The sequence below is a fragment of the Rhea pennata genome, chromosome 4 (genome assembly GCF_028389875.1).
Source record: "Rhea pennata isolate bPtePen1 chromosome 4, bPtePen1.pri, whole genome shotgun sequence".
Taxonomy (NCBI): domain Eukaryota; kingdom Metazoa; phylum Chordata; class Aves; order Rheiformes; family Rheidae; genus Rhea; species Rhea pennata.
Window position 1 is genome coordinate 229 of NC_084666.1, and position 66,847 is coordinate 67,075.

Sequence of the window (66,847 nt, forward strand, 5' to 3'; positions counted from 1 at the left end):
CCGCAAGAGCCGGGGCGCACGCACAGGCCCAGGCTGGAGAGGAGCCTTGTGTTCCGTCACGGCACTTGACTATTCCCCGTGCGCTAGCCCCTTTCAGATGCTTAACCCCAAATGCTCTCAGCCCTTAACAACTTCAGTACCCTGGGCACCTGGTTCGTCCACGCTCTCAAACCCTCCTTGCTCTTTCCTGTCCTGTTTGAAACTCTCCCAGACCGCCCCCACCCTCAGACCACTGTCCTGCAAACAAATCAAGCCGCCGAGGTCACTGGGAGATTCTCAGTTCAGTGCTCCTCCCTCCCCTCCCCTCCCCTCCCCTTCCTCCCCAAGCTTTCGCTATAGCTCCCTAAGCCGGGCAGAACGCAGATCCTCCCTTAAGCACCCCCGTAAGCGGTTTTTATTCCCAAGTCGCTCTTACGACATGAGGCAGCAAAGCAAGGCAAAGACACGTGGGGTCGCAGCTTACCCATGTAGCCGCAACAAAGTCTTGTTTTAGGCCTCGCTGCTTCTTCCAGGTGAGTGACCAAAACACTGCTCCACGCAGGCACCTAAGGCTTCACACAGACCTGGTGGCTCTGCTAGCAACAGCAGCGCCATAGCGACCGGGCCACCGGTTGTGGGGTTTGTTAGACGCTGAGCTAGGCGACCCGTCCTTCAACTGAGACTAGAAGCAGGTGTGCTGTGAGAAACAGAACAAGAACGCAGAATGTGAGCCAAGCAGATAACCGTGGTGTCTGCTTGTGAGAAAACTCTATCAAGGGACATAACCAATCGCTTTAGCAGCTGGAGCGCGTGCTTGTCGCTGTATACCCAATCACCGCGCTGTGTGTGTCGCGTGCACAACTCGTGCTTACTGTATCGATAGATATATTTTGCCTTCTGACATGGATAAACGTCTTCTGATCAGAACCTATCAGGAGTCCGTGCAATCAACCCCTTCAACCGGTCACTATCCCCCTATCCCCTCCCCCCCCCCCGCCGGCCCCTGCCCCCCGCCTCCTCTGCTGCTCCGTGAACTGCAGCTTACTACTCCACGGTTCGGGTACGGACGCTGCCAACCTTCCTACTGTCAAAGGCTCCTCGTCGGCAACAGGCAGAGAACTCGCCAAGACCGGCATTCGGATTCTCCCGAATCGGCTGCTCTCGGCGCGTCACCTGCCGAGGTCGGAGGGCGGCAGCCTGCAGTTCTTCACGACGGCCCGTCGTCGTTCCCTGCTGTTCAGAATGCCGAGGATTAACGCAATTTAGAAACACAAAAATACTACCGCCGTACGGCGTAAAGCCGAGCTAAAGTTTCCGCAACCTCTCTGCGTCCGACAGAAGGAGCCACGCGCGTCAGCGCCTACAGCTCGAGGCCGCCGACCCCTCCCGGGCGACGTTCTTCCGGCAGGCTCCCTCCCCGAGCGCCTCGGCCTCGCCTAAGGGTCTCCCTCGGGACATTACAACTTAGCCGGCCAGCACCTGTCGACGCAGGCACCGTAAAATCCATCACCCTACGAAAGTACGGAGCAAAGCAAAGCTCTGCGGAAAATCGTAAGAATCCAAAGGTGCTTCTAAGCACAAAAGCAGCTCTAACGCAAACACGCGCGCGCGCACGCGCGCAAGGTAAACGAGAACGCGCAACCCGCAGGTACCGCTTCCCCCAGCCCTGCTCTGGGGGCTACGACGACACTCGGGTTTGCTGCGAAAGGGAAGTTAGACTAAGTAGCCGCTAGAGATTAATCTGTCAGAAACCTTCTCTGTCCGCATTTTTGGGCGCAACGTGCTCTGCCCCTCGGTCAACGCAGACACGCGCAACATCCCCTTCCTGTAACACCCGCACAGTAACCCCCTGCTCGGTAAGGTTAGTGCTCATCGTGCCGCTCGGACAGATGATCCCCTGCTGTCTAGTCCTAGGCCTGGCGTTACCACTTTAGAGGGACCTGAGCGCGTCGGACCGCCTCTGTGCTGTCAAAGGGAGAAGTATCGCAGACAGTTACAGCCCAGGGCGCTGCTAAACGGTCTTTCTCACAGCCAGAGAATTTGCGTTCCGGCCCCAAAGGGGACGCGAGGACGGTGCCGTTGGCACCCGCTTTCCCTTACCGCTCTTTTCTGACGGTGCTGCTCCCACAGAGTCACCAGATGCGGAAAGCATTACTGGAAAAGGCTCGCCTCGTCCTAGGAATTTGCGGGCAGGAGATGCTAATTCATTCCACGAGGCTTTAAACGAGGCTCTAACGTCTCCTCCACCTACGGGCTTCCTCCTCCCCCAGATGCCATTGCCAGGTAACTAGCTGCGGGTTGCGCTAACCGAGCCCTCCGAAAACGACCTCTTCGTTTTACAGGGCGCACGCTTTCTCTCTCTCTCCCTCTCTCTCTGTTTTCCTCTCTCCCCCTCTTTCCTTTTCTCTCTTTCTCTCTCTCCCTCTCCCGTAACTCTGGCCGCTTCACCATCGTTCCCCGAAGATAACGATTTGCTGCCCTGCAGCTTTTAAAAGAGGACGTTTTGTAGACATACAAAGTCACGCACCCAGAAGTACACGTACGGAGCAGACTTGTTTGGGAGCTGCACAGGCCTCCCGTTACACGTTGGTGACCTATTATTCCGCTCGCTCTTAACGGCGATCCTGCCTAGTCGGGAGGAACGGGTTTTCCTTTGGGGGAGACGGGGACAGCTCTCAGCCGGTCCCGGTTGATTTTATTACTTCAGCTTGCTTACGTTTTCCTGGTCTCTTCTACTTCGGCCGCGCCAATTAACCTCAAAAGCGTCACGCCTTTCCCCTTCTATCCACGCGCGTGCGATAACAAAACAAAATAGAAACGACCAAAGCAAAACTAAGGCAGATGCCGCTAGCGATACCCACGGGGTAGGAACGGCTTGCTTGGGCCTCGGCGCTGCCTCCGGGAGGCCAAAATAACTAACAGTCACTGTCGAGAGTTACCTTGACTCGCCCGTGGCGGAACACCTGCCGCTACCCTGGCAGCTGCTGGGGATACCGAGGGTCCGCTGCGTTTCTGCCTCCTCGTTTCAACCCCGTCCCTTGGGTATTAATCCCCTACACGCCGTTCGTCCGGCTTCCCTCTCCGTCAGCATTTGCTGTCGTTGGTTCCAGCTCTGTAACAAAGAGAGAAACTGGCATTTTGCTGGCAACGAAAGGCTTAGATTTACGCGCGTTCTTTTTCTCTTTACTGTGTCCCTGTTTTTTTTTTCTCCCTCCCTCCCCCACCCCCCCCCGAAAGGAAAGGGCTTAATACAGCACTTTGTATCACACAGTACAGGGTAAACTGTTTGGAAACGCTGCATACAGCCAACAGGGCTAGGTTATTAGACAGGCAGGCGCATCACCTGACACTTACCTACGCCGCCTTCCGTGAAACCTTGTTTTTATTCCGCTTCGGTATTATCGTTACTGCTCCGCATCCTTTCTCAAAGCCTTGCACGCACGCTCTTAACCGAGAATTCTCTCGGCCCTTAACTACACGGAAGAGCGACAGCACTCGATGTGCCGGTCTCTCTTTCAGACCTATTACCTTCTCGATACAGCTCCCGGACTCCCGTTGCGCTCGGATGCTCGCCTCACAGGTGGCGACCAAAGCGAACGGCTGGGTCGCTGGGTCTAGCCGCTTCTCTTGGAGATGCCCCCTTCCGGGGACTACCCTGCCAGACAGACCGAGAAGGCTGATGAGGCCACGAGGGTACCGGGTTTTAGACACTACTTCCCCGAGGCCCCGAGGGTGACAGACGCAACCGCTTCTCTTCACGTTACTCACAGCCACGTTCATCTATTACTTAGGACAAAACCGGTTCTACTTTAAGAGGGGACTGTTGTTCGCTTAAACTTTGCAGAGAGTCCATAACCTGCTACGCATCCTCTCTAGTCCCTTCTGCTTTCGCAATGCCCGTGGTAAGGAAAGGCTGTTATTAATAGCACCCATTCTCCCGCAGGCCGGGGTAAGCCATTTCTCTGCTCTGAGGAGGTGCCTGAAAAAAGCCAGGCTCTTTTCTGTAGCATCCCTGGGGCTTCCCAGGGCCCATCAGTGCTCTCTTAGGCTTTTCCCGAGCCTTTTATTTTACTAGGCGACTCCTTAGCCTGCAGTTTCATGTTAACGCTCCCCTGAAGCATTGCGCACAGCGCAGTTATCCCAGACCAGCCGCATCTTGCGCCTACAGAGAGTTCCGAGAGGCGGCTCAGGCGAAGAGAGGGAAAAAATCGGTTTGGCAGCTGTGCCGTCACCCGTCAACGTTTCTCAGGCTGTGCCTGGCTGGGGGCGGGGGCCTCAGGAGGCTCTGGGAGCCTCTTTCTTCTACCCATCCGCCCGCTTGCCCGGCCACGCTTCTCAAGCGAATGACTTGGGGCTGCGCTCACCGCGCCCGACCCGAGTTCTCCCTCGGCCGCTTTGGCGCAGAGGGTTCAAGCCTCCCGGGACTCAGCAGCGCTCCGGGGCCCGCCTGCGGCCCCGCTCCTCCGGGCTGCGCCCCGAGCAGCTGGGCAGGAGCCGGGGCCCTAAAGGCGACACGTGGCGAGGGGGGGTCGGACCCGCGCTGCGGCACACGCGGCGCCGCGCAGACCCCGCCCGGCGCTCCCGGCGGGGCCGAGCCGGGCCCCAGCCCCCGCCGCCCCGAGCCCCGCACCGCCGCCTCCGCGCAGCCACGGCCTCAGCGAGCAGGCGGCAGCCCGACACCCGCGGCCACCCGAAGGGGCGCGCTCGCCTCACGGGCACCCCCCGCTCCTCCACCTCAGGCAGCCTCAGCCCGCCGCCGCCGCGCGAAAGCTCCGTCCCTGCTCGCCGCCATGCTGCTCCCCGGCGCCGCGCATGCGCCGCCCGCCAACCGGGCGCAGCCGCAGCAGCGGCCCGGCGGTCGAGCACCGCGCATGCGCCGGCTGCGGCCGCGGCCGCGGCGGGAGGGGCGGCGGGAGCGGGGAGGAGGCGAGAGCCGGGGCGGCGCTCTCGCGGCTCCCGCGTGCGAGCCGCAGGGCGCCGCGGCCCCGCGGGGCTCGCCCCGAGCGGCGAGCGCCCCGAGGCTGCTCTGCCCGTGCCCGAGAAACCGACGGGCATCAGCGAGCAGGCTCCGGGGCCGCTCCGGTGCGAGAGTAGCGCGGAGCAGCTCCGGGGCGGCACTGACCGTCCCCGCGACCCCAGGGAGCAGCGATAAGGAGAAGCGCCCTGCGCTACCGGTCCATGAGCACCGGGAAGGGGCGAGGAGCCGGGCCCGTGCGCTTACCTGCGGCCGAAAGAGCGGAGAGGCGCGGCAGTGCGCGCGTCTGCTGCCGGCGGTATTCTCCGCACGCAGGGGAGGCCGGGGGGGCGGCAGTACTGGCTTCTGGACCCGCGAGAACAGCAGTGAGCGGGGCGGGAGGGAGTGCGCATGCGCGGCCCCGTCTACGGGTGCAGTACCGCAATGCGGACATCTGAGGGCAGTAGTGAGCGGGCCGAAGGGAGTGCGCATGCGCGGCCCCGTCTACGGGTGCAGTACCGCAATGCGGACAGGCGAGGGCAGCAGAGAGCGGGGCGGGATGCGGTGCGCATGCGCGGCCCCGTCTCGGGTGCAGTACCGCAATGCGGACATTTGAGGGCAGTAGTGAGCGGGGCGGGAGGCAGTGCGCATGCGCGGCCCCGTTTCAGGTGCAGTACCGCAATGCGGACAGGCGAGGGCAGCAGTGAGCGGGGGATGCGGTGCGCATGCGCGGCCCCGTCTACGGGTGCAGTACCGCAATGCGGACATTTGAGGGCAGTAGTGAGCGGGGCGGGAGGCAGTGCGCATGCGCGGCCCCGTTTCGGGTGCAGTACCGCAATGCGGACATTTGAGGGCAGTAGTGAGCGGGCCGAAGGGAGTGCGCATGCGCGGCCCCGTTTCGGGTGCAGTACCGCAATGCGGACAGGCGAGGGCAGCAGAGAGCGGGGCGGGAGGCGGTGCGCATGCGCGGCACCGTTTCAGGTGCAGTACCGCAATGCGGACAGGCGAGGGCAGCAGAGAGCGGGGTAGGGAGTGCGCATGCGCGGCCCCGTCTACGGGTGCAGTACCGCAATGCGGACAGGCGAGGGCAGCAGTGAGCGGGCCGAAGGGACTGCGCATGCGCGGCCCCGTCTACGGGTGCAGTACCGCAATGCGGACATCTGAGGGCAGCAGTGAGCGGGGCGGGAGGCGGTGCGCATGCGCGGCCCGTCTACGGGTGCAGTACCGCAGCGCGGACAGGCGAGGGCAGCAGAGAGCGGGGCGGGAGGCGGTGCGCATGCGCGGCCCCGTCTCGGGTGCAGTCGAGCACTCTCGAAACGAGGTGACGGTAACGAGCACTGCAGCGGGCAGGGCGTAGGCGCTTTCCCGCCTCAGGTGCGCGCCTGTTTTTTTTTCGACCCTCGAGGGCAGCGGTGAGCGCGGCGGAACGCAGTGCGCGGGCGCCTGCCATATCTGTTGCAATACCGCTTTATCGACGGGCGAGGGCAGCAGTGAGTACGGCGGAACGCAGTGCGCATGCGCTGCCCCGCAGTAACGAGCGCCTGAGCAATATGGCCGCGCGGCAGCGCAGCGGCGAAAGAACTACCGCTGCCGGCATGCCGCGCGGCACGAAGATGGCGGACCGGAAGCCCAGTGTCGGAAGACTACCGCTCCCGGCGTGCCTCGCGGCACGAAGATGGCGCACCGGAAGCCCAGTGTCGGAAGACTACCGTTCCCGGCGTGCCGCGCGGCTGCCGCGCAACGCTCCAATAACTTTGGCCCTACGGCCGGCCCGTCCCGCGCCGTCCCCCAATACCCTCCGGCGCTCCCGCGACCGGACCCGCGGCAGTTCCGACACCGCCTCCGCCCCTTCCCCGCAATCCTGCCTAGGGCTTCCCCTCAGCTCCCTCCTCCCGCTCCCACACGCGATCCCCAGCTGGCCCAAGACGCCCCCCTCTTGCGCCCCCCCCACCCCCGCGCGCACCCCCTTTCTCCCCGCCCTCCGCAGCCCCGGCGCACCCCCTGCCCTCCCGCAGCCTCGGTGCGCCGCTCTTCCACCCCCCCCCCCCCCCCGGCAGCGCGCACCGCTTGTGCCCCCCCCCCCCGCCCCGCACGTTCCCATCCGCGGGGCCACGCGCCGGACCCGCGGCGCAGACCGACCCCCCTGACACCCCTCACCTCCTCCGCGCTGCAGCCGCCCTGCCGCTTCCAGCGGGCGCTGCTCCGCACCCCGGTTCCCAGCTCCCGGACCGGCCCCGGCGCCAGCTCGCCCCAAACGCTGCTCCGCTCCTGGCCAGGGCCCACCCCCGCCATCGCCAGCAGCGGCCCCCCCCCCCCCCCCGGCCCCCCCCGGGCCGCCTCCCAGCCCCGGCTCCCGCAGCCGCAGCCTGTCGGCAAGGGGGCGGCAGCAACGGCCCTCAGCCCCGGCGGGGGCTCCCAGGGCACCAGAGGCACCCCCGCTCCCGGGAGCGGCTCCCTGAAAGCTCAAGGCAGAGCCCCGGAGCGCACGGGGAGCAAAAGGGAGCGCTCGGGGCACAAGGGAACCGAGCGGGACCTGTGGGGGCCACAAAGGTAGAGAAAAGGCGACGACAGAGCAAACGGAACGATTCTGGGGGCACCGAAAGGCAGGAGGAGGGCCCTGGGGGGCACTCGCCAAACTCTGCGGCAGACGACAAAGCTAAACGGAGAACTCTGGCGCGGGCTGCAAAGCAAACGCAGGGCCCCGAGGCACACGGGGGCCTTGGGGGCAGCCCAAACCGTGAACTGAAGGCTCCTGAGGGTACCAGAGGGCAAACGCGGGGCTCTGGGGCAAACCAAAACACAAACAAAGGGCCTCGGGGGCACACCATCAGGCACCTCACAGGGCTCAGCGCGGCTGACGGCACGGCGCCCGCAGGCTCTCCCCGTTCCCACGGGCGCTCCCAGCTCCAGGCACGCAGTGGCCCTGGCTGCCCCCACCACGATGGGGATCGCCCCCCGCCCAGAGTCCCGAGGGTCCAGGCCACGCAAGGGCGATTCCCCACGGCCCCGTCAACGGCACCGAGCTCCCCGGGAACCGCAGGCGCTCCGAAGCGCAAGGGGCTCGGCCGCCGGCTGCGGGCCCCAGGCGCAACGCGTAACCCTCTCCCCCCGGGCATCGTCCTCATGGCAAAGGCACAGCCAGAACCACAGGCACGAGCGCAAAGAATTAAAGCAACCGTTTATTGTTTTGCCGTGCAGAAACACCACCTGGGAGCGAGCCAGCCACCGAGCTGGACGCCGGCACGCTTTCCCTTACCTTGTGACACCCAGAGTCCTCACCGGCGTCCGTCCGTCGGGGAAGGGTCAGCTCCCGCTGCCGCCCTTGACGCGGCAGGTGTCCGAGTAGCCGACGACCTACCCCTTCCGCTTTCACCTTCAGGGAGAGCACTCAGCTCTGAGAACGGAGAGGACGACGCCTGAGCTCGCCTGTCTGCGCGCTTCTGCCCTGCGCCAGGCTAGAGCCCTGCAGGACGCTCGTTGCACAGCGCTCGGCTCGCCCGTCCCATCGCCGGTCTCGGTGGCACGGGCCTGGGCCGCACGAAGCCCAGCCCTGAGGTCTGCGCGCAGAGCCGAACGCTGGGTGCAGGGGAAGGTTACAAACCCAAAGGAGGGCGGGCTGGACGAGGAGACGGGGAACGGAAGCGGACGGATCCGCATAGCACGGACAGCCCTCGCCACGCTCCGAGCCCGCTCGCCTGCCGGGCTGCTCGCCTGTTTGCCTACAGCTCCGGGGCGTCCGCAAGAGCCGGGGCGCACGCACAGGCCCAGGCTGGAGAGGAGCCTTGTGTTCCGTCACGGCACTTGACTATTCCCCGTGCGCTAGCCCCTTTCAGATGCTTAACCCCAAATGCTCTCAGCCCTTAACAACTTCAGTACCCTGGGCACCTGGTTCGTCCACGCTCTCAAACCCTCCTTGCTCTTTCCTGTCCTGTTTGAAACTCTCCCAGACCGCCCCCACCCTCAGACCACTGTCCTGCAAACAAATCAAGCCGCCGAGGTCACTGGGAGATTCTCAGTTCAGTGCTCCTCCCTCCCCTCCCCTCCCCTCCCCTTCCTCCCCAAGCTTTCGCTATAGCTCCCTAAGCCGGGCAGAACGCAGATCCTCCCTTAAGCACCCCCGTAAGCGGTTTTTATTCCCAAGTCGCTCTTACGACATGAGGCAGCAAAGCAAGGCAAAGACACGTGGGGTCGCAGCTTACCCATGTAGCCGCAACAAAGTCTTGTTTTAGGCCTCGCTGCTTCTTCCAGGTGAGTGACCAAAACACTGCTCCACGCAGGCACCTAAGGCTTCACACAGACCTGGTGGCTCTGCTAGCAACAGCAGCGCCATAGCGACCGGGCCACCGGTTGTGGGGTTTGTTAGACGCTGAGCTAGGCGACCCGTCCTTCAACTGAGACTAGAAGCAGGTGTGCTGTGAGAAACAGAACAAGAACGCAGAATGTGAGCCAAGCAGATAACCGTGGTGTCTGCTTGTGAGAAAACTCTATCAAGGGACATAACCAATCGCTTTAGCAGCTGGAGCGCGTGCTTGTCGCTGTATACCCAATCACCGCGCTGTGTGTGTCGCGTGCACAACTCGTGCTTACTGTATCGATAGATATATTTTGCCTTCTGACATGGATAAACGTCTTCTGATCAGAACCTATCAGGAGTCCGTGCAATCAACCCCTTCAACCGGTCACTATCCCCCTATCCCCTCCCCCCCCCCCGCCGGCCCCTGCCCCCCGCCTCCTCTGCTGCTCCGTGAACTGCAGCTTACTACTCCACGGTTCGGGTACGGACGCTGCCAACCTTCCTACTGTCAAAGGCTCCTCGTCGGCAACAGGCAGAGAACTCGCCAAGACCGGCATTCGGATTCTCCCGAATCGGCTGCTCTCGGCGCGTCACCTGCCGAGGTCGGAGGGCGGCAGCCTGCAGTTCTTCACGACGGCCCGTCGTCGTTCCCTGCTGTTCAGAATGCCGAGGATTAACGCAATTTAGAAACACAAAAATACTACCGCCGTACGGCGTAAAGCCGAGCTAAAGTTTCCGCAACCTCTCTGCGTCCGACAGAAGGAGCCACGCGCGTCAGCGCCTACAGCTCGAGGCCGCCGACCCCTCCCGGGCGACGTTCTTCCGGCAGGCTCCCTCCCCGAGCGCCTCGGCCTCGCCTAAGGGTCTCCCTCGGGACATTACAACTTAGCCGGCCAGCACCTGTCGACGCAGGCACCGTAAAATCCATCACCCTACGAAAGTACGGAGCAAAGCAAAGCTCTGCGGAAAATCGTAAGAATCCAAAGGTGCTTCTAAGCACAAAAGCAGCTCTAACGCAAACACGCGCGCGCGCACGCGCGCAAGGTAAACGAGAACGCGCAACCCGCAGGTACCGCTTCCCCCAGCCCTGCTCTGGGGGCTACGACGACACTCGGGTTTGCTGCGAAAGGGAAGTTAGACTAAGTAGCCGCTAGAGATTAATCTGTCAGAAACCTTCTCTGTCCGCATTTTTGGGCGCAACGTGCTCTGCCCCTCGGTCAACGCAGACACGCGCAACATCCCCTTCCTGTAACACCCGCACAGTAACCCCCTGCTCGGTAAGGTTAGTGCTCATCGTGCCGCTCGGACAGATGATCCCCTGCTGTCTAGTCCTAGGCCTGGCGTTACCACTTTAGAGGGACCTGAGCGCGTCGGACCGCCTCTGTGCTGTCAAAGGGAGAAGTATCGCAGACAGTTACAGCCCAGGGCGCTGCTAAACGGTCTTTCTCACAGCCAGAGAATTTGCGTTCCGGCCCCAAAGGGGACGCGAGGACGGTGCCGTTGGCACCCGCTTTCCCTTACCGCTCTTTTCTGACGGTGCTGCTCCCACAGAGTCACCAGATGCGGAAAGCATTACTGGAAAAGGCTCGCCTCGTCCTAGGAATTTGCGGGCAGGAGATGCTAATTCATTCCACGAGGCTTTAAACGAGGCTCTAACGTCTCCTCCACCTACGGGCTTCCTCCTCCCCCAGATGCCATTGCCAGGTAACTAGCTGCGGGTTGCGCTAACCGAGCCCTCCGAAAACGACCTCTTCGTTTTACAGGGCGCACGCTTTCTCTCTCTCTCCCTCTCTCTCTGTTTTCCTCTCTCCCCCTCTTTCCTTTTCTCTCTTTCTCTCTCTCCCTCTCCCGTAACTCTGGCCGCTTCACCATCGTTCCCCGAAGATAACGATTTGCTGCCCTGCAGCTTTTAAAAGAGGACGTTTTGTAGACATACAAAGTCACGCACCCAGAAGTACACGTACGGAGCAGACTTGTTTGGGAGCTGCACAGGCCTCCCGTTACACGTTGGTGACCTATTATTCCGCTCGCTCTTAACGGCGATCCTGCCTAGTCGGGAGGAACGGGTTTTCCTTTGGGGGAGACGGGGACAGCTCTCAGCCGGTCCCGGTTGATTTTATTACTTCAGCTTGCTTACGTTTTCCTGGTCTCTTCTACTTCGGCCGCGCCAATTAACCTCAAAAGCGTCACGCCTTTCCCCTTCTATCCACGCGCGTGCGATAACAAAACAAAATAGAAACGACCAAAGCAAAACTAAGGCAGATGCCGCTAGCGATACCCACGGGGTAGGAACGGCTTGCTTGGGCCTCGGCGCTGCCTCCGGGAGGCCAAAATAACTAACAGTCACTGTCGAGAGTTACCTTGACTCGCCCGTGGCGGAACACCTGCCGCTACCCTGGCAGCTGCTGGGGATACCGAGGGTCCGCTGCGTTTCTGCCTCCTCGTTTCAACCCCGTCCCTTGGGTATTAATCCCCTACACGCCGTTCGTCCGGCTTCCCTCTCCGTCAGCATTTGCTGTCGTTGGTTCCAGCTCTGTAACAAAGAGAGAAACTGGCATTTTGCTGGCAACGAAAGGCTTAGATTTACGCGCGTTCTTTTTCTCTTTACTGTGTCCCTGTTTTTTTTTTCTCCCTCCCTCCCCCACCCCCCCCCGAAAGGAAAGGGCTTAATACAGCACTTTGTATCACACAGTACAGGGTAAACTGTTTGGAAACGCTGCATACAGCCAACAGGGCTAGGTTATTAGACAGGCAGGCGCATCACCTGACACTTACCTACGCCGCCTTCCGTGAAACCTTGTTTTTATTCCGCTTCGGTATTATCGTTACTGCTCCGCATCCTTTCTCAAAGCCTTGCACGCACGCTCTTAACCGAGAATTCTCTCGGCCCTTAACTACACGGAAGAGCGACAGCACTCGATGTGCCGGTCTCTCTTTCAGACCTATTACCTTCTCGATACAGCTCCCGGACTCCCGTTGCGCTCGGATGCTCGCCTCACAGGTGGCGACCAAAGCGAACGGCTGGGTCGCTGGGTCTAGCCGCTTCTCTTGGAGATGCCCCCTTCCGGGGACTACCCTGCCAGACAGACCGAGAAGGCTGATGAGGCCACGAGGGTACCGGGTTTTAGACACTACTTCCCCGAGGCCCCGAGGGTGACAGACGCAACCGCTTCTCTTCACGTTACTCACAGCCACGTTCATCTATTACTTAGGACAAAACCGGTTCTACTTTAAGAGGGGACTGTTGTTCGCTTAAACTTTGCAGAGAGTCCATAACCTGCTACGCATCCTCTCTAGTCCCTTCTGCTTTCGCAATGCCCGTGGTAAGGAAAGGCTGTTATTAATAGCACCCATTCTCCCGCAGGCCGGGGTAAGCCATTTCTCTGCTCTGAGGAGGTGCCTGAAAAAAGCCAGGCTCTTTTCTGTAGCATCCCTGGGGCTTCCCAGGGCCCATCAGTGCTCTCTTAGGCTTTTCCCGAGCCTTTTATTTTACTAGGCGACTCCTTAGCCTGCAGTTTCATGTTAACGCTCCCCTGAAGCATTGCGCACAGCGCAGTTATCCCAGACCAGCCGCATCTTGCGCCTACAGAGAGTTCCGAGAGGCGGCTCAGGCGAAGAGAGGGAAAAAATCGGTTTGGCAGCTGTGCCGTCACCCGTCAACGTTTCTCAGGCTGTGCCTGGCTGGGGGCGGGGGCCTCAGGAGGCTCTGGGAGCCTCTTTCTTCTACCCATCCGCCCGCTTGCCCGGCCACGCTTCTCAAGCGAATGACTTGGGGCTGCGCTCACCGCGCCCGACCCGAGTTCTCCCTCGGCCGCTTTGGCGCAGAGGGTTCAAGCCTCCCGGGACTCAGCAGCGCTCCGGGGCCCGCCTGCGGCCCCGCTCCTCCGGGCTGCGCCCCGAGCAGCTGGGCAGGAGCCGGGGCCCTAAAGGCGACACGTGGCGAGGGGGGGTCGGACCCGCGCTGCGGCACACGCGGCGCCGCGCAGACCCCGCCCGGCGCTCCCGGCGGGGCCGAGCCGGGCCCCAGCCCCCGCCGCCCCGAGCCCCGCACCGCCGCCTCCGCGCAGCCACGGCCTCAGCGAGCAGGCGGCAGCCCGACACCCGCGGCCACCCGAAGGGGCGCGCTCGCCTCACGGGCACCCCCCGCTCCTCCACCTCAGGCAGCCTCAGCCCGCCGCCGCCGCGCGAAAGCTCCGTCCCTGCTCGCCGCCATGCTGCTCCCCGGCGCCGCGCATGCGCCGCCCGCCAACCGGGCGCAGCCGCAGCAGCGGCCCGGCGGTCGAGCACCGCGCATGCGCCGGCTGCGGCCGCGGCCGCGGCGGGAGGGGCGGCGGGAGCGGGGAGGAGGCGAGAGCCGGGGCGGCGCTCTCGCGGCTCCCGCGTGCGAGCCGCAGGGCGCCGCGGCCCCGCGGGGCTCGCCCCGAGCGGCGAGCGCCCCGAGGCTGCTCTGCCCGTGCCCGAGAAACCGACGGGCATCAGCGAGCAGGCTCCGGGGCCGCTCCGGTGCGAGAGTAGCGCGGAGCAGCTCCGGGGCGGCACTGACCGTCCCCGCGACCCCAGGGAGCAGCGATAAGGAGAAGCGCCCTGCGCTACCGGTCCGTGAGCACCGGGAAGGGGCGAGGAGCCGGGCCCGTGCGCTTACCTGCGGCCGAAAGAGCGGAGAGGCGCGGCAGTGCGCGCGTCTGCTGCCGGCGGTATTCTCCGCACGCAGGGGAGGCCGGGGGGGCGGCAGTACTGGCTTCTGGACCCGCGAGAACAGCAGTGAGCGGGGCGGGAGGGAGTGCGCATGCGCGGCCCCGTCTACGGGTGCAGTACCGCAATGCGGACATCTGAGGGCAGTAGTGAGCGGGCCGAAGGGAGTGCGCATGCGCGGCCCCGTCTACGGGTGCAGTACCGCAATGCGGACAGGCGAGGGCAGCAGAGAGCGGGGCGGGATGCGGTGCGCATGCGCGGCCCCGTCTCGGGTGCAGTACCGCAATGCGGACATTTGAGGGCAGTAGTGAGCGGGGCGGGAGGCAGTGCGCATGCGCGGCCCCGTTTCAGGTGCAGTACCGCAATGCGGACAGGCGAGGGCAGCAGTGAGCGGGGGATGCGGTGCGCATGCGCGGCCCCGTCTACGGGTGCAGTACCGCAATGCGGACATTTGAGGGCAGTAGTGAGCGGGGCGGGAGGCAGTGCGCATGCGCGGCCCCGTTTCGGGTGCAGTACCGCAATGCGGACATTTGAGGGCAGTAGTGAGCGGGCCGAAGGGAGTGCGCATGCGCGGCCCCGTTTCGGGTGCAGTACCGCAATGCGGACAGGCGAGGGCAGCAGAGAGCGGGGCGGGAGGCGGTGCGCATGCGCGGCACCGTTTCAGGTGCAGTACCGCAATGCGGACAGGCGAGGGCAGCAGAGAGCGGGGTAGGGAGTGCGCATGCGCGGCCCCGTCTACGGGTGCAGTACCGCAATGCGGACAGGCGAGGGCAGCAGTGAGCGGGCCGAAGGGACTGCGCATGCGCGGCCCCGTCTACGGGTGCAGTACCGCAGCGCGGACAGGCGAGGGCAGCAGAGAGCGGGGCGGGAGGCGGTGCGCATGCGCGGCCCGTCTACGGGTGCAGTACCGCAGCGCGGACAGGCGAGGGCAGCAGAGAGCGGGGCGGGAGGCGGTGCGCATGCGCGGCCCCGTCTCGGGTGCAGTCGAGCACTCTCGAAACGAGGTGACGGTAACGAGCACTGCAGCGGGCAGGGCGTAGGCGCTTTCCCGCCTCAGGTGCGCGCCTGTTTTTTTTTCGACCCTCGAGGGCAGCGGTGAGCGCGGCGGAACGCAGTGCGCGGGCGCCTGCCATATCTGTTGCAATACCGCTTTATCGACGGGCGAGGGCAGCAGTGAGTACGGCGGAACGCAGTGCGCATGCGCTGCCCCGCAGTAACGAGCGCCTGAGCAATATGGCCGCGCGGCAGCGCAGCGGCGAAAGAACTACCGCTGCCGGCATGCCGCGCGGCACGAAGATGGCGGACCGGAAGCCCAGTGTCGGAAGACTACCGCTCCCGGCGTGCCTCGCGGCACGAAGATGGCGCACCGGAAGCCCAGTGTCGGAAGACTACCGTTCCCGGCGTGCCGCGCGGCTGCCGCGCAACGCTCCAATAACTTTGGCCCTACGGCCGGCCCGTCCCGCGCCGTCCCCCAATACCCTCCGGCGCTCCCGCGACCGGACCCGCGGCAGTTCCGACACCGCCTCCGCCCCTTCCCCGCAATCCTGCCTAGGGCTTCCCCTCAGCTCCCTCCTCCCGCTCCCACACGCGATCCCCAGCTGGCCCAAGACGCCCCCCTCTTGCGCCCCCCCCACCCCCGCGCGCACCCCCTTTCTCCCCGCCCTCCGCAGCCCCGGCGCACCCCCTGCCCTCCCGCAGCCTCGGTGCGCCGCTCTTCCACCCCCCCCCCCCCGGCAGCGCGCACCGCTTGTGCCCCCCCCCCCCGCCCCGCACGTTCCCATCCGCGGGGCCACGCGCCGGACCCGCGGCGCAGACCGACCCCCCTGACACCCCTCACCTCCTCCGCGCTGCAGCCGCCCTGCCGCTTCCAGCGGGCGCTGCTCCGCACCCCGGTTCCCAGCTCCCGGACCGGCCCCGGCGCCAGCTCGCCCCAAACGCTGCTCCGCTCCTGGCCAGGGCCCACCCCCGCCATCGCCAGCAGCGGCCCCCCCCCCCCCGGCCCCCCCCGGGCCGCCTCCCAGCCCCGGCTCCCGCAGCCGCAGCCTGTCGGCAAGGGGGCGGCAGCAACGGCCCTCAGCCCCGGCGGGGGCTCCCAGGGCACCAGAGGCACCCCCGCTCCCGGGAGCGGCTCCCTGAAAGCTCAAGGCAGAGCCCCGGAGCGCACGGGGAGCAAAAGGGAGCGCTCGGGGCACAAGGGAACCGAGCGGGACCTGTGGGGGCCACAAAGGTAGAGAAAAGGCGACGACAGAGCAAACGGAACGATTCTGGGGGCACCGAAAGGCAGGAGGAGGGCCCTGGGGGGCACTCGCCAAACTCTGCGGCAGACGACAAAGCTAAACGGAGAACTCTGGCGCGGGCTGCAAAGCAAACGCAGGGCCCCGAGGCACACGGGGGCCTTGGGGGCAGCCCAAACCGTGAACTGAAGGCTCCTGAGGGTACCAGAGGGCAAACGCGGGGCTCTGGGGCAAACCAAAACACAAACAAAGGGCCTCGGGGGCACACCATCAGGCACCTCACAGGGCTCAGCGCGGCTGACGGCACGGCGCCCGCAGGCTCTCCCCGTTCCCACGGGCGCTCCCAGCTCCAGGCACGCAGTGGCCCTGGCTGCCCCCACCACGATGGGGATCGCCCCCCGCCCAGAGTCCCGAGGGTCCAGGCCACGCAAGGGCGATTCCCCACGGCCCCGTCAACGGCACCGAGCTCCCCGGGAACCGCAGGCGCTCCGAAGCGCAAGGGGCTCGGCCGCCGGCTGCGGGCCCCAGGCGCAACGCGTAACCCTCTCCCCCCGGGCATCGTCCTCATGGCAAAGGCACAGCCAGAACCACAGGCACGAGCGCAAAGAATTAAAGCAACCGTTTATTGTTTTGCCGTGCAGAAACACCACCTGGGAGCGAGCCAGCCACCGAGCTGGACGCCGGCACGCTTTCCCTTACCTTGTGACACCCAGAGTCCTCACCGGCGTCCGTCCGTCGGGGAAGGGTCAGCTCCCGCTGCCGCCCTTGACGCGGCAGGTGTCCGAGTAGCCGACGACCTACCCCTTCCGCTTTCACCTTCAGGGAGAGCACTCAGCTCTGAGAACGGAGAGGACGACGCCTGAGCTCGCCTGTCTGCGCGCTTCTGCCCTGCGCCAGGCTAGAGCCCTGCAGGACGCTCGTTGCACAGCGCTCGGCTCGCCCGTCCCATCGCCGGTCTCGGTGGCACGGGCCTGGGCCGCACGAAGCCCAGCCCTGAGGTCTGCGCGCAGAGCCGAACGCTGGGTGCAGGGGAAGGTTACAAACCCAAAGGAGGGCGGGCTGGACGAGGAGACGGGGAACGGAAGCGGACGGATCCGCATAGCACGGACAGCCCTCGCCACGCTCCGAGCCCGCTCGCCTGCCGGGCTGCTCGCCTGTTTGCCTACAGCTCCGGGGCGTCCGCAAGAGCCGGGGCGCACGCACAGGCCCAGGCTGGAGAGGAGCCTTGTGTTCCGTCACGGCACTTGACTATTCCCCGTGCGCTAGCCCCTTTCAGATGCTTAACCCCAAATGCTCTCAGCCCTTAACAACTTCAGTACCCTGGGCACCTGGTTCGTCCACGCTCTCAAACCCTCCTTGCTCTTTCCTGTCCTGTTTGAAACTCTCCCAGACCGCCCCCACCCTCAGACCACTGTCCTGCAAACAAATCAAGCCGCCGAGGTCACTGGGAGATTCTCAGTTCAGTGCTCCTCCCTCCCCTCCCCTCCCCTCCCCTTCCTCCCCAAGCTTTCGCTATAGCTCCCTAAGCCGGGCAGAACGCAGATCCTCCCTTAAGCACCCCCGTAAGCGGTTTTTATTCCCAAGTCGCTCTTACGACATGAGGCAGCAAAGCAAGGCAAAGACACGTGGGGTCGCAGCTTACCCATGTAGCCGCAACAAAGTCTTGTTTTAGGCCTCGCTGCTTCTTCCAGGTGAGTGACCAAAACACTGCTCCACGCAGGCACCTAAGGCTTCACACAGACCTGGTGGCTCTGCTAGCAACAGCAGCGCCATAGCGACCGGGCCACCGGTTGTGGGGTTTGTTAGACGCTGAGCTAGGCGACCCGTCCTTCAACTGAGACTAGAAGCAGGTGTGCTGTGAGAAACAGAACAAGAACGCAGAATGTGAGCCAAGCAGATAACCGTGGTGTCTGCTTGTGAGAAAACTCTATCAAGGGACATAACCAATCGCTTTAGCAGCTGGAGCGCGTGCTTGTCGCTGTATACCCAATCACCGCGCTGTGTGTGTCGCGTGCACAACTCGTGCTTACTGTATCGATAGATATATTTTGCCTTCTGACATGGATAAACGTCTTCTGATCAGAACCTATCAGGAGTCCGTGCAATCAACCCCTTCAACCGGTCACTATCCCCCTATCCCCTCCCCCCCCCCCGCCGGCCCCTGCCCCCCGCCTCCTCTGCTGCTCCGTGAACTGCAGCTTACTACTCCACGGTTCGGGTACGGACGCTGCCAACCTTCCTACTGTCAAAGGCTCCTCGTCGGCAACAGGCAGAGAACTCGCCAAGACCGGCATTCGGATTCTCCCGAATCGGCTGCTCTCGGCGCGTCACCTGCCGAGGTCGGAGGGCGGCAGCCTGCAGTTCTTCACGACGGCCCGTCGTCGTTCCCTGCTGTTCAGAATGCCGAGGATTAACGCAATTTAGAAACACAAAAATACTACCGCCGTACGGCGTAAAGCCGAGCTAAATTTTCCGCAACCTCTCTGCGTCCGACAGAAGGAGCCACGCGCGTCAGCGCCTACAGCTCGAGGCCGCCGACCCCTCCCGGGCGACGTTCTTCCGGCAGGCTCCCTCCCCGAGCGCCTCGGCCTCGCCTAAGGGTCTCCCTCGGGACATTACAACTTAGCCGGCCAGCACCTGTCGACGCAGGCACCGTAAAATCCATCACCCTACGAAAGTACGGAGCAAAGCAAAGCTCTGCGGAAAATCGTAAGAATCCAAAGGTGCTTCTAAGCACAAAAGCAGCTCTAACGCAAACACGCGCGCGCGCACGCGCGCAAGGTAAACGAGAACGCGCAACCCGCAGGTACCGCTTCCCCCAGCCCTGCTCTGGGGGCTACGACGACACTCGGGTTTGCTGCGAAAGGGAAGTTAGACTAAGTAGCCGCTAGAGATTAATCTGTCAGAAACCTTCTCTGTCCGCATTTTTGGGCGCAACGTGCTCTGCCCCTCGGTCAACGCAGACACGCGCAACATCCCCTTCCTGTAACACCCGCACAGTAACCCCCTGCTCGGTAAGGTTAGTGCTCATCGTGCCGCTCGGACAGATGATCCCCTGCTGTCTAGTCCTAGGCCTGGCGTTACCACTTTAGAGGGACCTGAGCGCGTCGGACCGCCTCTGTGCTGTCAAAGGGAGAAGTATCGCAGACAGTTACAGCCCAGGGCGCTGCTAAACGGTCTTTCTCACAGCCAGAGAATTTGCGTTCCGGCCCCAAAGGGGACGCGAGGACGGTGCCGTTGGCACCCGCTTTCCCTTACCGCTCTTTTCTGACGGTGCTGCTCCCACAGAGTCACCAGATGCGGAAAGCATTACTGGAAAAGGCTCGCCTCGTCCTAGGAATTTGCGGGCAGGAGATGCTAATTCATTCCACGAGGCTTTAAACGAGGCTCTAACGTCTCCTCCACCTACGGGCTTCCTCCTCCCCCAGATGCCATTGCCAGGTAACTAGCTGCGGGTTGCGCTAACCGAGCCCTCCGAAAACGACCTCTTCGTTTTACAGGGCGCACGCTTTCTCTCTCTCTCCCTCTCTCTCTGTTTTCCTCTCTCCCCCTCTTTCCTTTTCTCTCTTTCTCTCTCTCCCTCTCCCGTAACTCTGGCCGCTTCACCATCGTTCCCCGAAGATAACGATTTGCTGCCCTGCAGCTTTTAAAAGAGGACGTTTTGTAGACATACAAAGTCACGCACCCAGAAGTACACGTACGGAGCAGACTTGTTTGGGAGCTGCACAGGCCTCCCGTTACACGTTGGTGACCTATTATTCCGCTCGCTCTTAACGGCGATCCTGCCTAGTCGGGAGGAACGGGTTTTCCTTTGGGGGAGACGGGGACAGCTCTCAGCCGGTCCCGGTTGATTTTATTACTTCAGCTTGCTTACGTTTTCCTGGTCTCTTCTACTTCGGCCGCGCCAATTAACCTCAAAAGCGTCACGCCTTTCCCCTTCTATCCACGCGCGTGCGATAACAAAACAAAATAGAAACGACCAAAGCAAAACTAAGGCAGATGCCGCTAGCGATACCCACGGGGTAGGAACGGCTTGCTTGGGCCTCGGCGCTGCCTCCGGGAGGCCAAAATAACTAACAGTCACTGTCGAGAGTTACCTTGACTCGCCCGTGGCGGAACACCTGCCGCTACCCTGGCAGCTGCTGGGGATACCGAGGGTCCGCTGCGTTTCTGCCTCCTCGTTTCAACCCCGTCCCTTGGGTATTAATCCCCTACACGCCGTTCGTCCGGCTTCCCTCTCCGTCAGCATTTGCTGTCGTTGGTTCCAGCTCTGTAACAAAGAGAGAAACTGGCATTTTGCTGGCAACGAAAGGCTTAGATTTACGCGCGTTCTTTTTCTCTTTACTGTGTCCCTGTTTTTTTTTTCTCCCTCCCTCCCCCACCCCCCCCCGAAAGGAAAGGGCTTAATACAGCACTTTGTATCACACAGTACAGGGTAAACTGTTTGGAAACGCTGCATACAGCCAACAGGGCTAGGTTATTAGACAGGCAGGCGCATCACCTGACACTTACCTACGCCGCCTTCCGTGAAACCTTGTTTTTATTCCGCTTCGGTATTATCGTTACTGCTCCGCATCCTTTCTCAAAGCCTTGCACGCACGCTCTTAACCGAGAATTCTCTCGGCCCTTAACTACACGGAAGAGCGACAGCACTCGATGTGCCGGTCTCTCTTTCAGACCTATTACCTTCTCGATACAGCTCCCGGACTCCCGTTGCGCTCGGATGCTCGCCTCACAGGTGGCGACCAAAGCGAACGGCTGGGTCGCTGGGTCTAGCCGCTTCTCTTGGAGATGCCCCCTTCCGGGGACTACCCTGCCAGACAGACCGAGAAGGCTGATGAGGCCACGAGGGTACCGGGTTTTAGACACTACTTCCCCGAGGCCCCGAGGGTGACAGACGCAACCGCTTCTCTTCACGTTACTCACAGCCACGTTCATCTATTACTTAGGACAAAACCGGTTCTACTTTAAGAGGGGACTGTTGTTCGCTTAAACTTTGCAGAGAGTCCATAACCTGCTACGCATCCTCTCTAGTCCCTTCTGCTTTCGCAATGCCCGTGGTAAGGAAAGGCTGTTATTAATAGCACCCATTCTCCCGCAGGCCGGGGTAAGCCATTTCTCTGCTCTGAGGAGGTGCCTGAAAAAAGCCAGGCTCTTTTCTGTAGCATCCCTGGGGCTTCCCAGGGCCCATCAGTGCTCTCTTAGGCTTTTCCCGAGCCTTTTATTTTACTAGGCGACTCCTTAGCCTGCAGTTTCATGTTAACGCTCCCCTGAAGCATTGCGCACAGCGCAGTTATCCCAGACCAGCCGCATCTTGCGCCTACAGAGAGTTCCGAGAGGCGGCTCAGGCGAAGAGAGGGAAAAAATCGGTTTGGCAGCTGTGCCGTCACCCGTCAACGTTTCTCAGGCTGTGCCTGGCTGGGGGCGGGGGCCTCAGGAGGCTCTGGGAGCCTCTTTCTTCTACCCATCCGCCCGCTTGCCCGGCCACGCTTCTCAAGCGAATGACTTGGGGCTGCGCTCACCGCGCCCGACCCGAGTTCTCCCTCGGCCGCTTTGGCGCAGAGGGTTCAAGCCTCCCGGGACTCAGCAGCGCTCCGGGGCCCGCCTGCGGCCCCGCTCCTCCGGGCTGCGCCCCGAGCAGCTGGGCAGGAGCCGGGGCCCTAAAGGCGACACGTGGCGAGGGGGGGTCGGACCCGCGCTGCGGCACACGCGGCGCCGCGCAGACCCCGCCCGGCGCTCCCGGCGGGGCCGAGCCGGGCCCCAGCCCCCGCCGCCCCGAGCCCCGCACCGCCGCCTCCGCGCAGCCACGGCCTCAGCGAGCAGGCGGCAGCCCGACACCCGCGGCCACCCGAAGGGGCGCGCTCGCCTCACGGGCACCCCCCGCTCCTCCACCTCAGGCAGCCTCAGCCCGCCGCCGCCGCGCGAAAGCTCCGTCCCTGCTCGCCGCCATGCTGCTCCCCGGCGCCGCGCATGCGCCGCCCGCCAACCGGGCGCAGCCGCAGCAGCGGCCCGGCGGTCGAGCACCGCGCATGCGCCGGCTGCGGCCGCGGCCGCGGCGGGAGGGGCGGCGGGAGCGGGGAGGAGGCGAGAGCCGGGGCGGCGCTCTCGCGGCTCCCGCGTGCGAGCCGCAGGGCGCCGCGGCCCCGCGGGGCTCGCCCCGAGCGGCGAGCGCCCCGAGGCTGCTCTGCCCGTGCCCGAGAAACCGACGGGCATCAGCGAGCAGGCTCCGGGGCCGCTCCGGTGCGAGAGTAGCGCGGAGCAGCTCCGGGGCGGCACTGACCGTCCCCGCGACCCCAGGGAGCAGCGATAAGGAGAAGCGCCCTGCGCTACCGGTCCGTGAGCACCGGGAAGGGGCGAGGAGCCGGGCCCGTGCGCTTACCTGCGGCCGAAAGAGCGGAGAGGCGCGGCAGTGCGCGCGTCTGCTGCCGGCGGTATTCTCCGCACGCAGGGGAGGCCGGGGGGGCGGCAGTACTGGCTTCTGGACCCGCGAGAACAGCAGTGAGCGGGGCGGGAGGGAGTGCGCATGCGCGGCCCCGTCTACGGGTGCAGTACCGCAATGCGGACATCTGAGGGCAGTAGTGAGCGGGCCGAAGGGAGTGCGCATGCGCGGCCCCGTCTACGGGTGCAGTACCGCAATGCGGACAGGCGAGGGCAGCAGAGAGCGGGGCGGGATGCGGTGCGCATGCGCGGCCCCGTCTCGGGTGCAGTACCGCAATGCGGACATTTGAGGGCAGTAGTGAGCGGGGCGGGAGGCAGTGCGCATGCGCGGCCCCGTTTCAGGTGCAGTACCGCAATGCGGACAGGCGAGGGCAGCAGTGAGCGGGGGATGCGGTGCGCATGCGCGGCCCCGTCTACGGGTGCAGTACCGCAATGCGGACATTTGAGGGCAGTAGTGAGCGGGGCGGGAGGCAGTGCGCATGCGCGGCCCCGTTTCGGGTGCAGTACCGCAATGCGGACATTTGAGGGCAGTAGTGAGCGGGCCGAAGGGAGTGCGCATGCGCGGCCCCGTTTCGGGTGCAGTACCGCAATGCGGACAGGCGAGGGCAGCAGAGAGCGGGGCGGGAGGCGGTGCGCATGCGCGGCACCGTTTCAGGTGCAGTACCGCAATGCGGACAGGCGAGGGCAGCAGAGAGCGGGGTAGGGAGTGCGCATGCGCGGCCCCGTCTACGGGTGCAGTACCGCAATGCGGACAGGCGAGGGCAGCAGTGAGCGGGCCGAAGGGACTGCGCATGCGCGGCCCCGTCTACGGGTGCAGTACCGCAATGCGGACATCTGAGGGCAGCAGTGAGCGGGGCGGGAGGCGGTGCGCATGCGCGGCCCGTCTACGGGTGCAGTACCGCAGCGCGGACAGGCGAGGGCAGCAGAGAGCGGGGCGGGAGGCGGTGCGCATGCGCGGCCCCGTCTCGGGTGCAGTCGAGCACTCTCGAAACGAGGTGACGGTAACGAGCACTGCAGCGGGCAGGGCGTAGGCGCTTTCCCGCCTCAGGTGCGCGCCTGTTTTTTTTTCGACCCTCGAGGGCAGCGGTGAGCGCGGCGGAACGCAGTGCGCGGGCGCCTGCCATATCTGTTGCAATACCGCTTTATCGACGGGCGAGGGCAGCAGTGAGTACGGCGGAACGCAGTGCGCATGCGCTGCCCCGCAGTAACGAGCGCCTGAGCAATATGGCCGCGCGGCAGCGCAGCGGCGAAAGAACTACCGCTGCCGGCATGCCGCGCGGCACGAAGATGGCGGACCGGAAGCCCAGTGTCGGAAGACTACCGCTCCCGGCGTGCCTCGCGGCACGAAGATGGCGCACCGGAAGCCCAGTGTCGGAAGACTACCGTTCCCGGCGTGCCGCGCGGCTGCCGCGCAACGCTCCAATAACTTTGGCCCTACGGCCGGCCCGTCCCGCGCCGTCCCCCAATACCCTCCGGCGCTCCCGCGACCGGACCCGCGGCAGTTCCGACACCGCCTCCGCCCCTTCCCCGCAATCCTGCCTAGGGCTTCCCCTCAGCTCCCTCCTCCCGCTCCCACACGCGATCCCCAGCTGGCCCAAGACGCCCCCCTCTTGCGCCCCCCCCACCCCCGCGCGCACCCCCTTTCTCCCCGCCCTCCGCAGCCCCGGCGCACCCCCTGCCCTCCCGCAGCCTCGGTGCGCCGCTCTTCCACCCCCCCCCCCCCCCCGGCAGCGCGCACCGCTTGTGCCCCCCCCCCCGCCCCGCACGTTCCCATCCGCGGGGCCACGCGCCGGACCCGCGGCGCAGACCGACCCCCCTGACACCCCTCACCTCCTCCGCGCTGCAGCCGCCCTGCCGCTTCCAGCGGGCGCTGCTCCGCACCCCGGTTCCCAGCTCCCGGACCGGCCCCGGCGCCAGCTCGCCCCAAACGCTGCTCCGCTCCTGGCCAGGGCCCACCCCCGCCATCGCCAGCAGCGGCCCCCCCCCCCCCCGGCCCCCCCCGGGCCGCCTCCCAGCCCCGGCTCCCGCAGCCGCAGCCTGTCGGCAAGGGGGCGGCAGCAACGGCCCTCAGCCCCGGCGGGGGCTCCCAGGGCACCAGAGGCACCCCCGCTCCCGGGAGCGGCTCCCTGAAAGCTCAAGGCAGAGCCCCGGAGCGCACGGGGAGCAAAAGGGAGCGCTCGGGGCACAAGGGAACCGAGCGGGACCTGTGGGGGCCACAAAGGTAGAGAAAAGGCGACGACAGAGCAAACGGAACGATTCTGGGGGCACCGAAAGGCAGGAGGAGGGCCCTGGGGGGCACTCGCCAAACTCTGCGGCAGACGACAAAGCTAAACGGAGAACTCTGGCGCGGGCTGCAAAGCAAACGCAGGGCCCCGAGGCACACGGGGGCCTTGGGGGCAGCCCAAACCGTGAACTGAAGGCTCCTGAGGGTACCAGAGGGCAAACGCGGGGCTCTGGGGCAAACCAAAACACAAACAAAGGGCCTCGGGGGCACACCATCAGGCACCTCACAGGGCTCAGCGCGGCTGACGGCACGGCGCCCGCAGGCTCTCCCCGTTCCCACGGGCGCTCCCAGCTCCAGGCACGCAGTGGCCCTGGCTGCCCCCACCACGATGGGGATCGCCCCCCGCCCAGAGTCCCGAGGGTCCAGGCCACGCAAGGGCGATTCCCCACGGCCCCGTCAACGGCACCGAGCTCCCCGGGAACCGCAGGCGCTCCGAAGCGCAAGGGGCTCGGCCGCCGGCTGCGGGCCCCAGGCGCAACGCGTAACCCTCTCCCCCCGGGCATCGTCCTCATGGCAAAGGCACAGCCAGAACCACAGGCACGAGCGCAAAGAATTAAAGCAACCGTTTATTGTTTTGCCGTGCAGAAACACCACCTGGGAGCGAGCCAGCCACCGAGCTGGACGCCGGCACGCTTTCCCTTACCTTGTGACACCCAGAGTCCTCACCGGCGTCCGTCCGTCGGGGAAGGGTCAGCTCCCGCTGCCGCCCTTGACGCGGCAGGTGTCCGAGTAGCCGACGACCTACCCCTTCCGCTTTCACCTTCAGGGAGAGCACTCAGCTCTGAGAACGGAGAGGACGACGCCTGAGCTCGCCTGTCTGCGCGCTTCTGCCCTGCGCCAGGCTAGAGCCCTGCAGGACGCTCGTTGCACAGCGCTCGGCTCGCCCGTCCCATCGCCGGTCTCGGTGGCACGGGCCTGGGCCGCACGAAGCCCAGCCCTGAGGTCTGCGCGCAGAGCCGAACGCTGGGTGCAGGGGAAGGTTACAAACCCAAAGGAGGGCGGGCTGGACGAGGAGACGGGGAACGGAAGCGGACGGATCCGCATAGCACGGACAGCCCTCGCCACGCTCCGAGCCCGCTCGCCTGCCGGGCTGCTCGCCTGTTTGCCTACAGCTCCGGGGCGTCCGCAAGAGCCGGGGCGCACGCACAGGCCCAGGCTGGAGAGGAGCCTTGTGTTCCGTCACGGCACTTGACTATTCCCCGTGCGCTAGCCCCTTTCAGATGCTTAACCCCAAATGCTCTCAGCCCTTAACAACTTCAGTACCCTGGGCACCTGGTTCGTCCACGCTCTCAAACCCTCCTTGCTCTTTCCTGTCCTGTTTGAAACTCTCCCAGACCGCCCCCACCCTCAGACCACTGTCCTGCAAACAAATCAAGCCGCCGAGGTCACTGGGAGATTCTCAGTTCAGTGCTCCTCCCTCCCCTCCCCTCCCCTCCCCTTCCTCCCCAAGCTTTCGCTATAGCTCCCTAAGCCGGGCAGAACGCAGATCCTCCCTTAAGCACCCCCGTAAGCGGTTTTTATTCCCAAGTCGCTCTTACGACATGAGGCAGCAAAGCAAGGCAAAGACACGTGGGGTCGCAGCTTACCCATGTAGCCGCAACAAAGTCTTGTTTTAGGCCTCGCTGCTTCTTCCAGGTGAGTGACCAAAACACTGCTCCACGCAGGCACCTAAGGCTTCACACAGACCTGGTGGCTCTGCTAGCAACAGCAGCGCCATAGCGACCGGGCCACCGGTTGTGGGGTTTGTTAGACGCTGAGCTAGGCGACCCGTCCTTCAACTGAGACTAGAAGCAGGTGTGCTGTGAGAAACAGAACAAGAACGCAGAATGTGAGCCAAGCAGATAACCGTGGTGTCTGCTTGTGAGAAAACTCTATCAAGGGACATAACCAATCGCTTTAGCAGCTGGAGCGCGTGCTTGTCGCTGTATACCCAATCACCGCGCTGTGTGTGTCGCGTGCACAACTCGTGCTTACTGTATCGATAGATATATTTTGCCTTCTGACATGGATAAACGTCTTCTGATCAGAACCTATCAGGAGTCCGTGCAATCAACCCCTTCAACCGGTCACTATCCCCCTATCCCCTCCCCCCCCCCCGCCGGCCCCTGCCCCCCGCCTCCTCTGCTGCTCCGTGAACTGCAGCTTACTACTCCACGGTTCGGGTACGGACGCTGCCAACCTTCCTACTGTCAAAGGCTCCTCGTCGGCAACAGGCAGAGAACTCGCCAAGACCGGCATTCGGATTCTCCCGAATCGGCTGCTCTCGGCGCGTCACCTGCCGAGGTCGGAGGGCGGCAGCCTGCAGTTCTTCACGACGGCCCGTCGTCGTTCCCTGCTGTTCAGAATGCCGAGGATTAACGCAATTTAGAAACACAAAAATACTACCGCCGTACGGCGTAAAGCCGAGCTAAAGTTTCCGCAACCTCTCTGCGTCCGACAGAAGGAGCCACGCGCATCAGCGCCTACAGCTCGAGGCCGCCGACCCCTCCCGGGCGACGTTCTTCCGGCAGGCTCCCTCCCCGAGCGCCTCGGCCTCGCCTAAGGGTCTCCCTCGGGACATTACAACTTAGCCGGCCAGCACCTGTCGACGCAGGCACCGTAAAATCCATCACCCTACGAAAGTACGGAGCAAAGCAAAGCTCTGCGGAAAATCGTAAGAATCCAAAGGTGCTTCTAAGCACAAAAGCAGCTCTAACGCAAACACGCGCGCGCGCACGCGCGCAAGGTAAACGAGAACGCGCAACCCGCAGGTACCGCTTCCCCCAGCCCTGCTCTGGGGGCTACGACGACACTCGGGTTTGCTGCGAAAGGGAAGTTAGACTAAGTAGCCGCTAGAGATTAATCTGTCAGAAACCTTCTCTGTCCGCATTTTTGGGCGCAACGTGCTCTGCCCCTCGGTCAACGCAGACACGCGCAACATCCCCTTCCTGTAACACCCGCACAGTAACCCCCTGCTCGGTAAGGTTAGTGCTCATCGTGCCGCTCGGACAGATGATCCCCTGCTGTCTAGTCCTAGGCCTGGCGTTACCACTTTAGAGGGACCTGAGCGCGTCGGACCGCCTCTGTGCTGTCAAAGGGAGAAGTATCGCAGACAGTTACAGCCCAGGGCGCTGCTAAACGGTCTTTCTCACAGCCAGAGAATTTGCGTTCCGGCCCCAAAGGGGACGCGAGGACGGTGCCGTTGGCACCCGCTTTCCCTTACCGCTCTTTTCTGACGGTGCTGCTCCCACAGAGTCACCAGATGCGGAAAGCATTACTGGAAAAGGCTCGCCTCGTCCTAGGAATTTGCGGGCAGGAGATGCTAATTCATTCCACGAGGCTTTAAACGAGGCTCTAACGTCTCCTCCACCTACGGGCTTCCTCCTCCCCCAGATGCCATTGCCAGGTAACTAGCTGCGGGTTGCGCTAACCGAGCCCTCCGAAAACGACCTCTTCGTTTTACAGGGCGCACGCTTTCTCTCTCTCTCCCTCTCTCTCTGTTTTCCTCTCTCCCCCTCTTTCCTTTTCTCTCTTTCTCTCTCTCCCTCTCCCGTAACTCTGGCCGCTTCACCATCGTTCCCCGAAGATAACGATTTGCTGCCCTGCAGCTTTTAAAAGAGGACGTTTTGTAGACATACAAAGTCACGCACCCAGAAGTACACGTACGGAGCAGACTTGTTTGGGAGCTGCACAGGCCTCCCGTTACACGTTGGTGACCTATTATTCCGCTCGCTCTTAACGGCGATCCTGCCTAGTCGGGAGGAACGGGTTTTCCTTTGGGGGAGACGGGGACAGCTCTCAGCCGGTCCCGGTTGATTTTATTACTTCAGCTTGCTTACGTTTTCCTGGTCTCTTCTACTTCGGCCGCGCCAATTAACCTCAAAAGCGTCACGCCTTTCCCCTTCTATCCACGCGCGTGCGATAACAAAACAAAATAGAAACGACCAAAGCAAAACTAAGGCAGATGCCGCTAGCGATACCCACGGGGTAGGAACGGCTTGCTTGGGCCTCGGCGCTGCCTCCGGGAGGCCAAAATAACTAACAGTCACTGTCGAGAGTTACCTTGACTCGCCCGTGGCGGAACACCTGCCGCTACCCTGGCAGCTGCTGGGGATACCGAGGGTCCGCTGCGTTTCTGCCTCCTCGTTTCAACCCCGTCCCTTGGGTATTAATCCCCTACACGCCGTTCGTCCGGCTTCCCTCTCCGTCAGCATTTGCTGTCGTTGGTTCCAGCTCTGTAACAAAGAGAGAAACTGGCATTTTGCTGGCAACGAAAGGCTTAGATTTACGCGCGTTCTTTTTCTCTTTACTGTGTCCCTGTTTTTTTTTTCTCCCTCCCTCCCCCACCCCCCCCCGAAAGGAAAGGGCTTAATACAGCACTTTGTATCACACAGTACAGGGTAAACTGTTTGGAAACGCTGCATACAGCCAACAGGGCTAGGTTATTAGACAGGCAGGCGCATCACCTGACACTTACCTACGCCGCCTTCCGTGAAACCTTGTTTTTATTCCGCTTCGGTATTATCGTTACTGCTCCGCATCCTTTCTCAAAGCCTTGCACGCACGCTCTTAACCGAGAATTCTCTCGGCCCTTAACTACACGGAAGAGCGACAGCACTCGATGTGCCGGTCTCTCTTTCAGACCTATTACCTTCTCGATACAGCTCCCGGACTCCCGTTGCGCTCGGATGCTCGCCTCACAGGTGGCGACCAAAGCGAACGGCTGGGTCGCTGGGTCTAGCCGCTTCTCTTGGAGATGCCCCCTTCCGGGGACTACCCTGCCAGACAGACCGAGAAGGCTGATGAGGCCACGAGGGTACCGGGTTTTAGACACTACTTCCCCGAGGCCCCGAGGGTGACAGACGCAACCGCTTCTCTTCACGTTACTCACAGCCACGTTCATCTATTACTTAGGACAAAACCGGTTCTACTTTAAGAGGGGACTGTTGTTCGCTTAAACTTTGCAGAGAGTCCATAACCTGCTACGCATCCTCTCTAGTCCCTTCTGCTTTCGCAATGCCCGTGGTAAGGAAAGGCTGTTATTAATAGCACCCATTCTCCCGCAGGCCGGGGTAAGCCATTTCTCTGCTCTGAGGAGGTGCCTGAAAAAAGCCAGGCTCTTTTCTGTAGCATCCCTGGGGCTTCCCAGGGCCCATCAGTGCTCTCTTAGGCTTTTCCCGAGCCTTTTATTTTACTAGGCGACTCCTTAGCCTGCAGTTTCATGTTAACGCTCCCCTGAAGCATTGCGCACAGCGCAGTTATCCCAGACCAGCCGCATCTTGCGCCTACAGAGAGTTCCGAGAGGCGGCTCAGGCGAAGAGAGGGAAAAAATCGGTTTGGCAGCTGTGCCGTCACCCGTCAACGTTTCTCAGGCTGTGCCTGGCTGGGGGCGGGGGCCTCAGGAGGCTCTGGGAGCCTCTTTCTTCTACCCATCCGCCCGCTTGCCCGGCCACGCTTCTCAAGCGAATGACTTGGGGCTGCGCTCACCGCGCCCGACCCGAGTTCTCCCTCGGCCGCTTTGGCGCAGAGGGTTCAAGCCTCCCGGGACTCAGCAGCGCTCCGGGGCCCGCCTGCGGCCCCGCTCCTCCGGGCTGCGCCCCGAGCAGCTGGGCAGGAGCCGGGGCCCTAAAGGCGACACGTGGCGAGGGGGGGTCGGACCCGCGCTGCGGCACACGCGGCGCCGCGCAGACCCCGCCCGGCGCTCCCGGCGGGGCCGAGCCGGGCCCCAGCCCCCGCCGCCCCGAGCCCCGCACCGCCGCCTCCGCGCAGCCACGGCCTCAGCGAGCAGGCGGCAGCCCGACACCCGCGGCCACCCGAAGGGGCGCGCTCGCCTCACGGGCACCCCCCGCTCCTCCACCTCAGGCAGCCTCAGCCCGCCGCCGCCGCGCGAAAGCTCCGTCCCTGCTCGCCGCCATGCTGCTCCCCGGCGCCGCGCATGCGCCGCCCGCCAACCGGGCGCAGCCGCAGCAGCGGCCCGGCGGTCGAGCACCGCGCATGCGCCGGCTGCGGCCGCGGCCGCGGCGGGAGGGGCGGCGGGAGCGGGGAGGAGGCGAGAGCCGGGGCGGCGCTCTCGCGGCTCCCGCGTGCGAGCCGCAGGGCGCCGCGGCCCCGCGGGGCTCGCCCCGAGCGGCGAGCGCCCCGAGGCTGCTCTGCCCGTGCCCGAGAAACCGACGGGCATCAGCGAGCAGGCTCCGGGGCCGCTCCGGTGCGAGAGTAGCGCGGAGCAGCTCCGGGGCGGCACTGACCGTCCCCGCGACCCCAGGGAGCAGCGATAAGGAGAAGCGCCCTGCGCTACCGGTCCGTGAGCACCGGGAAGGGGCGAGGAGCCGGGCCCGTGCGCTTACCTGCGGCCGAAAGAGCGGAGAGGCGCGGCAGTGCGCGCGTCTGCTGCCGGCGGTATTCTCCGCACGCAGGGGAGGCCGGGGGGGCGGCAGTACTGGCTTCTGGACCCGCGAGAACAGCAGTGAGCGGGGCGGGAGGGAGTGCGCATGCGCGGCCCCGTCTACGGGTGCAGTACCGCAATGCGGACATCTGAGGGCAGTAGTGAGCGGGCCGAAGGGAGTGCGCATGCGCGGCCCCGTCTACGGGTGCAGTACCGCAATGCGGACAGGCGAGGGCAGCAGAGAGCGGGGCGGGATGCGGTGCGCATGCGCGGCCCCGTCTCGGGTGCAGTACCGCAATGCGGACATTTGAGGGCAGTAGTGAGCGGGGCGGGAGGCAGTGCGCATGCGCGGCCCCGTTTCAGGTGCAGTACCGCAATGCGGACAGGCGAGGGCAGCAGTGAGCGGGGGATGCGGTGCGCATGCGCGGCCCCGTCTACGGGTGCAGTACCGCAATGCGGACATTTGAGGGCAGTAGTGAGCGGGGCGGGAGGCAGTGCGCATGCGCGGCCCCGTTTCGGGTGCAGTACCGCAATGCGGACAGGCGAGGGCAGCAGAGAGCGGGGCGGGAGGCGGTGCGCATGCGCGGCACCGTTTCAGGTGCAGTACCGCAATGCGGACAGGCGAGGGCAGCAGAGAGCGGGGTAGGGAGTGCGCATGCGCGGCCCCGTCTACGGGTGCAGTACCGCAATGCGGACAGGCGAGGGCAGCAGTGAGCGGGCCGAAGGGACTGCGCATGCGCGGCCCCGTCTACGGGTGCAGTACCGCAATGCGGACATCTGAGGGCAGCAGTGAGCGGGGCGGGAGGCGGTGCGCATGCGCGGCCCGTCTACGGGTGCAGTACCGCAGCGCGGACAGGCGAGGGCAGCAGAGAGCGGGGCGGGAGGCGGTGCGCATGCGCGGCCCCGTCTCGGGTGCAGTCGAGCACTCTCGAAACGAGGTGACGGTAACGAGCACTGCAGCGGGCAGGGCGTAGGCGCTTTCCCGCCTCAGGTGCGCGCCTGTTTTTTTTTCGACCCTCGAGGGCAGCGGTGAGCGCGGCGGAACGCAGTGCGCGGGCGCCTGCCATATCTGTTGCAATACCGCTTTATCGACGGGCGAGGGCAGCAGTGAGTACGGCGGAACGCAGTGCGCATGCGCTGCCCCGCAGTAACGAGCGCCTGAGCAATATGGCCGCGCGGCAGCGCAGCGGCGAAAGAACTACCGCTGCCGGCATGCCGCGCGGCACGAAGATGGCGGACCGGAAGCCCAGTGTCGGAAGACTACCGCTCCCGGCGTGCCTCGCGGCACGAAGATGGCGCACCGGAAGCCCAGTGTCGGAAGACTACCGTTCCCGGCGTGCCGCGCGGCTGCCGCGCAACGCTCCAATAACTTTGGCCCTACGGCCGGCCCGTCCCGCGCCGTCCCCCAATACCCTCCGGCGCTCCCGCGACCGGACCCGCGGCAGTTCCGACACCGCCTCCGCCCCTTCCCCGCAATCCTGCCTAGGGCTTCCCCTCAGCTCCCTCCTCCCGCTCCCACACGCGATCCCCAGCTGGCCCAAGACGCCCCCCTCTTGCGCCCCCCCCACCCCCGCGCGCACCCCCTTTCTCCCCGCCCTCCGCAGCCCCGGCGCACCCCCTGCCCTCCCGCAGCCTCGGTGCGCCGCTCTTCCACCCCCCCCCCCCCGGCAGCGCGCACCGCTTGTGCCCCCCCCCCCCGCCCCGCACGTTCCCATCCGCGGGGCCACGCGCCGGACCCGCGGCGCAGACCGACCCCCCTGACACCCCTCACCTCCTCCGCGCTGCAGCCGCCCTGCCGCTTCCAGCGGGCGCTGCTCCGCACCCCGGTTCCCAGCTCCCGGACCGGCCCCGGCGCCAGCTCGCCCCAAACGCTGCTCCGCTCCTGGCCAGGGCCCACCCCCGCCATCGCCAGCAGCGGCCCCCCCCCCCCCGGCCCCCCCCGGGCCGCCTCCCAGCCCCGGCTCCCGCAGCCGCAGCCTGTCGGCAAGGGGGCGGCAGCAACGGCCCTCAGCCCCGGCGGGGGCTCCCAGGGCACCAGAGGCACCCCCGCTCCCGGGAGCGGCTCCCTGAAAGCTCAAGGCAGAGCCCCGGAGCGCACGGGGAGCAAAAGGGAGCGCTCGGGGCACAAGGGAACCGAGCGGGACCTGTGGGGGCCACAAAGGTAGAGAAAAGGCGACGACAGAGCAAACGGAACGATTCTGGGGGCACCGAAAGGCAGGAGGAGGGCCCTGGGGGGCACTCGCCAAACTCTGCGGCAGACGACAAAGCTAAACGGAGAACTCTGGCGCGGGCTGCAAAGCAAACGCAGGGCCCCGAGGCACACGGGGGCCTTGGGGGCAGCCCAAACCGTGAACTGAAGGCTCCTGAGGGTACCAGAGGGCAAACGCGGGGCTCTGGGGCAAACCAAAACACAAACAAAGGGCCTCGGGGGCACACCATCAGGCACCTCACAGGGCTCAGCGCGGCTGACGGCACGGCGCCCGCAGGCTCTCCCCGTTCCCACGGGCGCTCCCAGCTCCAGGCACGCAGTGGCCCTGGCTGCCCCCACCACGATGGGGATCGCCCCCCGCCCAGAGTCCCGAGGGTCCAGGCCACGCAAGGGCGATTCCCCACGGCCCCGTCAACGGCACCGAGCTCCCCGGGAACCGCAGGCGCTCCGAAGCGCAAGGGGCTCGGCCGCCGGCTGCGGGCCCCAGGCGCAACGCGTAACCCTCTCCCCCCGGGCATCGTCCTCATGGCAAAGGCACAGCCAGAACCACAGGCACGAGCGCAAAGAATTAAAGCAACCGTTTATTGTTTTGCCGTGCAGAAACACCACCTGGGAGCGAGCCAGCCACCGAGCTGGACGCCGGCACGCTTTCCCTTACCTTGTGACACCCAGAGTCCTCACCGGCGTCCGTCTGTCGGGGAAGGGTCAGCTCCCGCTGCCGCCCTTGACGCGGCAGGTGTCCGAGTAGCCGACGACCTACCCCTTCCGCTTTCACCTTCAGGGAGAGCACTCAGCTCTGAGAACGGAGAGGACGACGCCTGAGCTCGCCTGTCTGCGCGCTTCTGCCCTGCGCCAGGCTAGAGCCCTGCAGGACGCTCGTTGCACAGCGCTCGGCTCGCCCGTCCCATCGCCGGTCTCGGTGGCACGGGCCTGGGCCGCACGAAGCCCAGCCCTGAGGTCTGCGCGCAGAGCCGAACGCTGGGTGCAGGGGAAGGTTACAAACCCAAAGGAGGGCGGGCTGGACGAGGAGACGGGGAACGGAAGCGGACGGATCCGCATAGCACGGACAGCCCTCGCCACGCTCCGAGCCCGCTCGCCTGCCGGGCTGCTCGCCTGTTTGCCTACAGCTCCGGGGCGTCCGCAAGAGCCGGGGCGCACGCACAGGCCCAGGCTGGAGAGGAGCCTTGTGTTCCGTCACGGCACTTGACTATTCCCCGTGCGCTAGCCCCTTTCAGATGCTTAACCCCAAATGCTCTCAGCCCTTAACAACTTCAGTACCCTGGGCACCTGGTTCGTCCACGCTCTCAAACCCTCCTTGCTCTTTCCTGTCCTGTTTGAAACTCTCCCAGACCGCCCCCACCCTCAGACCACTGTCCTGCAAACAAATCAAGCCGCCGAGGTCACTGGGAGATTCTCAGTTCAGTGCTCCTCCCTCCCCTCCCCTCCCCTCCCCTTCCTCCCCAAGCTTTCGCTATAGCTCCCTAAGCCGGGCAGAACGCAGATCCTCCCTTAAGCACCCCCGTAAGCGGTTTTTATTCCCAAGTCGCTCTTACGACATGAGGCAGCAAAGCAAGGCAAAGACACGTGGGGTCGCAGCTTACCCATGTAGCCGCAACAAAGTCTTGTTTTAGGCCTCGCTGCTTCTTCCAGGTGAGTGACCAAAACACTGCTCCACGCAGGCACCTAAGGCTTCACACAGACCTGGTGGCTCTGCTAGCAACAGCAGCGCCATAGCGACCGGGCCACCGGTTGTGGGGTTTGTTAGACGCTGAGCTAGGCGACCCGTCCTTCAACTGAGACTAGAAGCAGGTGTGCTGTGAGAAACAGAACAAGAACGCAGAATGTGAGCCAAGCAGATAACCGTGGTGTCTGCTTGTGAGAAAACTCTATCAAGGGACATAACCAATCGCTTTAGCAGCTGGAGCGCGTGCTTGTCGCTGTATACCCAATCACCGCGCTGTGTGTGTCGCGTGCACAACTCGTGCTTACTGTATCGATAGATATATTTTGCCTTCTGACATGGATAAACGTCTTCTGATCAGAACCTATCAGGAGTCCGTGCAATCAACCCCTTCAACCGGTCACTATCCCCCTATCCCCTCCCCCCCCCCCGCCGGCCCCTGCCCCCCGCCTCCTCTGCTGCTCCGTGAACTGCAGCTTACTACTCCACGGTTCGGGTACGGACGCTGCCAACCTTCCTACTGTCAAAGGCTCCTCGTCGGCAACAGGCAGAGAACTCGCCAAGACCGGCATTCGGATTCTCCCGAATCGGCTGCTCTCGGCGCGTCACCTGCCGAGGTCGGAGGGCGGCAGCCTGCAGTTCTTCACGACGGCCCGTCGTCGTTCCCTGCTGTTCAGAATGCCGAGGATTAACGCAATTTAGAAACACAAAAATACTACCGCCGTACGGCGTAAAGCCGAGCTAAAGTTTCCGCAACCTCTCTGCGTCCGACAGAAGGAGCCACGCGCGTCAGCGCCTACAGCTCGAGGCCGCCGACCCCTCCCGGGCGACGTTCTTCCGGCAGGCTCCCTCCCCGAGCGCCTCGGCCTCGCCTAAGGGTCTCCCTCGGGACATTACAACTTAGCCGGCCAGCACCTGTCGACGCAGGCACCGTAAAATCCATCACCCTACGAAAGTACGGAGCAAAGCAAAGCTCTGCGGAAAATCGTAAGAATCCAAAGGTGCTTCTAAGCACAAAAGCAGCTCTAACGCAAACACGCGCGCGCGCACGCGCGCAAGGTAAACGAGAACGCGCAACCCGCAGGTACCGCTTCCCCCAGCCCTGCTCTGGGGGCTACGACGACACTCGGGTTTGCTGCGAAAGGGAAGTTAGACTAAGTAGCCGCTAGAGATTAATCTGTCAGAAACCTTCTCTGTCCGCATTTTTGGGCGCAACGTGCTCTGCCCCTCGGTCAACGCAGACACGCGCAACATCCCCTTCCTGTAACACCCGCACAGTAACCCCCTGCTCGGTAAGGTTAGTGCTCATCGTGCCGCTCGGACAGATGATCCCCTGCTGTCTAGTCCTAGGCCTGGCGTTACCACTTTAGAGGGACCTGAGCGCGTCGGACCGCCTCTGTGCTGTCAAAGGGAGAAGTATCGCAGACAGTTACAGCCCAGGGCGCTGCTAAACGGTCTTTCTCACAGCCAGAGAATTTGCGTTCCGGCCCCAAAGGGGACGCGAGGACGGTGCCGTTGGCACCCGCTTTCCCTTACCGCTCTTTTCTGACGGTGCTGCTCCCACAGAGTCACCAGATGCGGAAAGCATTACTGGAAAAGGCTCGCCTCGTCCTAGGAATTTGCGGGCAGGAGATGCTAATTCATTCCACGAGGCTTTAAACGAGGCTCTAACGTCTCCTCCACCTACGGGCTTCCTCCTCCCCCAGATGCCATTGCCAGGTAACTAGCTGCGGGTTGCGCAAACCGAGCCCTCCGAAAACGACCTCTTCGTTTTACAGGGCGCACGCTTTCTCTCTCTCTCCCTCTCTCTCTGTTTTCCCCTCTCCCCCTCTTTCCTTTTCTCTCTTTCTCTCTCTCCCTCTCCCGTAACTCTGGCCGCTTCACCATCGTTCCCCGAAGATAACGATTTGCTGCCCTGCAGCTTTTAAAAGAGGACGTTTTGTAGACATACAAAGTCACGCACCCAGAAGTACACGTACGGAGCAGACTTGTTTGGGAGCTGCACAGGCCTCCCGTTACACGTTGGTGACCTATTATTCCGCTCGCTCTTAACGGCGATCCTGCCTAGTCGGGAGGAACGGGTTTTCCTTTGGGGGAGACGGGGACAGCTCTCAGCCGGTCCCGGTTGATTTTATTACTTCAGCTTGCTTACGTTTTCCTGGTCTCTTCTACTTCGGCCGCGCCAATTAACCTCAAAAGCGTCACGCCTTTCCCCTTCTATCCACGCGCGTGCGATAACAAAACAAAATAGAAACGACCAAAGCAAAACTAAGGCAGATGCCGCTAGCGATACCCACGGGGTAGGAACGGCTTGCTTGGGCCTCGGCGCTGCCTCCGGGAGGCCAAAATAACTAACAGTCACTGTCGAGAGTTACCTTGACTCGCCCGTGGCGGAACACCTGCCGCTACCCTGGCAGCTGCTGGGGATACCGAGGGTCCGCTGCGTTTCTGCCTCCTCGTTTCAACCCCGTCCCTTGGGTATTAATCCCCTACACGCCGTTCGTCCGGCTTCCCTCTCCGTCAGCATTTGCTGTCGTTGGTTCCAGCTCTGTAACAAAGAGAGAAACTGGCATTTTGCTGGCAACGAAAGGCTTAGATTTACGCGCGTTCTTTTTCTCTTTACTGTGTCCCTGTTTTTTTTTTCTCCCTCCCTCCCCCACCCCCCCCGAAAGGAAAGGGCTTAATACAGCACTTTGTATCACACAGTACAGGGTAAACTGTTTGGAAACGCTGCATACAGCCAACAGGGCTAGGTTATTAGACAGGCAGGCGCATCACCTGACACTTACCTACGCCGCCTTCCGTGAAACCTTGTTTTTATTCCGCTTCGGTATTATCGTTACTGCTCCGCATCCTTTCTCAAAGCCTTGCACGCACGCTCTTAACCGAGAATTCTCTCGGCCCTTAACTACACGGAAGAGCGACAGCACTCGATGTGCCGGTCTCTCTTTCAGACCTATTACCTTCTCGATACAGCTCCCGGACTCCCGTTGCGCTCGGATGCTCGCCTCACAGGTGGCGACCAAAGCGAACGGCTGGGTCGCTGGGTCTAGCCGCTTCTCTTGGAGATGCCCCCTTCCGGGGACTACCCTGCCAGACAGACCGAGAAGGCTGATGAGGCCACGAGGGTACCGGGTTTTAGACACTACTTCCCCGAGGCCCCGAGGGTGACAGACGCAACCGCTTCTCTTCACGTTACTCACAGCCACGTTCATCTATTACTTAGGACAAAACCGGTTCTACTTTAAGAGGGGACTGTTGTTCGCTTAAACTTTGCAGAGAGTCCATAACCTGCTACGCATCCTCTCTAGTCCCTTCTGCTTTCGCAATGCCCGTGGTAAGGAAAGGCTGTTATTAATAGCACCCATTCTCCCGCAGGCCGGGGTAAGCCATTTCTCTGCTCTGAGGAGGTGCCTGAAAAAAGCCAGGCTCTTTTCTGTAGCATCCCTGGGGCTTCCCAGGGCCCATCAGTGCTCTCTTAGGCTTTTCCCGAGCCTTTTATTTTACTAGGCGACTCCTTAGCCTGCAGTTTCATGTTAACGCTCCCCTGAAGCATTGCGCACAGCGCAGTTATCCCAGACCAGCCGCATCTTGCGCCTACAGAGAGTTCCGAGAGGCGGCTCAGGCGAAGAGAGGGAAAAAATCGGTTTGGCAGCTGTGCCGTCACCCGTCAACGTTTCTCAGGCTGTGCCTGGCTGGGGGCGGGGGCCTCAGGAGGCTCTGGGAGCCTCTTTCTTCTACCCATCCGCCCGCTTGCCCGGCCACGCTTCTCAAGCGAATGACTTGGGGCTGCGCTCACCGCGCCCGACCCGAGTTCTCCCTCGGCCGCTTTGGCGCAGAGGGTTCAAGCCTCCCGGGACTCAGCAGCGCTCCGGGGCCCGCCTGCGGCCCCGCTCCTCCGGGCTGCGCCCCGAGCAGCTGGGCAGGAGCCGGGGCCCTAAAGGCGACACGTGGCGAGGGGGGGTCGGACCCGCGCTGCGGCACACGCGGCGCCGCGCAGACCCCGCCCGGCGCTCCCGGCGGGGCCGAGCCGGGCCCCAGCCCCCGCCGCCCCGAGCCCCGCACCGCCGCCTCCGCGCAGCCACGGCCTCAGCGAGCAGGCGGCAGCCCGACACCCGCGGCCACCCGAAGGGGCGCGCTCGCCTCACGGGCACCCCCCGCTCCTCCACCTCAGGCAGCCTCAGCCCGCCGCCGCCGCGCGAAAGCTCCGTCCCTGCTCGCCGCCATGCTGCTCCCCGGCGCCGCGCATGCGCCGCCCGCCAACCGGGCGCAGCCGCAGCAGCGGCCCGGCGGTCGAGCACCGCGCATGCGCCGGCTGCGGCCGCGGCCGCGGCGGGAGGGGCGGCGGGAGCGGGGAGGAGGCGAGAGCCGGGGCGGCGCTCTCGCGGCTCCCGCGTGCGAGCCGCAGGGCGCCGCGGCCCCGCGGGGCTCGCCCCGAGCGGCGAGCGCCCCGAGGCTGCTCTGCCCGTGCCCGAGAAACCGACGGGCATCAGCGAGCAGGCTCCGGGGCCGCTCCGGTGCGAGAGTAGCGCGGAGCAGCTCCGGGGCGGCACTGACCGTCCCCGCGACCCCAGGGAGCAGCGATAAGGAGAAGCGCCCTGCGCTACCGGTCCGTGAGCACCGGGAAGGGGCGAGGAGCCGGGCCCGTGCGCTTACCTGCGGCCGAAAGAGCGGAGAGGCGCGGCAGTGCGCGCGTCTGCTGCCGGCGGTATTCTCCGCACGCAGGGGAGGCCGGGGGGGCGGCAGTACTGGCTTCTGGACCCGCGAGAACAGCAGTGAGCGGGGCGGGAGGGAGTGCGCATGCGCGGCCCCGTCTACGGGTGCAGTACCGCAATGCGGACATCTGAGGGCAGTAGTGAGCGGGCCGAAGGGAGTGCGCATGCGCGGCCCCGTCTACGGGTGCAGTACCGCAATGCGGACAGGCGAGGGCAGCAGAGAGCGGGGCGGGATGCGGTGCGCATGCGCGGCCCCGTCTCGGGTGCAGTACCGCAATGCGGACATTTGAGGGCAGTAGTGAGCGGGGCGGGAGGCAGTGCGCATGCGCGGCCCCGTTTCAGGTGCAGTACCGCAATGCGGACAGGCGAGGGCAGCAGTGAGCGGGGGATGCGGTGCGCATGCGCGGCCCCGTCTACGGGTGCAGTACCGCAATGCGGACATTTGAGGGCAGTAGTGAGCGGGGCGGGAGGCAGTGCGCATGCGCGGCCCCGTTTCGGGTGCAGTACCGCAATGCGGACATTTGAGGGCAGTAGTGAGCGGGCCGAAGGGAGTGCGCATGCGCGGCCCCGTTTCGGGTGCAGTACCGCAATGCGGACAGGCGAGGGCAGCAGAGAGCGGGGCGGGAGGCGGTGCGCATGCGCGGCACCGTTTCAGGTGCAGTACCGCAATGCGGACAGGCGAGGGCAGCAGAGAGCGGGGTAGGGAGTGCGCATGCGCGGCCCCGTCTACGGGTGCAGTACCGCAATGCGGACAGGCGAGGGCAGCAGTGAGCGGGCCGAAGGGACTGCGCATGCGCGGCCCCGTCTACGGGTGCAGTACCGCAATGCGGACATCTGAGGGCAGCAGTGAGCGGGGCGGGAGGCGGTGCGCATGCGCGGCCCGTCTACGGGTGCAGTACCGCAGCGCGGACAGGCGAGGGCAGCAGAGAGCGGGGCGGGAGGCGGTGCGCATGCGCGGCCCCGTCTCGGGTGCAGTCGAGCACTCTCGAAACGAGGTGACGGTAACGAGCACTGCAGCGGGCAGGGCGTAGGCGCTTTCCCGCCTCAGGTGCGCGCCTGTTTTTTTTTCGACCCTCGAGGGCAGCGGTGAGCGCGGCGGAACGCAGTGCGCGGGCGCCTGCCATATCTGTTGCAATACCGCTTTATCGACGGGCGAGGGCAGCAGTGAGTACGGCGGAACGCAGTGCGCATGCGCTGCCCCGCAGTAACGAGCGCCTGAGCAATATGGCCGCGCGGCAGCGCAGCGGCGAAAGAACTACCGCTGCCGGCATGCCGCGCGGCACGAAGATGGCGCACCGGAAGCCCAGTGTCGGAAGACTACCGTTCCCGGCGTGCCGCGCGGCTGCCGCGCAACGCTCCAATAACTTTGGCCCTACGGCCGGCCCGTCCCGCGCCGTCCCCCAATACCCTCCGGCGCTCCCGCGACCGGACCCGCGGCAGTTCCGACACCGCCTCCGCCCCTTCCCCGCAATCCTGCCTAGGGCTTCCCCTCAGCTCCCTCCTCCCGCTCCCACACGCGATCCCCAGCTGGCCCAAGACGCCCCCCTCTTGCGCCCCCCCCACCCCCGCGCGCACCCCCTTTCTCCCCGCCCTCCGCAGCCCCGGCGCACCCCCTGCCCTCCCGCAGCCTCGGTGCGCCGCTCTTCCACCCCCCCCCCCCCCCGGCAGCGCGCACCGCTTGTGCCCCCCCCCCCGCCCCGCACGTTCCCATCCGCGGGGCCACGCGCCGGACCCGCGGCGCAGACCGACCCCCCTGACACCCCTCACCTCCTCCGCGCTGCAGCCGCCCTGCCGCTTCCAGCGGGCGCTGCTCCGCACCCCGGTTCCCAGCTCCCGGACCGGCCCCGGCGCCAGCTCGCCCCAAACGCTGCTCCGCTCCTGGCCAGGGCCCACCCCCGCCATCGCCAGCAGCGGCCCCCCCCCCCCCCCCGGCCCCCCCCGGGCCGCCTCCCAGCCCCGGCTCCCGCAGCCGCAGCCTGTCGGCAAGGGGGCGGCAGCAACGGCCCTCAGCCCCGGCGGGGGCTCCCAGGGCACCAGAGGCACCCCCGCTCCCGGGAGCGGCTCCCTGAAAGCTCAAGGCAGAGCCCCGGAGCGCACGGGGAGCAAAAGGGAGCGCTCGGGGCACAAGGGAACCGAGCGGGACCTGTGGGGGCCACAAAGGTAGAGAAAAGGCGACGACAGAGCAAACGGAACGATTCTGGGGGCACCGAAAGGCAGGAGGAGGGCCCTGGGGGGCACTCGCCAAACTCTGCGGCAGACGACAAAGCTAAACGGAGAACTCTGGCGCGGGCTGCAAAGCAAACGCAGGGCCCCGAGGCACACGGGGGCCTTGGGGGCAGCCCAAACCGTGAACTGAAGGCTCCTGAGGGTACCAGAGGGCAAACGCGGGGCTCTGGGGCAAACCAAAACACAAACAAAGGGCCTCGGGGGCACACCATCAGGCACCTCACAGGGCTCAGCGCGGCTGACGGCACGGCGCCCGCAGGCTCTCCCCGTTCCCACGGGCGCTCCCAGCTCCAGGCACGCAGTGGCCCTGGCTGCCCCCACCACGATGGGGATCGCCCCCCGCCCAGAGTCCCGAGGGTCCAGGCCACGCAAGGGCGATTCCCCACGGCCCCGTCAACGGCACCGAGCTCCCCGGGAACCGCAGGCGCTCCGAAGCGCAAGGGGCTCGGCCGCCGGCTGCGGGCCCCAGGCGCAACGCGTAACCCTCTCCCCCCGGGCATCGTCCTCATGGCAAAGGCACAGCCAGAACCACAGGCACGAGCGCAAAGAATTAAAGCAACCGTTTATTGTTTTGCCGTGCAGAAACACCACCTGGGAGCGAGCCAGCCACCGAGCTGGACGCCGGCACGCTTTCCCTTACCTTGTGACACCCAGAGTCCTCACCGGCGTCCGTCCGTCGGGGAAGGGTCAGCTCCCGCTGCCGCCCTTGACGCGGCAGGTGTCCGAGTAGCCGACGACCTACCCCTTCCGCTTTCACCTTCAGGGAGAGCACTCAGCTCTGAGAACGGAGAGGACGACGCCTGAGCTCGCCTGTCTGCGCGCTTCTGCCCTGCGCCAGGCTAGAGCCCTGCAGGACGCTCGTTGCACAGCGCTCGGCTCGCCCGTCCCATCGCCGGTCTCGGTGGCACGGGCCTGGGCCGCACGAAGCCCAGCCCTGAGGTCTGCGCGCAGAGCTGAACGCTGGGTGCAGGGGAAGGTTACAAACCCAAAGGAGGGCGGGCTGGACGAGGAGACGGGGAACGGAAGCGGACGGATCCGCATAGCACGGACAGCCCTCGCCACGCTCCGAGCCCGCTCGCCTGCCGGGCTGCTCGCCTGTTTGCCTACAGCTCCGGGGCGTCCGCAAGAGCCGGGGCGCACGCACAGGCCCAGGCTGGAGAGGAGCCTTGTGTTCCGTCACGGCACTTGACTATTCCCCGTGCGCTAGCCCCTTTCAGATGCTTAACCCCAAATGCTCTCAGCCCTTAACAACTTCAGTACCCTGGGCACCTGGTTCGTCCACGCTCTCAAACCCTCCTTGCTCTTTCCTGTCCTGTTTGAAACTCTCCCAGACCGCCCCCACCCTCAGACCACTGTCCTGCAAACAAATCAAGCCGCCGAGGTCACTGGGAGATTCTCAGTTCAGTGCTCCTCCCTCCCCTCCCCTCCCCTCCCCTTCCTCCCCAAGCTTTCGCTATAGCTCCCTAAGCCGGGCAGAACGCAGATCCTCCCTTAAGCACCCCCGTAAGCGGTTTTTATTCCCAAGTCGCTCTTACGACATGAGGCAGCAAAGCAAGGCAAAGACACGTGGGGTCGCAGCTTACCCATGTAGCCGCAACAAAGTCTTGTTTTAGGCCTCGCTGCTTCTTCCAGGTGAGTGACCAAAACACTGCTCCACGCAGGCACCTAAGGCTTCACACAGACCTGGTGGCTCTGCTAGCAACAGCAGCGCCATAGCGACCGGGCCACCGGTTGTGGGGTTTGTTAGACGCTGAGCTAGGCGACCCGTCCTTCAACTGAGACTAGAAGCAGGTGTGCTGTGAGAAACAGAACAAGAACGCAGAATGTGAGCCAAGCAGATAACCGTGGTGTCTGCTTGTGAGAAAACTCTATCAAGGGACATAACCAATCGCTTTAGCAGCTGGAGCGCGTGCTTGTCGCTGTATACCCAATCACCGCGCTGTGTGTGTCGCGTGCACAACTCGTGCTTACTGTATCGATAGATATATTTTGCCTTCTGACATGGATAAACGTCTTCTGATCAGAACCTATCAGGAGTCCGTGCAATCAACCCCTTCAACCGGTCACTATCCCCCTATCCCCTCCCCCCCCCCCGCCGGCCCCTGCCCCCCGCCTCCTCTGCTGCTCCGTGAACTGCAGCTTACTACTCCACGGTTCGGGTACGGACGCTGCCAACCTTCCTACTGTCAAAGGCTCCTCGTCGGCAACAGGCAGAGAACTCGCCAAGACCGGCATTCGGATTCTCCCGAATCGGCTGCTCTCGGCGCGTCACCTGCCGAGGTCGGAGGGCGGCAGCCTGCAGTTCTTCACGACGGCCCGTCGTCGTTCCCTGCTGTTCAGAATGCCGAGGATTAACGCAATTTAGAAACACAAAAATACTACCGCCGTACGGCGTAAAGCCGAGCTAAAGTTTCCGCAACCTCTCTGCGTCCGACAGAAGGAGCCACGCGCGTCAGCGCCTACAGCTCGAGGCCGCCGACCCCTCCCGGGCGACGTTCTTCCGGCAGGCTCCCTCCCCGAGCGCCTCGGCCTCGCCTAAGGGTCTCCCTCGGGACATTACAACTTAGCCGGCCAGCACCTGTCGACGCAGGCACCGTAAAATCCATCACCCTACGAAAGTACGGAGCAAAGCAAAGCTCTGCGGAAAATCGTAAGAATCCAAAGGTGCTTCTAAGCACAAAAGCAGCTCTAACGCAAACACGCGCGCGCGCACGCGCGCAAGGTAAACGAGAACGCGCAACCCGCAGGTACCGCTTCCCCCAGCCCTGCTCTGGGGGCTACGACGACACTCGGGTTTGCTGCGAAAGGGAAGTTAGACTAAGTAGCCGCTAGAGATTAATCTGTCAGAAACCTTCTCTGTCCGCATTTTTGGGCGCAACGTGCTCTGCCCCTCGGTCAACGCAGACACGCGCAACATCCCCTTCCTGTAACACCCGCACAGTAACCCCTGCTCGGTAAGGTTAGTGCTCATCGTGCCGCTCGGACAGATGATCCCCTGCTGTCTAGTCCTAGGCCTGGCGTTACCACTTTAGAGGGACCTGAGCGCGTCGGACCGCCTCTGTGCTGTCAAAGGGAGAAGTATCGCAGACAGTTACAGCCCAGGGCGCTGCTAAACGGTCTTTCTCACAGCCAGAGAATTTGCGTTCCGGCCCCAAAGGGGACGCGAGGACGGTGCCGTTGGCACCCGCTTTCCCTTACCGCTCTTTTCTGACGGTGCTGCTCCCACAGAGTCACCAGATGCGGAAAGCATTACTGGAAAAGGCTCGCCTCGTCCTAGGAATTTGCGGGCAGGAGATGCTAATTCATTCCACGAGGCTTTAAACGAGGCTCTAACGTCTCCTCCACCTACGGGCTTCCTCCTCCCCCAGATGCCATTGCCAGGTAACTAGCTGCGGGTTGCGCTAACCGAGCCCTCCGAAAACGACCTCTTCGTTTTACAGGGCGCACGCTTTCTCTCTCTCTCCCTCTCTCTCTGTTTTCCCCTCTCCCCCTCTTTCCTTTTCTCTCTTTCTCTCTCTCCCTCTCCCGTAACTCTGGCCGCTTCACCATCGTTCCCCGAAGATAACGATTTGCTGCCCTGCAGCTTTTAAAAGAGGACGTTTTGTAGACATACAAAGTCACGCACCCAGAAGTACACGTACGGAGCAGACTTGTTTGGGAGCTGCACAGGCCTCCCGTTACACGTTGGTGACCTATTATTCCGCTCGCTCTTAACGGCGATCCTGCCTAGTCGGGAGGAACGGGTTTTCCTTTGGGGGAGACGGGGACAGCTCTCAGCCGGTCCCGGTTGATTTTATTACTTCAGCTTGCTTACGTTTTCCTGGTCTCTTCTACTTCGGCCGCGCCAATTAACCTCAAAAGCGTCACGCCTTTCCCCTTCTATCCACGCGCGTGCGATAACAAAACAAAATAGAAACGACCAAAGCAAAACTAAGGCAGATGCCGCTAGCGATACCCACGGGGTAGGAACGGCTTGCTTGGGCCTCGGCGCTGCCTCCGGGAGGCCAAAATAACTAACAGTCACTGTCGAGAGTTACCTTGACTCGCCCGTGGCGGAACACCTGCCGCTACCCTGGCAGCTGCTGGGGATACCGAGGGTCCGCTGCGTTTCTGCCTCCTCGTTTCAACCCCGTCCCTTGGGTATTAATCCCCTACACGCCGTTCGTCCGGCTTCCCTCTCCGTCAGCATTTGCTGTCGTTGGTTCCAGCTCTGTAACAAAGAGAGAAACTGGCATTTTGCTGGCAACGAAAGGCTTAGATTTACGCGCGTTCTTTTTCTCTTTACTGTGTCCCTGTTTTTTTTTTCTCCCTCCCTCCCCCACCCCCCCCCGAAAGGAAAGGGCTTAATACAGCACTTTGTATCACACAGTACAGGGTAAACTGTTTGGAAACGCTGCATACAGCCAACAGGGCTAGGTTATTAGACAGGCAGGCGCATCACCTGACACTTACCTACGCCGCCTTCCGTGAAACCTTGTTTTTATTCCGCTTCGGTATTATCGTTACTGCTCCGCATCCTTTCTCAAAGCCTTGCACGCACGCTCTTAACCGAGAATTCTCTCGGCCCTTAACTACACGGAAGAGCGACAGCACTCGATGTGCCGGTCTCTCTTTCAGACCTATTACCTTCTCGATACAGCTCCCGGACTCCCGTTGCGCTCGGATGCTCGCCTCACAGGTGGCGACCAAAGCGAACGGCTGGGTCGCTGGGTCTAGCCGCTTCTCTTGGAGATGCCCCCTTCCGGGGACTACCCTGCCAGACAGACCGAGAAGGCTGATGAGGCCACGAGGGTACCGGGTTTTAGACACTACTTCCCCGAGGCCCCGAGGGTGACAGACGCAACCGCTTCTCTTCACGTTACTCACAGCCACGTTCATCTATTACTTAGGACAAAACCGGTTCTACTTTAAGAGGGGACTGTTGTTCGCTTAAACTTTGCAGAGAGTCCATAACCTGCTACGCATCCTCTCTAGTCCCTTCTGCTTTCGCAATGCCCGTGGTAAGGAAAGGCTGTTATTAATAGCACCCATTCTCCCGCAGGCCGGGGTAAGCCATTTCTCTGCTCTGAGGAGGTGCCTGAAAAAAGCCAGGCTCTTTTCTGTAGCATCCCTGGGGCTTCCCAGGGCCCATCAGTGCTCTCTTAGGCTTTTCCCGAGCCTTTTATTTTACTAGGCGACTCCTTAGCCTGCAGTTTCATGTTAACGCTCCCCTGAAGCATTGCGCACAGCGCAGTTATCCCAGACCAGCCGCATCTTGCGCCTACAGAGAGTTCCGAGAGGCGGCTCAGGCGAAGAGAGGGAAAAAATCGGTTTGGCAGCTGTGCCGTCACCCGTCAACGTTTCTCAGGCTGTGCCTGGCTGGGGGCGGGGGCCTCAGGAGGCTCTGGGAGCCTCTTTCTTCTACCCATCCGCCCGCTTGCCCGGCCACGCTTCTCAAGCGAATGACTTGGGGCTGCGCTCACCGCGCCCGACCCGAGTTCTCCCTCGGCCGCTTTGGCGCAGAGGGTTCAAGCCTCCCGGGACTCAGCAGCGCTCCGGGGCCCGCCTGCGGCCCCGCTCCTCCGGGCTGCGCCCCGAGCAGCTGGGCAGGAGCCGGGGCCCTAAAGGCGACACGTGGCGAGGGGGGGTCGGACCCGCGCTGCGGCACACGCGGCGCCGCGCAGACCCCGCCCGGCGCTCCCGGCGGGGCCGAGCCGGGCCCCAGCCCCCGCCGCCCCGAGCCCCGCACCGCCGCCTCCGCGCAGCCACGGCCTCAGCGAGCAGGCGGCAGCCCGACACCCGCGGCCACCCGAAGGGGCGCGCTCGCCTCACGGGCACCCCCCGCTCCTCCACCTCAGGCAGCCTCAGCCCGCCGCCGCCGCGCGAAAGCTCCGTCCCTGCTCGCCGCCATGCTGCTCCCCGGCGCCGCGCATGCGCCGCCCGCCAACCGGGCGCAGCCGCAGCAGCGGCCCGGCGGTCGAGCACCGCGCATGCGCCGGCTGCGGCCGCGGCCGCGGCGGGAGGGGCGGCGGGAGCGGGGAGGAGGCGAGAGCCGGGGCGGCGCTCTCGCGGCTCCCGCGTGCGAGCCGCAGGGCGCCGCGGCCCCGCGGGGCTCGCCCCGAGCGGCGAGCGCCCCGAGGCTGCTCTGCCCGTGCCCGAGAAACCGACGGGCATCAGCGAGCAGGCTCCGGGGCCGCTCCGGTGCGAGAGTAGCGCGGAGCAGCTCCGGGGCGGCACTGACCGTCCCCGCGACCCCAGGGAGCAGCGATAAGGAGAAGCGCCCTGCGCTACCGGTCCATGAGCACCGGGAAGGGGCGAGGAGCCGGGCCCGTGCGCTTACCTGCGGCCGAAAGAGCGGAGAGGCGCGGCAGTGCGCGCGTCTGCTGCCGGCGGTATTCTCCGCACGCAGGGGAGGCCGGGGGGGCGGCAGTACTGGCTTCTGGACCCGCGAGAACAGCAGTGAGCGGGGCGGGAGGGAGTGCGCATGCGCGGCCCCGTCTACGGGTGCAGTACCGCAATGCGGACATCTGAGGGCAGTAGTGAGCGGGCCGAAGGGAGTGCGCATGCGCGGCCCCGTCTACGGGTGCAGTACCGCAATGCGGACAGGCGAGGGCAGCAGAGAGCGGGGCGGGATGCGGTGCGCATGCGCGGCCCCGTCTCGGGTGCAGTACCGCAATGCGGACATTTGAGGGCAGTAGTGAGCGGGGCGGGAGGCAGTGCGCATGCGCGGCCCCGTTTCAGGTGCAGTACCGCAATGCGGACAGGCGAGGGCAGCAGTGAGCGGGGGATGCGGTGCGCATGCGCGGCCCCGTCTACGGGTGCAGTACCGCAATGCGGACATTTGAGGGCAGTAGTGAGCGGGGCGGGAGGCAGTGCGCATGCGCGGCCCCGTTTCGGGTGCAGTACCGCAATGCGGACATTTGAGGGCAGTAGTGAGCGGGCCGAAGGGAGTGCGCATGCGCGGCCCCGTTTCGGGTGCAGTACCGCAATGCGGACAGGCGAGGGCAGCAGAGAGCGGGGCGGGAGGCGGTGCGCATGCGCGGCACCGTTTCAGGTGCAGTACCGCAATGCGGACAGGCGAGGGCAGCAGAGAGCGGGGTAGGGAGTGCGCATGCGCGGCCCCGTCTACGGGTGCAGTACCGCAATGCGGACAGGCGAGGGCAGCAGTGAGCGGGCCGAAGGGACTGCGCATGCGCGGCCCCGTCTACGGGTGCAGTACCGCAATGCGGACATCTGAGGGCAGCAGTGAGCGGGGCGGGAGGCGGTGCGCATGCGCGGCCCGTCTACGGGTGCAGTACCGCAGCGCGGACAGGCGAGGGCAGCAGAGAGCGGGGCGGGAGGCGGTGCGCATGCGCGGCCCCGTCTCGGGTGCAGTCGAGCACTCTCGAAACGAGGTGACGGTAACGAGCACTGCAGCGGGCAGGGCGTAGGCGCTTTCCCGCCTCAGGTGCGCGCCTGCTTTTTTTTCGACCCTCGAGGGCAGCGGTGAGCGCGGCGGAACGCAGTGCGCGGGCGCCTGCCATATCTGTTGCAATACCGCTTTATCGACGGGCGAGGGCAGCAGTGAGTACGGCGGAACGCAGTGCGCATGCGCTGCCCCGCAGTAACGAGCGCCTGAGCAATATGGCCGCGCGGCAGCGCAGCGGCGAAAGAACTACCGCTGCCGGCATGCCGCGCGGCACGAAGATGGCGGACCGGAAGCCCAGTGTCGGAAGACTACCGCTCCCGGCGTGCCTCGCGGCACGAAGATGGCGCACCGGAAGCCCAGTGTCGGAAGACTACCGTTCCCGGCGTGCCGCGCGGCTGCCGCGCAACGCTCCAATAACTTTGGCCCTACGGCCGGCCCGTCCCGCGCCGTCCCCCAATACCCTCCGGCGCTCCCGCGACCGGACCCGCGGCAGTTCCGACACCGCCTCCGCCCCTTCCCCGCAATCCTGCCTAGGGCTTCCCCTCAGCTCCCTCCTCCCGCTCCCACACGCGATCCCCAGCTGGCCCAAGACGCCCCCCTCTTGCGCCCCCCCCACCCCCGCGCGCACCCCCTTTCTCCCCGCCCTCCGCAGCCCCGGCGCACCCCCTGCCCTCCCGCAGCCTCGGTGCGCCGCTCTTCCACCCCCCCCCCCCCCCCCCCGGCAGCGCGCACCGCTTGTGCCCCCCCCCCCGCCCCGCACGTTCCCATCCGCGGGGCCACGCGCCGGACCCGCGGCGCAGACCGACCCCCCTGACACCCCTCACCTCCTCCGCGCTGCAGCCGCCCTGCCGCTTCCAGCGGGCGCTGCTCCGCACCCCGGTTCCCAGCTCCCGGACCGGCCCCGGCGCCAGCTCGCCCCAAACGCTGCTCCGCTCCTGGCCAGGGCCCACCCCCGCCATCGCCAGCAGCGGCCCCCCCCCCCCCCCGGCCCCCCCCGGGCCGCCTCCCAGCCCCGGCTCCCGCAGCCGCAGCCTGTCGGCAAGGGGGCGGCAGCAACGGCCCTCAGCCCCGGCGGGGGCTCCCAGGGCACCAGAGGCACCCCCGCTCCCGGGAGCGGCTCCCTGAAAGCTCAAGGCAGAGCCCCGGAGCGCACGGGGAGCAAAAGGGAGCGCTCGGGGCACAAGGGAACCGAGCGGGACCTGTGGGGGCCACAAAGGTAGAGAAAAGGCGACGACAGAGCAAACGGAACGATTCTGGGGGCACCGAAAGGCAGGAGGAGGGCCCTGGGGGGCACTCGCCAAACTCTGCGGCAGACGACAAAGCTAAACGGAGAACTCTGGCGCGGGCTGCAAAGCAAACGCAGGGCCCCGAGGCACACGGGGGCCTTGGGGGCAGCCCAAACCGTGAACTGAAGGCTCCTGAGGGTACCAGAGGGCAAACGCGGGGCTCTGGGGCAAACCAAAACACAAACAAAGGGCCTCGGGGGCACACCATCAGGCACCTCACAGGGCTCAGCGCGGCTGACGGCACGGCGCCCGCAGGCTCTCCCCGTTCCCACGGGCGCTCCCAGCTCCAGGCACGCAGTGGCCCTGGCTGCCCCCACACGATGGGGATCGCCCCCCGCCCAGAGTCCCGAGGGTCCAGGCCACGCAAGGGCGATTCCCCACGGCCCCGTCAACGGCACCGAGCTCCCCGGGAACCGCAGGCGCTCCGAAGCGCAAGGGGCTCGGCCGCCGGCTGCGGGCCCCAGGCGCAACGCGTAACCCTCTCCCCCCGGGCATCGTCCTCATGGCAAAGGCACAGCCAGAACCACAGGCACGAGCGCAAAGAATTAAAGCAACCGTTTATTGTTTTGCCGTGCAGAAACACCACCTGGGAGCGAGCCAGCCACCGAGCTGGACGCCGGCACGCTTTCCCTTACCTTGTGACACCCAGAGTCCTCACCGGCGTCCGTCCGTCGGGGAAGGGTCAGCTCCCGCTGCCGCCCTTGACGCGGCAGGTGTCCGAGTAGCCGACGACCTACCCCTTCCGCTTTCACCTTCAGGGAGAGCACTCAGCTCTGAGAACGGAGAGGACGACGCCTGAGCTCGCCTGTCTGCGCGCTTCTGCCCTGCGCCAGGCTAGAGCCCTGCAGGACGCTCGTTGCACAGCGCTCGGCTCGCCCGTCCCATCGCCGGTCTCGGTGGCACGGGCCTGGGCCGCACGAAGCCCAGCCCTGAGGTCTGCGCGCAGAGCCGAACGCTGGGTGCAGGGGAAGGTTACAAACCCAAAGGAGGGCGGGCTGGACGAGGAGACGGGGAACGGAAGCGGACGGATCCGCATAGCACGGACAGCCCTCGCCACGCTCCGAGCCCGCTCGCCTGCCGGGCTGCTCGCCTGTTTGCCTACAGCTCCGGGGCGTCCGCAAGAGCCGGGGCGCACGCACAGGCCCAGGCTGGAGAGGAGCCTTGTGTTCCGTCACGGCACTTGACTATTCCCCGTGCGCTAGCCCCTTTCAGATGCTTAACCCCAAATGCTCTCAGCCCTTAACAACTTCAGTACCCTGGGCACCTGGTTCGTCCACGCTCTCAAACCCTCCTTGCTCTTTCCTGTCCTGTTTGAAACTCTCCCAGACCGCCCCCACCCTCAGACCACTGTCCTGCAAACAAATCAAGCCGCCGAGGTCACTGGGAGATTCTCAGTTCAGTGCTCCTCCCTCCCCTCCCCTCCCCTCCCCTTCCTCCCCAAGCTTTCGCTATAGCTCCCTAAGCCGGGCAGAACGCAGATCCTCCCTTAAGCACCCCCGTAAGCGGTTTTTATTCCCAAGTCGCTCTTACGACATGAGGCAGCAAAGCAAGGCAAAGACACGTGGGGTCGCAGCTTACCCATGTAGCCGCAACAAAGTCTTGTTTTAGGCCTCGCTGCTTCTTCCAGGTGAGTGACCAAAACACTGCTCCACGCAGGCACCTAAGGCTTCACACAGACCTGGTGGCTCTGCTAGCAACAGCAGCGCCATAGCGACCGGGCCACCGGTTGTGGGGTTTGTTAGACGCTGAGCTAGGCGACCCGTCCTTCAACTGAGACTAGAAGCAGGTGTGCTGTGAGAAACAGAACAAGAACGCAGAATGTGAGCCAAGCAGATAACCGTGGTGTCTGCTTGTGAGAAAACTCTATCAAGGGACATAACCAATCGCTTTAGCAGCTGGAGCGCGTGCTTGTCGCTGTATACCCAATCACCGCGCTGTGTGTGTCGCGTGCACAACTCGTGCTTACTGTATCGATAGATATATTTTGCCTTCTGACATGGATAAACGTCTTCTGATCAGAACCTATCAGGAGTCCGTGCAATCAACCCCTTCAACCGGTCACTATCCCCCTATCCCCTCCCCCCCCCCCGCCGGCCCCTGCCCCCCGCCTCCTCTGCTGCTCCGTGAACTGCAGCTTACTACTCCACGGTTCGGGTACGGACGCTGCCAACCTTCCTACTGTCAAAGGCTCCTCGTCGGCAACAGGCAGAGAACTCGCCAAGACCGGCATTCGGATTCTCCCGAATCGGCTGCTCTCGGCGCGTCACCTGCCGAGGTCGGAGGGCGGCAGCCTGCAGTTCTTCACGACGGCCCGTCGTCGTTCCCTGCTGTTCAGAATGCCGAGGATTAACGCAATTTAGAAACACAAAAATACTACCGCCGTACGGCGTAAAGCCGAGCTAAAGTTTCCGCAACCTCTCTGCGTCCGACAGAAGGAGCCACGCGCGTCAGCGCCTACAGCTCGAGGCCGCCGACCCCTCCCGGGCGACGTTCTTCCGGCAGGCTCCCTCCCCGAGCGCCTCGGCCTCGCCTAAGGGTCTCCCTCGGGACATTACAACTTAGCCGGCCAGCACCTGTCGACGCAGGCACCGTAAAATCCATCACCCTACGAAAGTACGGAGCAAAGCAAAGCTCTGCGGAAAATCGTAAGAATCCAAAGGTGCTTCTAAGCACAAAAGCAGCTCTAACGCAAACACGCGCGCGCGCACGCGCGCAAGGTAAACGAGAACGCGCAACCCGCAGGTACCGCTTCCCCCAGCCCTGCTCTGGGGGCTACGACGACACTCGGGTTTGCTGCGAAAGGGAAGTTAGACTAAGTAGCCGCTAGAGATTAATCTGTCAGAAACCTTCTCTGTCCGCATTTTTGGGCGCAACGTGCTCTGCCCCTCGGTCAACGCAGACACGCGCAACATCCCCTTCCTGTAACACCCGCACAGTAACCCCCTGCTCGGTAAGGTTAGTGCTCATCGTGCCGCTCGGACAGATGATCCCCTGCTGTCTAGTCCTAGGCCTGGCGTTACCACTTTAGAGGGACCTGAGCGCGTCGGACCGCCTCTGTGCTGTCAAAGGGAGAAGTATCGCAGACAGTTACAGCCCAGGGCGCTGCTAAACGGTCTTTCTCACAGCCAGAGAATTTGCGTTCCGGCCCCAAAGGGGACGCGAGGACGGTGCCGTTGGCACCCGCTTTCCCTTACCGCTCTTTTCTGACGGTGCTGCTCCCACAGAGTCACCAGATGCGGAAAGCATTACTGGAAAAGGCTCGCCTCGTCCTAGGAATTTGCGGGCAGGAGATGCTAATTCATTCCACGAGGCTTTAAACGAGGCTCTAACGTCTCCTCCACCTACGGGCTTCCTCCTCCCCCAGATGCCATTGCCAGGTAACTAGCTGCGGGTTGCGCTAACCGAGCCCTCCGAAAACGACCTCTTCGTTTTACAGGGCGCACGCTTTCTCTCTCTCTCCCTCTCTCTCTGTTTTCCTCTCTCCCCCTCTTTCCTTTTCTCTCTTTCTCTCTCTCCCTCTCCCGTAACTCTGGCCGCTTCACCATCGTTCCCCGAAGATAACGATTTGCTGCCCTGCAGCTTTTAAAAGAGGACGTTTTGTAGACATACAAAGTCACGCACCCAGAAGTACACGTACGGAGCAGACTTGTTTGGGAGCTGCACAGGCCTCCCGTTACACGTTGGTGACCTATTATTCCGCTCGCTCTTAACGGCGATCCTGCCTAGTCGGGAGGAACGGGTTTTCCTTTGGGGGAGACGGGGACAGCTCTCAGCCGGTCCCGGTTGATTTTATTACTTCAGCTTGCTTACGTTTTCCTGGTCTCTTCTACTTCGGCCGCGCCAATTAACCTCAAAAGCGTCACGCCTTTCCCCTTCTATCCACGCGCGTGCGATAACAAAACAAAATAGAAACGACCAAAGCAAAACTAAGGCAGATGCCGCTAGCGATACCCACGGGGTAGGAACGGCTTGCTTGGGCCTCGGCGCTGCCTCCGGGAGGCCAAAATAACTAACAGTCACTGTCGAGAGTTACCTTGACTCGCCCGTGGCGGAACACCTGCCGCTACCCTGGCAGCTGCTGGGGATACCGAGGGTCCGCTGCGTTTCTGCCTCCTCGTTTCAACCCCGTCCCTTGGGTATTAATCCCCTACACGCCGTTCGTCCGGCTTCCCTCTCCGTCAGCATTTGCTGTCGTTGGTTCCAGCTCTGTAACAAAGAGAGAAACTGGCATTTTGCTGGCAACGAAAGGCTTAGATTTACGCGCGTTCTTTTTCTCTTTACTGTGTCCCTGTTTTTTTTTTCTCCCTCCCTCCCCCACCCCCCCCCGAAAGGAAAGGGCTTAATACAGCACTTTGTATCACACAGTACAGGGTAAACTGTTTGGAAACGCTGCATACAGCCAACAGGGCTAGGTTATTAGACAGGCAGGCGCATCACCTGACACTTACCTACGCCGCCTTCCGTGAAACCTTGTTTTTATTCCGCTTCGGTATTATCGTTACTGCTCCGCATCCTTTCTCAAAGCCTTGCACGCACGCTCTTAACCGAGAATTCTCTCGGCCCTTAACTACACGGAAGAGCGACAGCACTCGATGTGCCGGTCTCTCTTTCAGACCTATTACCTTCTCGATACAGCTCCCGGACTCCCGTTGCGCTCGGATGCTCGCCTCACAGGTGGCGACCAAAGCGAACGGCTGGGTCGCTGGGTCTAGCCGCTTCTCTTGGAGATGCCCCCTTCCGGGGACTACCCTGCCAGACAGACCGAGAAGGCTGATGAGGCCACGAGGGTACCGGGTTTTAGACACTACTTCCCCGAGGCCCCGAGGGTGACAGACGCAACCGCTTCTCTTCACGTTACTCACAGCCACGTTCATCTATTACTTAGGACAAAACCGGTTCTACTTTAAGAGGGGACTGTTGTTCGCTTAAACTTTGCAGAGAGTCCATAACCTGCTACGCATCCTCTCTAGTCCCTTCTGCTTTCGCAATGCCCGTGGTAAGGAAAGGCTGTTATTAATAGCACCCATTCTCCCGCAGGCCGGGGTAAGCCATTTCTCTGCTCTGAGGAGGTGCCTGAAAAAAGCCAGGCTCTTTTCTGTAGCATCCCTGGGGCTTCCCAGGGCCCATCAGTGCTCTCTTAGGCTTTTCCCGAGCCTTTTATTTTACTAGGCGACTCCTTAGCCTGCAGTTTCATGTTAACGCTCCCCTGAAGCATTGCGCACAGCGCAGTTATCCCAGACCAGCCGCATCTTGCGCCTACAGAGAGTTCCGAGAGGCGGCTCAGGCGAAGAGAGGGAAAAAATCGGTTTGGCAGCTGTGCCGTCACCCGTCAACGTTTCTCAGGCTGTGCCTGGCTGGGGGCGGGGGCCTCAGGAGGCTCTGGGAGCCTCTTTCTTCTACCCATCCGCCCGCTTGCCCGGCCACGCTTCTCAAGCGAATGACTTGGGGCTGCGCTCACCGCGCCCGACCCGAGTTCTCCCTCGGCCGCTTTGGCGCAGAGGGTTCAAGCCTCCCGGGACTCAGCAGCGCTCCGGGGCCCGCCTGCGGCCCCGCTCCTCCGGGCTGCGCCCCGAGCAGCTGGGCAGGAGCCGGGGCCCTAAAGGCGACACGTGGCGAGGGGGGGTCGGACCCGCGCTGCGGCACACGCGGCGCCGCGCAGACCCCGCCCGGCGCTCCCGGCGGGGCCGAGCCGGGCCCCAGCCCCCGCCGCCCCGAGCCCCGCACCGCCGCCTCCGCGCAGCCACGGCCTCAGCGAGCAGGCGGCAGCCCGACACCCGCGGCCACCCGAAGGGGCGCGCTCGCCTCACGGGCACCCCCCGCTCCTCCACCTCAGGCAGCCTCAGCCCGCCGCCGCCGCGCGAAAGCTCCGTCCCTGCTCGCCGCCATGCTGCTCCCCGGCGCCGCGCATGCGCCGCCCGCCAACCGGGCGCAGCCGCAGCAGCGGCCCGGCGGTCGAGCACCGCGCATGCGCCGGCTGCGGCCGCGGCCGCGGCGGGAGGGGCGGCGGGAGCGGGGAGGAGGCGAGAGCCGGGGCGGCGCTCTCGCGGCTCCCGCGTGCGAGCCGCAGGGCGCCGCGGCCCCGCGGGGCTCGCCCCGAGCGGCGAGCGCCCCGAGGCTGCTCTGCCCGTGCCCGAGAAACCGACGGGCATCAGCGAGCAGGCTCCGGGGCCGCTCCGGTGCGAGAGTAGCGCGGAGCAGCTCCGGGGCGGCACTGACCGTCCCCGCGACCCCAGGGAGCAGCGATAAGGAGAAGCGCCCTGCGCTACCGGTCCATGAGCACCGGGAAGGGGCGAGGAGCCGGGCCCGTGCGCTTACCTGCGGCCGAAAGAGCGGAGAGGCGCGGCAGTGCGCGCGTCTGCTGCCGGCGGTATTCTCCGCACGCAGGGGAGGCCGGGGGGGCGGCAGTACTGGCTTCTGGACCCGCGAGAACAGCAGTGAGCGGGGCGGGAGGGAGTGCGCATGCGCGGCCCCGTCTACGGGTGCAGTACCGCAATGCGGACATCTGAGGGCAGTAGTGAGCGGGCCGAAGGGAGTGCGCATGCGCGGCCCCGTCTACGGGTGCAGTACCGCAGTGCGGACATCTGAGGGCAGCAGAGAGCGGGGCGGGATGCGGTGCGCATGCGCGGCCCCGTCTCGGGTGCAGTACCGCAATGCGGACATTTGAGGGCAGTAGTGAGCGGGGCGGGAGGCAGTGCGCATGCGCGGCCCCGTTTCGGGTGCAGTACCGCAATGCGGACATTTGAGGGCAGCAGTGAGCGGGCCGAAGGGAGTGCGCATGCGCGGCCCCGTTTCGGGTGCAGTACCGCAATGCGGACAGGCGAGGGCAGCAGTGAGCGGGGTAGGGAGTGCGCATGCGCGGCCCCGTCTACGGGTGCAGTACCGCAATGCGGACAGGCGAGGGCAGCAGTGAGCGGGCCGAAGGGACTGCGCATGCGCGGCCCCGTCTACGGGTGCAGTACCGCAATGCGGACATCTGAGGGCAGCAGTGAGCGGGGCGGGAGGCGGTGCGCATGCGCGGCCCCGTCTCGGGTGCAGTACCGCAATGCGGACATCTGAGGGCAGTAGTGAGCGGGCCGAAGGGAGTGCGCATGCGCGGCCCCGTCTACGGGTGCAGTACCGCAATGCGGACAGGCGAGGGCAGCAGAGAGCGGGGCGGGATGCGGTGCGCATGCGCGGCCCCGTCTCGGGTGCAGTACCGCAATGCGGACATTTGAGGGCAGTAGTGAGCGGGGCGGGAGGCGGTGCGCATGCGCGGCCCCGTCTCGGGTGCAGTACCGCAATGCGGACAGGCGAGGGCGGTAGTGAGCGGGCCGAAGGGGGTGCGCATGCGCGGCCCCGTCTCGGGTGCAGTCGAGCACTCTCGAAACGAGGGGACGGTAACGAGCACTGCAGCGGCAGGGCGTAGGCGCTTTCCCGCCTCAGGTGCGCGCCTGCTTTTTTTCCGACCCTCGAGGGCAGCGGTGAGCGCGGCGGAACGCAGTGCGCGGGCGCCTGCCCTATCTGTTGCAATACCGCTTTATCGACGGGCGAGGGCAGCAGTGAGTACGGCGGAACGCAGTGCGCATGCGCTGCCCCGCAGTAACGAGCGCCTGAGCAATATGGCCGCGCGGCAGCGCAGCGGCGAAAGAACTACCGCTGCCGGCATGCCGCGCGGCACGAAGATGGCGGACCGGAAGCCCAGTGTCGGAAGACTACCGCTCCCGGCGTGCCGCGCGGCTGCCGCGCAACGCTCCAGTAACTTTGGCCCTATGGCCGGCCCGGCCCGCGCCGTCCCCCAATACCCTCCGGCGCTCCCGCGACCGGACCCGCGGCAGTTCCGACACCGCCTCCGCCCCTTCCCCGCAATCCTGCCTAGGGCTTCCCCTCAGCTCCCTCCTCCCGCTCCCACACGCGATCCCCAGCTGGCCCAAGACGCCCCCCTCTTGCGCCCCCCCCACCCCCGCGCGCACCCCCTTTCTCCCCGCCCTCCGCAGCCCCGGCGCACCCCCTGCCCTCCCGCAGCCTCGGTGCGCCGCTCTTCCACCCCCCCCCCGGCAGCGCGCACCGCTTGTGCCCCCCCCCCCGCCCCGCACGTTCCCATCCGCGGGGCCACGCGCCGGACCCGCGGCGCGGACCGACCCCCCTGACACCCCTCACCTCCTCCGCGCTGCAGCCGCCCTGCCGCTTCCAGCGGGCGCTGCTCCGCACCCCGGTTCCCAGCTCCCGGACCGGCCCCGGCGCCAGCTCGCCCCAAACGCTGCTCCGCTCCTGGCCAGGGCCCACCCCCGCCATCGCCAGCAGCGGCCCCCCCCCCCCCCCCGGCCCCCCCCGGGCCGCCTCCCAGCCCCGGCTCCCGCAGCCGCAGCCTGTCGGCAAGGGGGCGGGAGCAACGGCCCTCAGCCCCGGCGGGGGCTCCCAGGGCACCAGAGGCACCCCCGCTCCCGGGAGCGGCTCCCTGAAAGCTCAAGGCAGAGCCCCGGAGCGCACGGGGAGCAAAAGGGAGCGCTCGGGGCACAAGGGAACCGAGCGGGACCTGTGGGGGCCACAAAGGTAGAGAAAAGGCGACGACAGAGCAAACGGAACGATTCTGGGGGCACCGAAAGGCAGGAGGAGGGCCCTGGGGGGCACTCGCCAAACTCTGCGGCAGACGACAAAGCTAAACGGAGAACTCTGGCGCGGGCCGCAAAGCAAACGCAGGGCCCCGAGGCACACGGGGGCCTTGGGGGCAGCCCAAACCGTGAACTGAAGGCTCCTGAGGGTACCAGAGGGCAAACGCGGGGCTCTGGGGCAAACCAAAACACAAACAAAGGGCCTCGGGGGCACACCATCAGGCACCTCACAGGGCTCAGCGCGGCTGACGGCACGGCGCCCGCAGGCTCTCCCCGTTCCCACGGGCGCTCCCAGCTCCAGGCACGCAGTGGCCCTGGCTGCCCCCACCACGATGGGGATCGCCCCCCGCCCAGAGTCCCGAGGGTCCAGGCCACGCAAGGGCGATTCCCCACGGCCCCGTCAACGGCACCGAGCTCCCCGGGAACCGCAGGCGCTCCGAAGCGCAAGGGGCTCGGCCGCCGGCTGCGGGCCCCAGGCGCAACGCGTAACCCTCTCCCCCCGGGCATCGTCCTCATGGCAAAGGCACAGCCAGAACCACAGGCACGAGCGCAAAGAATTAAAGCAACCGTTTATTGTTTTGCCGTGCAGAAACACCACCTGGGAGCGAGCCAGCCACCGAGCTGGACGCCGGCACGCTTTCCCTTACCTTGTGACACCCAAAGAGTCCTCACCGGCGTCCGTCCGTCGGGGAAGGGTCAGCTCCCGCTGCCGCCCTTGACGCGGCAGGTGTCCGAGTAGCCGACGACCTACCCCTTCCGCTTTCGCCTTCAGGGAGAGCACTCAGCTCTGAGAACGGAGAGGACGACGCCTGAGCTCGCCTGTCTGCGCGCTTCTGCCCTGCGCCAGGCTAGAGCCCTGCAGGACGCTTGTTGCCCAGCGCTCGGCTCGCCCGCCGCACAGCGCTCGGCTCGCCCGTCCCATCGCCGGTCTCGGTGGCACGGGCCTGGGCCGCACGAAGCCCAGCCCTGAGGTCTGCGCGCAGAGCCGAACGCTGGGTGCAGGGGAAGGTTACAAACCCAAAGGAGGGCGGGCTGGACGAGGAGACGGGGAACGGAAGCGGACGGATCCGCACAGCACGGACAGCCCTCGCCACGCTCCGAGCCCGCTCGCCTGCCGGGCTGCTCGCCTGTTTGCCTACAGCTCCGGGGCGTCCGCAAGAGCCGGGGCGCACGCACAGGCCCAGGCTGGAGAGGAGCCTTGTGTTCCGTCACGGCATTTGACTATTCCCCGTGCGCTAGCCCCTTTCAGATGCTTAACCCCAAATGCTCTCAGCCCTTAACTTCAGTACCCTGGGCACCTGGTTCGTCCACGCTCTCAAACCCTCCTTGCTCTTTCCTGTCCTGTATGAAACTCTCCCAGACCGCCCCCACCCTCAGACCACTGTCCTGCAAACAAATCAAGCCACCGAGGTCACTGGGAGATTCTCAGTTCAGTGCTCCTCCCTCCCCTCCCCTCCCCTCCCCTCCCTCCCCAAGCTTTCGCTATAGCTCCCTAAGCCGGGCAGAACGCAGATCCTCCCTTAAGCACCCCCGTAAGCGGTTTTTATTCCCAAGTCGCTCTTACGACATGAGGCAGCAAAGCAAGGCAAAGACACGTGGGGTCGCAGCTTACCCATGTAGCCGCAACAAAGTCTTGTTTTAGGCCTCGCTGCTTCTTCCAGGTGAGCAGACCAAAACACTGCTCCACGCAGGCACCTAAGGCTTCACACAGACCTGGTGGCTCTGCTAGCAACAGCAGCGCCATAGCGACCGGGCCACCGGTTGTGGGGTTTGTTAGACGCTGAGCTAGGCGACCCGTCCTTCAACTGAGACTAGAAGCAGGTGTGCTGTGAGAAACAGAACAAGAACACAGAATATGAGCCAAGCAGATAACCGTGGTGTCTGCTTGTGAGAAAACTGTATCAAGGGACATAACCAATCGCTTTAGCAGCTGGAGCGCGTGCTTGTCGCTGTATACCCAATCACCGCGCTGTGTGTGTCGCGTGCACAACTCGTGCTTACTGTATCGATAGATATATTTTGCCTTCTGACACGGATAAACGTCTTCTGATCAGAACCTATCAGGAGTTCGTGCAATCAACCCCTTCAACCGGTCACTATCCCCCTATCCCCCCCCCCCCCCGCCGGCCCCCGCCCCCCGCCTCCTCTGCTGCTCCGTGAACTGCAGCTTACTACTCCACGGTTCGGGTAAGGACGCCGCCAACCTTCCTACTGTCAAAGGCTCCTCGTCAGCACCAGGCAGAGAACTCGCCAAGACCGGCATTCGGATTCTCCCGAATCGGCTGCTCTCGGCGCGTCCCCTGCCGAGGTCGGAGGGCGGCAGCCTGCAGTTCTTCACGACGGCCCGTCGTCGTTCCCTGCTGTTCAGAATGCCGAGGATTAACGCAATTTAGAAACACAAAAATACTACCGCCGTACGGCGTAAAGCCGAGCTAAAGTTTCCGCAACCTCTCTGCGTCCGACAGAACGAGCCACGCGCATCAGCGCCTACAGCTCGAGGCCGCCGACCCCTCCCGGGCGACGTTCTTCCGGCAGGCTCCCTCCCCGAGCGCCTCGGCCTTGCCTAAGGGTCTCCCTCGGGACATTACAACTTAGCCAGCCAGCACCTGTCGACGCAGGCACCGTAAAATCCATCACCCTACGAAAGTACGGAGCAAAGCAAAGCTCTGCGGAAAATCGTAAGAATCCAAAGGTGCTTCTAAGCACAAAAGCAGCTCTAACACAAACACGCGCGCACGCACGCGCGCAAGGTAAACGAGAACGCGCAACCCGCAGGTACCGCTTCCCCCAGCCCTGCTCTGGGAGCTACGACGACACTCGGGTTTGCTGCGAAAGGGAAGTTAGACTAAGTAGCCGCTAGAGATTAATCTGTCAGAAACCTTCTCTGTCCGCATTTTTGGGCGCAACGTGCTCTGCCCCTCGGTCAACACAGACACGCGCAACATCCCCTTCCTGTAACACCCGCACAGTAACCCCCTGCTCGGTAAGGTTAGTGCTCATCGTGCCGCTCGGACAGATGATCCCCTGCTGTCTAGTCCTAGGCCTGGCGTTACCACTTTAGAGGGACCTGAGCGCGTCGGACCGCCTCTGTGCTGTCAAAGGGAGAAGTATCGCAGACAGTTACAGCCCAGGGCGCTGCTAAACGGTCTTTCTCACAGCCAGAGAATTTGCGTTCCGGCCCCAAAGGGGACGCGAGGACGGTGCCGTTGGCACCCGCTTTCCCTTACCGCTCTTTTCTGACGGTGCTGCTCCCACAGAGTCACCAGATGCGGAAAGCATTACTGGAAAAGGCTCGCCTCGTCCTAGGAATTTGCGGGCAGGAGATGCTAATTCATTCCACGAGGCTTTAACGTCTCCTCCACCTACGGGCTTCCTCCTCCCCCAGATGCCATTGCCAGGTAACTAGCTGCGGGTTGCGCTAACTGAGCCCTCCGAAAACGACCTCTTCGTTTTACAGGGCGCACGCTTTCTCTCTCTCTCCCTCTCTCTCTGTTTTCCCCTCTCCCCCTCTTTCCTTTTCTCTCTTTCTCTCTCTCCCTCTCCCGTAACTCTGGCCGCTTCACCATCGTTCCCCGAAGATAACGATTTGCTGCCCTGCAGCTTTTAAAAGAGGACGTTTTGTAGACATACAAAGTCACGCACCCAGAAATACACGTACGGAGCAGACTTGTTTGGGAGCTGCACAGGCCTCCCGTTACACGTTGGTGACCTATTATTCCGATCGCTCTTAACGGCGATCCTGCCTAGTCGGGAGGAACGGGTTTTCCTTTGGGGGAGACGGGGACAGCTCTCAGCCGGTCCCGGTTGATTTTATTACTTCAGCTTGCTTACGTTTTCCTGGTCTCTTCTACTTCGGCCGCGCCAATTAACCTCAAAAGCGTCACGCCTTTCCCCTTCTATCCACGCGCGTGCGATAACAAAACAAAATAGAAACGACCAAAGCAAAACTAAGGCAGATGCCGCTAGCGATACCCACGGGGGAGGAACGGCTTGCTTGGGCCTCGGCGCTGCCTCCGGGAGGCCAAAATAACTAACAGTCACTGTCGAGAGTTACCTTGACTTGCCCGTGGCGGAACACCTGCCGCTACCCTGGCAGCTGCTGGGGATACCGAGGGTCCGCTGCGTTTCTGCCTCCTCGTTTCAACCCCGTCCCTTGGGTATTAATCCCCTACACGCCGTTCGTCCGGCTTCCCTCTCCGAGAGCATTTGCTGTCGTTGGTTCCAGCTCTGTAACAAAGAGAGAAACTGGCATTTTGCTGGCAACGAAAGGCTTAGATTTACGCGCGTTCTTTTTCTCTTTACTGTGTCCCTGTTTTTTTTTCTCCCTCCCTCCCCCACCCCCCCCCCCCGAAAGGAAAGGGCTTAATACAGCACTTTGTATCACACAGTACAGGGTAAACTGTTTGGAAACGCTGCATACAGCCAACAGGGCTAGGTTATTAGACAGGCAGGCGCATCACCTGACACTTACCTACGCCGCCTTCCGTGAAACCTTGTTTTTATTCCGCTTCGGTATTATCGTTACTGCTCCGCATCCTTTCTCAAAGCCTTGCACGCACGCGCTTAACCGAGAATTCTCTCGGCCCTTAACTACACGGAAGAGCGACAGCACTCGATGTGCCGGTCTCTCTTTCAGACCTATTACCTTCTCGATACAGCTCCCGGACTCCCGTTGCGCTCGGATGCTCGCCTCACAGGTGGCGACCAAAGCGAACGGCTGGGTCGCTGGGTCTAGCCGCTTCTCTTGGAGATGCCCCCTTCCGGGGACTACCCTGCCAGACAGACCGAGAAGGCTGATGAGGCCACGAGGGTACCGGGTTTTAGACACTACTTCCCCGAGGCCCCGAGGGTGACAGACGCAACCGCTTCTCTTCACGTTACTCTCAGCCACGTTCATCTATTACTTAGGACAAAACCGGTTCTACTTTAAGAGGGGACTGTTGTTCGCTTAAACTTTGCAGAGAGTCCATAACCTGCTACGCATCCTCTCTAGTCCCTTCTGCTTTCGCAATGCCCGTGGTAAGGAAAGGCTGTTATTAATAGCACCCATTCTCCCGCAGGCCGGGGTAAGCCATTTCTCTGCTCTGAGGAGGTGCCTGAAAAAAGCCAGGCTCTTTTCTGTAGCATCCCTGGGGCTTCCCAGGGCCCATCAGTGCTCTCTTAGGCTTTTCCCGAGCCTTTTATTTTACTAGGCGACTCCTTAGCCTGCAGTTTCATGTTAACGCTCCCCTGAAGCATTGCGCACAGCGCAGTTATCCCAGACCAGCCGCATCTTGCGCCTACAGAGAGTTCCGAGAGGCGGCTCAGGCGAAGAGAGGGAAAAAATCGGTTTGGCAGCTGTGCCGTCACCCGTCAACGTTTCTCAGGCTGTGCCTGGCTGGGGGCGGGGGCCTCAGGAGGCTCTGGGAGCCTCTTTCTTCTACCCATCCGCCCGCTTGCCCGGCCACGCTTCTCAAGCGAATGACTTGGGGCTGCGCTCACCGCGCCCGACCCGAGTTCTCCCTCGGCCGCTTTGGCGCAGAGGGTTCAAGCCTCCCGGGACTCAGCAGCGCTCCGGGGCCCGCCTGCGGCCCCGCTCCTCCGGGCTGCGCCCCGAGCAGCTGGGCAGGAGCCGGGGCCCTAAAGGCGACACGTGGCGAGGGGGGGTCGGACCCGCGCTGCGGCACACGCGGCGCCGCGCAGACCCCGCCCGGCGCTCCCGGCGGGGCCGAGCCGGGCCCCAGCCCCCGCCGCCCCGAGCCCCGCACCGCCGCCTCCGCGCAGCCACGGCCTCAGCGAGCAGGCGGCAGCCCGACACCCGCGGCCACCCGAAGGGGCGCGCTCGCCTCACGGGCACCCCCCGCTCCTCCACCTCAGGCAGCCTCAGCCCGCCGCCGCCGCGCGAAAGCTCCGTCCCTGCTCGCCGCCATGCTGCTCCCCGGCGCCGCGCATGCGCCGCCCGCCAACCGGGCGCAGCCGCAGCAGCGGCCCGGCGGTCGAGCACCGCGCATGCGCCGGCTGCGGCCGCGGCCGCGGCGGGAGGGGCGGCGGGAGCGGGGAGGAGGCGAGAGCCGGGGCGGCGCTCTCGCGGCTCCCGCGTGCGAGCCGCAGGGCGCCGCGGCCCCGCGGGGCTCGCCCCGAGCGGCGAGCGCCCCGAGGCTGCTCTGCCCGTGCCCGAGAAACCGACGGGCATCAGCGAGCAGGCTCCGGGGCCGCTCCGGTGCGAGAGTAGCGCGGAGCAGCTCCGGGGCGGCACTGACCGTCCCCGCGACCCCAGGGAGCAGCGATAAGGAGAAGCGCCCTGCGCTACCGGTCCGTGAGCACCGGGAAGGGGCGAGGAGCCGGGCCCGTGCGCTTACCTGCGGCCGAAAGAGCGGAGAGGCGCGGCAGTGCGCGCGTCTGCTGCCGGCGGTATTCTCCGCACGCAGGGGAGGCCGGGGGGGCGGCAGTACTGGCTTCTGGACCCGCGAGAACAGCAGTGAGCGGGGCGGGAGGGAGTGCGCATGCGCGGCCCCGTCTACGGGTGCAGTACCGCAATGCGGACATCTGAGGGCAGTAGTGAGCGGGCCGAAGGGAGTGCGCATGCGCGGCCCCGTCTACGGGTGCAGTACCGCAATGCGGACAGGCGAGGGCAGCAGAGAGCGGGGCGGGATGCGGTGCGCATGCGCGGCCCCGTCTCGGGTGCAGTACCGCAATGCGGACATTTGAGGGCAGCAGTGAGCGGGCCGAAGGGAGTGCGCATGCGCGGCACCGTTTCAGGTGCAGTACCGCAATGCGGACAGGCGAGGGCAGCAGTGAGCGGGGGATGCGGTGCGCATGCGCGGCCCCGTCTACGGGTGCAGTACCGCAATGCGGACATTTGAGGGCAGTAGTGAGCGGGGCGGGAGGCAGTGCGCATGCGCGGCCCCGTTTCGGGTGCAGTACCGCAATGCGGACATTTGAGGGCAGCAGTGAGCGGGCCGAAGGGAGTGCGCATGCGCGGCCCCGTTTCGGGTGCAGTACCGCAATGCGGACAGGCGAGGGCAGCAGTGAGCGGGCCGAAGGGACTGCGCATGCGCGGCCCCGTCTACGGGTGCAGTACCGCAATGCGGACATCTGAGGGCAGCAGTGAGCGGGGCGGGAGGCGGTGCGCATGCGCGGCCCGTCTACGGGTGCAGTACCGCAGCGCGGACAGGCGAGGGCAGCAGAGAGCGGGGCGGGATGCGGTGCGCATGCGCGGCCCCGTCTCGGGTGCAGTACCGCAATGCGGACAGGCGAGGGCGGTAGTGAGCGGGCCGAAGGGAGTGCGCATGCGCGGCCCCGTCTCGGGTGCAGTCGAGCACTCTCGAAACGAGGGGGACGGGGGTAACGAGCACTGCAGCGGCAGGGCGTAGGCGCTTTCCCGCCTCAGGTGCGCGCCTGCTTTTTTTCCGACCCTCGAGGGCAGCGGTGAGCGCGGCGGAACGCAGTGCGCGGGCGCCTGCCCTATCTGTTGCAATACCGCTTTATCGACGGGCGAGGGCAGCAGTGAGTACGGCGGAACGCAGTGCGCATGCGCTGC

The 66,847-nt window shown here is 64.2% G+C and overlaps 8 long non-coding RNA genes across 15 annotated transcripts; all 8 read right to left on the reverse strand.

The window, feature by feature from the left end:
• Positions 1–2,924: 2,924 nt before the first annotated feature.
• Positions 2,925–11,112, reverse strand: LOC134139991 (uncharacterized). Of its 3 annotated transcripts, XR_009958304.1 has the most exons (5): positions 9,726–11,112; positions 9,133–9,345; positions 8,190–8,327; positions 3,508–3,634; positions 2,925–3,091 (listed from the first exon to the last, which is right to left on the reverse strand). It is a non-coding gene; the product is annotated as an uncharacterized LOC134139991 (long non-coding RNA). The 3 variants fall into 3 exon arrangements; XR_009958305.1 differs by lacking the exons at positions 2,925–3,091; positions 3,508–3,634 and having other exon boundaries at positions 8,100–8,327; positions 9,726–11,107; XR_009958306.1 differs by lacking the exons at positions 2,925–3,091; positions 3,508–3,634; positions 8,190–8,327 and adding an exon at positions 8,354–8,509 and having other exon boundaries at positions 9,726–11,108.
• A 481-nt stretch (positions 11,113–11,593) lies between these two features.
• On the reverse strand, positions 11,594–18,575 carry LOC134139994 (uncharacterized). 2 transcript variants are annotated; one of them, XR_009958309.1, is made up of 5 exons: positions 18,389–18,575; positions 17,796–18,008; positions 16,853–16,990; positions 12,177–12,303; positions 11,594–11,760 (listed from the first exon to the last, which is right to left on the reverse strand). It is a non-coding gene; the product is annotated as an uncharacterized LOC134139994 (long non-coding RNA). The 2 variants fall into 2 exon arrangements; XR_009958310.1 differs by lacking the exons at positions 11,594–11,760; positions 12,177–12,303 and having other exon boundaries at positions 16,763–16,990.
• Positions 18,576–20,256: 1,681 nt separating this feature from the next.
• On the reverse strand, positions 20,257–28,441 carry LOC134139992 (uncharacterized). Of its 2 annotated transcripts, XR_009958307.1 has the most exons (5): positions 27,055–28,441; positions 26,462–26,674; positions 25,519–25,656; positions 20,840–20,966; positions 20,257–20,423 (listed from the first exon to the last, which is right to left on the reverse strand). It is a non-coding gene; the product is annotated as an uncharacterized LOC134139992 (long non-coding RNA). The 2 variants fall into 2 exon arrangements; XR_009958308.1 differs by lacking the exons at positions 20,257–20,423; positions 20,840–20,966 and having other exon boundaries at positions 25,429–25,656; positions 27,055–28,436.
• A 481-nt stretch (positions 28,442–28,922) lies between these two features.
• On the reverse strand, positions 28,923–31,258 carry LOC134139995 (uncharacterized). The gene is made up of 3 exons (XR_009958311.1): positions 31,199–31,258; positions 29,506–29,632; positions 28,923–29,089 (listed from the first exon to the last, which is right to left on the reverse strand). It is a non-coding gene; the product is annotated as an uncharacterized LOC134139995 (long non-coding RNA).
• A 2,755-nt stretch (positions 31,259–34,013) lies between these two features.
• Positions 34,014–36,981, reverse strand: LOC134139999 (uncharacterized). 2 transcript variants are annotated; one of them, XR_009958316.1, is made up of 3 exons: positions 35,640–36,981; positions 35,047–35,259; positions 34,014–34,241 (listed from the first exon to the last, which is right to left on the reverse strand). It is a non-coding gene; the product is annotated as an uncharacterized LOC134139999 (long non-coding RNA). The 2 variants fall into 2 exon arrangements; XR_009958317.1 differs by lacking the exon at positions 34,014–34,241 and adding an exon at positions 34,268–34,423.
• A 526-nt stretch (positions 36,982–37,507) lies between these two features.
• On the reverse strand, positions 37,508–44,983 carry LOC134139997 (uncharacterized). 2 transcript variants are annotated; one of them, XR_009958312.1, is made up of 5 exons: positions 44,244–44,983; positions 43,651–43,863; positions 42,708–42,845; positions 38,090–38,216; positions 37,508–37,674 (listed from the first exon to the last, which is right to left on the reverse strand). It is a non-coding gene; the product is annotated as an uncharacterized LOC134139997 (long non-coding RNA). The 2 variants fall into 2 exon arrangements; XR_009958313.1 differs by lacking the exons at positions 37,508–37,674; positions 38,090–38,216 and having other exon boundaries at positions 42,618–42,845.
• A 1,127-nt stretch (positions 44,984–46,110) lies between these two features.
• Positions 46,111–54,298, reverse strand: LOC134139998 (uncharacterized). Of its 2 annotated transcripts, XR_009958314.1 has the most exons (5): positions 52,912–54,298; positions 52,319–52,531; positions 51,376–51,513; positions 46,694–46,820; positions 46,111–46,277 (listed from the first exon to the last, which is right to left on the reverse strand). It is a non-coding gene; the product is annotated as an uncharacterized LOC134139998 (long non-coding RNA). The 2 variants fall into 2 exon arrangements; XR_009958315.1 differs by lacking the exons at positions 46,111–46,277; positions 46,694–46,820 and having other exon boundaries at positions 51,286–51,513; positions 52,912–54,293.
• A 481-nt stretch (positions 54,299–54,779) lies between these two features.
• Positions 54,780–57,115, reverse strand: LOC134140000 (uncharacterized). Its single transcript, XR_009958318.1, has 3 exons — positions 57,056–57,115; positions 55,363–55,489; positions 54,780–54,946 (listed from the first exon to the last, which is right to left on the reverse strand). It is a non-coding gene; the product is annotated as an uncharacterized LOC134140000 (long non-coding RNA).
• Positions 57,116–66,847: the final 9,732 nt, after the last annotated feature.